This window comes from Salvia hispanica, chromosome 3, assembly GCF_023119035.1.
Source record: "Salvia hispanica cultivar TCC Black 2014 chromosome 3, UniMelb_Shisp_WGS_1.0, whole genome shotgun sequence".
Classification (NCBI taxonomy): Eukaryota; Viridiplantae; Streptophyta; class Magnoliopsida; order Lamiales; family Lamiaceae; genus Salvia; species Salvia hispanica.
This window is the reverse complement of record NC_062967.1, coordinates 40,909,659-40,970,890: the sequence shown is the minus strand read 5'-3', so window position 1 is coordinate 40,970,890 and position 61,232 is coordinate 40,909,659. Positions and strand designations below refer to the sequence as shown.

Here is a 61,232-nt window from a genome sequence, read left to right as displayed (position 1 = left end):
AGATTCCTCTTTACTTGAGGTATGTATCTTACCTCTGTCAGAACTCTAATGCATCCATCTTGCATTTTCAGCCTTATTGTGCCTATTCCTTTCACATAGCACACCTGGTTGTTACCAAGAATGACTGTTCCAGAACTCTCATCCAAATCTTCAAACCACATCAAATTAGAGCTCATGTGGAAACTGCAACCGGAATCCATTATCCAGGATCCACCAATGCCATTATCCACCACATTCAAGATCTGATTCTCCTCACTTTCTTCCACACAGTCAGTTGCATTAACCAATTTCTCCCCAACTTGTGCTTGCTTTCTTTTGATCAACTGCGAGATGCGATTTTATATGGGAGAGACAGGGCCATCACCTTTGTGGAGGTTCAGACAGCAATTCGAGCTAAAGAAATCCACAAAGAGGGAATGGGAAATGAGGCTAGTTCATCTGTTGCAGAAAGTCTGAATGTAAAGCAGCACAAATTCAAGAAACCCTTCAAGAAATATCAGGATGCGTCTAAAGCTGGTCCAGCTGATAAGAAAGAGTCTCGGTCTTGCCATTGGTGCAAGAAGCCTGGTCATTTGAAGAAGGATTGCTATGCTTGGAAAAGAAAGCAAGCACAAGTTGGGGAGAAATTGGTTAATGCAACTGACTGTGTGGAAGAAAGTGAGGAGAATCAGATCTTGAATGTGGTGGATAATGGCATTGGTGGATCCTGGATAATGGATTCCGGTTGCAGTTTCCACATGAGCTCTAATTTGATGTGGTTTGAAGATTTGGATGAGAGTTCTGGAACAGTCATTCTTGGTAACAACCAGGTGTGCTATGTGAAAGGAATAGGCACAATAAGGCTGAAAATGCAAGATGGTTGCATTAGAGTTCTGACAGAGGTAAGATACATACCTCAAGTAAAGAGGAACAAGCTGGGGAGAAATTGGTTAATGCAACTGACTGTGTGGAAGAAAGTGAGGAGAATCAGATCTTGAATTTGTGCTGCTTTACATTCAGACTTTCTGCAACAGATGAACTAGCCTCATTTCCCATTCCCTCTTTGTGGATTTCTTTAGCTCGAATTGCTGTCTGAACCTCCACAAAGGTGATGGCCCTGTCTCTCCCATATAAAATCGCATCTCGCAGTTGATCAAAAGACTTAGGAAGAGCATTTAAAAGTAGAATTGCCTTATCCTCATCTCCTATAGTCACATCAATATTCTCAAGAACATCTATGGTTTTGTTAAAATCCTCCAGTTGTTCTAACACCCCTTTATTCTCCAAGAACTTATAGGAATACAACCTTCGCTTCATATACAACCGATTAGCCAAAGATTTCGTGAGATAAAGATTCTCTAACCTGGCCAAGATTCCAGTAGCACTTGTCTCCTTTGCCACCTCCCATAGAACTTTATCGGCGAGGCACAATACAATCGTGCTGTGAGCTCGTTGACTTCCTTATCTCTTCTTCAGCTCTTGAGCTCGATTAATCTCCTAATATAAGAGTACTCTTATACAAAACAAAATTTGCATTACTTTTAACGTAAAGAAAAAAAAACATATAAGTGTTAGTACTCTTTAAATCCATTCCCTAATAATTGTTCCAGCACCAATTTTAAAAACTAATAAAATGAATATGGTAGTAGTACTACTTCTTTATAAAAATATTACTCTTATCATTAATTTTAGAATATTCACTATTAAAATTATTAAATACTCTCAGAGAAAGGAAGTAATGTTGAACAAAGAATTTGCTTTCAGAGTTTAAGATATTAAAAAGCAACTTAAGAATATTGAGTATTAAAATTATTAAATACGTGTAACAATATGATATTTTTGGAAATCAAACTGGATTAACTGAAGATTTAAATACTAAGAAGCAGAAAATTGGTTTACGGTGGAAAATTAATACAGCGGAAATAAACATAACATGAATTTTACCCTCTTCACGCAGATCTAGGGTTTCGTTCATTTCACCAATTTCAGGGTTTTGAGATCCAGGCTAAATTTTCCGAATTCCTGTTTCTCGATCCCTAATTTTAAATCCCTCTGGATCAAGCATAGTTTATATGTTATTAAGGTGTTGATAATTTGATCGGCAAAAATGTCGGTGAAGAGCAATGCTTCGATCAGGGATCGGACGCAGGAGTTTTTAGGGATTGCGGAGAGGGCAAGGAAATCAGTATCGTTGCACAATGGGCCCAGCAGCAGTGGATCCAAGCGGGAGGAGCCGCCGCGGTCGGCGCTGGCGATGCAATCGGAGTTCAACCGGCGGGCATCCAAAATTGGGCTTGGGATTCATCAGACGTCGCAGAAGCTAGCTAAGCTGGCAAAGCGTGAGTGATTCAATTGTAGCCCATCCTGCTATTTTTTTTTTCTCCAGGAATGGGATGTTCTTGGTTAGTTAATGAGCTGATCACGGCTTTGCATTTGTTGAACTTTAGAAGTTATTGTCAAATGCATATGAACTGAATTGCATGTATCTGAAAACATTTTGTTGTATCATGTATGTATGGAGTGGTTGAGATTTTTTATTGGATCCATCCCATACAGGAGTTAAAAGATGGTGCAACGTGTTGTTTGTTAACCAATTAAATCTGATCAATTGTTTGTCGGCGATGTTTTGAATCTTTGAGTTTATGATATGAGTTCTTTTGCAGACCATATCTTAATCATACAAGAATGTATATCTGCCCCTTAGTTCGTTGCTACTTTCAGGAGCATGAGAGTATTAGTTTCATACCAATGATTCAAACTCTAGGTGCTTGAAGAAAGAGCTCTTTAAGAAATCATAATTTGCCTTGTTCTTGGCGGATGTTTGCGCTCTTATGGACCAAGATCTAGTTAAACGTTAAGGGGCCTTTATACCTTAAGGGGACATTTACCTTTAGTGATAGGATAGATAGGTGAAAAGAGTCCAAGCTAATCATCTATTTTCTTTGATGGAATGATTACTTTAGAGCTTGTTTGACCATCTCATCTTAAAGATTCTCAATCTTATGTTTTACTATCATTTTGTCCTATCACTCAAAAGTAAACACCTAAATCATAGGCTAGTTCACCACATTCATTGATGTTACTGCATGTCCCTCGTATGCCTCTTGCTTATGATTGTTTTTTGGATTGGCAATTTGGCATGCTCGATATATGATTTGATAATGTTATGTTTTTATCTATTGCAGTGGCAAAGAGAACATCAGTGTTTGATGATCCTACCTTGGAAATCCAGGAGCTCACTGCAGTCATCAAGCAAGATATAACAGCTCTTAACTCTGGTCTAGTTGATCTCCAGTATCTCTCCAATTCACGCAATGAGAATACCTCCAGTGACACCACTACTCATTCTACTACTGTTGTTGATGATCTAAAGAATCGTTTGATGAGCACCACAAAGGAGTTCAAGGAAGTTTTAACCATGCGAACAGAGGTGAACCCAGAACTCGACCATCAACCTTTATTCCTGGATGGCTACTAATACAATCTGTGTTTCCTGGTCTTCAACAGAACCTGAAGGTTCATGACAACAGAAGACAGTTGTTTTCGTCGTCTGCTTCCAAGAGCCATGCAAATCCTTTTGTTCGCCAGCGTCCTTTGGCTGCAAAGGCTTCAACTAGTAACTCAGCTGCCACACCTCTTCCATGGTCCAATGGCACACAAACTTCATCCCAGTTATTTCCCAAGTAAGCACGTACACGAATTTTCCGGCCAGTTGCTATTCCCATGGCTTACATGAATTTTGGTCATTGCATTTTCTGTTTTTAAATTTATGCTGATAAAAATTGATGATGCTTGTTAATGTCCCGAATGTGGTTCTAGAAAGATGCCTTTAAGGACTTAATACTGCGGGAAACAACTTGAATTAAACTGATTTACCTATGTGTTACGTGCATAGCTTACTTTCTGTAAACTTTTTAACAGGACTCAAGTTGACGGGGAGTCCCAGCCTTTGCTGCAGCAGCAACAAAATCAACAACTACAGCAAATTGTTCCCGTACAGGACAGCTACATGCAGAGTAGAGCCGAGGCTCTTCAAAATGTGGAGTCGACAATTCATGAGCTGGGCAGTATCTTCAATCAGTTGGCTACATTGGTATCTCAGCAAGGAGAGATTTCTATCAGGTAGCACAAACTAAAACTTCTTAATTGTTTTCACTATTTTATATGATCTTGCATTTATGAATCCATGGCTATATGTCATTGTTTTTATAATCTCTAGAAACCCAGCTCATTTTCTTACATGGTTTTGGACCCGTGTTAATAGGATTGATGAGAACATGGAAGACACGTTGTCAAACGTGGAGGGAGCACAAGGGGCTTTGCTCAAGTACCTCAATAGCATTTCATCAAATCGGTGGCTAATGATCAAAATATTCTTTGTGCTGATTTTCTTCCTCATGGTATTCCTCTTCTTCGTGGCCTAGTCAGCTGTTGCACAGTAAGCAAAACTCGTATTCGGCCGTATAATTTTTCAAAGTATTTTGTAGTAATATTCTTTATGTACATCGGGACGGGAACCTTACTTCTGACGAGCTTCAGTGTATTCTTACTATAAGTGAAGTTGAAGACAGTTTGAAGTGTAATGGAAAATTTATATTTTAATTTGCTTCTGTGTTTGTATAATAATGCTTGCTCGTTTCGATTTTTTGCGGTGTTTTATTTATCTTAGATGAAAAATTAGTCTCACCAAACCTGACTTCAATATCGAAAAGATGCCCAAAAAAAATAATGGATGCATCATCAACCATTCAAACCCGCTAATTGTTAGAAGATTTTCGGTCTTAATCAGCAAATAAATTAATCTGATTTCACTAAAGACGAGTTCGGAACACCTGTGGTATAAAAAATTCATTAATTGTCGTCAATTTCAATTATGCAACTACAAAAATAGCCGATTAAAAAAAAATAACCGACTGATCATAATTTTAATATCAGATATAAAAATTAAATGATGGAGTTAACTATCTATTAGTATTTGTTTCAATTCATAAAACTAAAGAAGCTTCGACTAGATAAATCGTACGGATTGGATCGTAGGTCAACCGAGATCGACCCAACCCAATCCGGTAAGACAAACCCTAATCCCACCAAAAATCGAAATTCCACCCCAATCTATTAGATGCACCAAGTAGCCTTCACAGAAAATCGCACACGCAAACCAAACAAACCTTAGAAGCTGCGCCTCTCTTCCTGCTCGAAACCCTATTTGCGTGTTAACCCTACATTTTGAAATCAGATTTTCGAGCTCATCGGAACTGTAGGATTAGGGAGTTAATAAATTTCGATATACAGTATAATCTGATATTCGCCTGTTCGATTGATAATCTCGCGGTACACTCACCTATAGTTCGGATTATTTTTTCTTTTTTTTTTAAGAATTTTATCAAATTACGGCTTGCTTTGTTCGATCAATAATCTCGCGGTAGACTCACTTATAGTTCGGATTATTTTTCCTTTTCTTTGAGAATTTTGTTAAATTACGGCTTGCTTTGGTTTTCATTTGTTGTTCTGGAAGCAGTAATTGTTGATTGGTTTCGGGAAATCCAGTCCCGAAAATCATCGGCGATTTGTTGCATTTGAGCTTCAGATTTTCGATCGTTGACGAGGGTTTTTGATTTACGCGCGGTGGAAAATGGTTGGTGGTGGGAATAGGAGGGATGAGGGATCGTTTACCGTGAGCAACACCAATGTTTTTGCGGCGCTGGATACTTTGAGGAGGAAGAAGAAATCTGACAAAGATAAGGGTTCGTCTAAGGGGAGTAAGAGCTCCACTAAGAGTGGCGCTGCTTCTGGAAAATCAAAAGCGGAGGAAAAGCCGGTGTACTGGGCTCCGGCACCTTTGACAGTGAAGTCGTGGGCGGATGTGGATGACGAGGATGACGATGATTACTATGCCACCACGGCTCCTCCGCAGGCAATGTGGGGTGGTTCTGGTTTGAATAAAGTGGATGAAACAGAGAAACAAGATCATTTGGAGGTAATAAGGCATGAACATTCTGGTTGTTTTTGCTCTTAATACATTTTAAAAATATTATTATTGTCTATTTAGTTTGGCGATTAAATGTTTCTAAATTCTAACATTTCGAAATCCGCATGTGATTGTTAAAAGAAAACTGGATTTGCACTACATATTAATATGTTATAATGTGTGACTCCTCAACTTGATGGTTTCCCGGCTTGTATTGATCATTTGGTGTTGTTACCTTCAGTATGTTGCATTTTATGCTTAACTGTAAATAGGCAATTTCTTTTCCAAATTAAAATTTGAGCATGTTGTGTTACACTGTGAGGTTGAGAAATACAATTTCCTAGATTTGCTGATTCTTTGGTATTTCATTTGTGTTCATTGTTGTCATTTTGTAGCTGCTACTTTCACTTTTCGTCTAGTTACTTAATGTGTATGATGAATGACGTACTTTACTAGCAGAGGTTCATTGTAAAAGGTTAGCTGGTGTCTTATCATTTATATGAAAATATGTTCTCGTTTAAATGTTTGCTTTCCTTTCCTTTTCTGTACCAGTACTACTTTCTTTTGACGATTTTTTTTGTTGTGGCTTTCTGTTCTATATATAATTAGTTGCCCCAATATGCTTCATCAACTCGAGAATTTTCTTCTTCCTGCTGTGCTGAGTCTACTCACAATGCCTAAAGTGGACTGTAATATTGTTTTTGTCCCTCAAACTTATACTGTTATCTGATAGTGTTTTTAGTTTCTTGTAAAAAAAACTTTGATTAGCCTATCTGAGTCATCTGCAGACTAGCCTTTTGGTCTATCATCCTTACTTTGTTATATCCCTGATTCACTAATCTTCTCCCTGTTCAGCATCATAGGAGATGTATCTACTGGTTGCTTTTATAGTGATAAAACAATCTCAGACAAGTGAATATCATAATTGACAAAAACCATAGCTCAGCATGTAGTTTTTTCATGTTATTTTTGCATTGTTACAACCTGTGGTATGTCTCTCTTGATATCTTTGTTAGTTGCACATTTATACTAACTGAAATGTAATCACTTGGCGAACGTCTCCTTTAACCTTGCCAGTTGTAAATTTCTACTGATTGGTTTTGTCCTATTGGCTCTTTCTGCAGCTGTAGATTTGTAATGTCTATTTAGAGATGTTACATGTCTGCCCATTGAATTATTTTATACTGATGCTCTTTCTTCCCCTCTTTGATTTTATTTTGGTGTGGAATGACTAAATTCTTTTTGGGACTTAAACTTGATTTTCCATCCAAAATTTAGGAAACTGAGAGTGAAGATGAGCTTCTTGATGAAGGTGATGATGATGTAGATGAGGAGCCTGATCATGAAACAGAGGTCGGAGAACCTTCTGAACCGATAGTCGAAACACAGGTTGAACAATCTCCAGCACCTAGGGAAACAGAAAGACAACTTTCCAAGAAGGAGAGAAGAAAAAAGGAGCTTGCTGAATTAGAGGCCATTTTAGCTGATTTTGGAGTAAACCCTAAAGAGAAAGCTGAAGATGTAACAACCGGTAATTGATGTATCCCTATCATCTACATGACTTCATGGGACTGGTTGTACATGAAAATTGTTCTTCGATTGGTGTGCTACCAATTACTACTATTTTCTTGCCATGTCTTTATGTTGTTATCTTGCATGCATTTTTGGAGCCTGTCACATAGTGTGGGTGCAAATAATGCAGCTTCAGTTTTTCCCTACTTAATTACTAGAAATAGAGCATCATCGATTAGGTGAAGTTAGAATATACAGTCGATTTCTATCAATATAAGTGAGCATATGATCTTTGGTCTTGCAGACCCGAACAATGACGGGAAAGAGGTGCAACTGAATGGAGTTGCAGAGAAGAAAGACAGTGCTGCACCTGCTGAATCCAAAAGTGCAAAGAAGAAGAAGAAGAAGGATAAGGCATCCAAAGAGGCGAAGGAACCTCAGGACCAGCCCAATACCTCAGATACTCATAATGAACAAGATGAAGCTGAACATGTGGAGGGAGACACTTCTGCTGTTGATATGAAGGAGCGGCTCAAGAGGGTGGCTTCTGCTAAGAAAAAGAAATCGAACAAGGAGGTTGACTCTGCTGCAAGAGCTGTTGCTATGGAGGCTGCAGCACGGAGCGCAAAACTTGCAGCTGCCAAAAAGAAGGAGAAGAACCATTATAACCAGCAGCCAATCCGGTAAGAGAAAATTCGAGCTTTGGAGCTCTGATCAATTGGAGATAGATGGATTTCTGTGGTTAATAAACTCGGAGCTCTTGCCCTCTAGTTTTGTAGTAGATGAACTTCGAATAGAATTTTACAAAAATGTTTCTTTATATTTTTTTCGTTTTAAATTGAGAAACAGTTGCATTTGGTACTTGCTCGTTAGATCAGATGTATTATACAATACTCTTCTTGCTGTGTATCAACCGCTCTCTTCAGTTTTAAAGAGTGCTGAAACTTTCTGATGATTTTTCTTGTGATTTCATACTCATCTTTAGGCTTATATTAGGTACTACTTATACATTATACTCCTCTCTCTCTCTCTCTCACACACACACACACAGCAGGAAACATTAGTTGATTGATGACAGAATCGGTTGGTTTAGAAAGCTAAAGCTAGAAAATAAATGTTGAATTAACTATTGACCAAAATATGAGATTACAAATAATGCACTCTTCCATATCAACTCAGCAAACAATTTTTTATTGCATAACACTAGCAGCTTTCACCAAAATCTCCAGGGGTCCTTGTAAGGAGGAACATAATTTTCAGTAGGAGGAAGAAGGCGAAACGATGCCACGGTTTTCTCCAAGAATGGTCCCATCTGCGCCCAACGGAAATAAGGGGTCATAAAAAAGATCGGTATCCCCTCTGTATGCTATAAACAGTGCTGCAATTGTGTGAGAAATGGAGTTAAAAGATTTGAGAGTTCACCTTCTCCCATTGCATGCTTAGAGTTGAAGCATTGAGAGAGTACAAATAACCTGTGATACATAAATAAGGGCAAAAAATATACTCCATTCAGCTCTGATTCATGGCAATCAAACAACACAGACACACTTCATACAAAAAGCCAGGTGACCAATATGATACTAGTATGACATCCTACCTTCGCGTTCAGCTGTTGCAGCAACAAAATGTCGGTAAAGGTTTGATGATGGGGCCTGCATCATTGAGAAATTTTAGTAAAAGAAAAGAAAAGAAGGAAGATAAAGATTGATGTTGAATAGCTTAGTTGTTAATCTGCACTCATCTTATAATAAATTAGGAGACTTTACCATTTCAGTTGGTGATTTCCGCACCAAATACTCATAAGACCAATATGGCTCGCTATCAACCTTAGTGAAAAACACAAGCAGCCCTGTGTAAGAAAAACTGATTGCATTGTCACAAACAAGAAAAAAACTTGGCAGAAACAGACTTACTGTGGAAGAATGTGCATCAAGGATTGAACTTTCATCCATCCGTTGGCTTGTAGTTACCCGCTGTGGTGAAACAGTAGAGCGTCATTCCAAAATCCGACACGTTTTTAAGGGTATTTCACTAAGAGAAGCTTGCATGAATTTCAAAATACCAGTGCAGACTTGTCAGCTAAAACAGATTCAGCGACGTCTTTTGCACTCCACGTGCTTTTGTCATTAGATTTCAAGAACAATGGATTAGGGGGACCTATCTGAATATAGGAGTAAAGGTAGAAGTAAAAGTCAGGAAAATGCATTTTTTCTTTCACTATGGAGATAAAGATTGCATGATCATATTACCGAAACTGAAATTATGAGGTTATCAATGAAATCAACCCTCTCAGACACAATGCGAAGCCGAGCATCAGCTGTTTGGTGGTCAAGAAATGTGTGGGTAAGAACGCAGTTAAAATATCATGATTTCATCAAAGGGATTAATACAGTTAGCATATGAGTACCTACTTTAAAAGACAGAATTATGGAAAACTACGAGCTCTCTAAATCGACCAGGAAAGATATAATTATTGTGACTTACGGGACAATGGTGCAGCTGATGAATAACGCTCCGGTTTTCTAGATTCCACCCTTCAAATAGATGAAAAGAGTGAGGTTCCTACAATTTAGCGATGGAAGAAAAATGAAATAGAGAACATTTTGTAATAAACGTTGTGAACTGAAGGAAAACAAGTCTTCTTCGTGTAAAGTATATAATTCATTAACATCACATGAATAACACACACACACACACATGAGCAATATGGGAGAAAGAAAGACAAAAATATGCACATTGCAATAGCTTTTGGCATGATGTGTATGTGTACCATCTTTTCATTATCATAGGAGTACATCACAATGGACTAAGTTTATAGTACAAAAAGAAGAAAAAATATTGACCATAACAAGACTGGCATAAATGCCTAAGCTATTAGATCAGTATCATATAATTCAGTTGGTAAAACAGAATGACCAATCATTAAATCTTGGTTGATAAAAACAACTGCTGGTTACCATTTGAAGACAAATTTGTCGGAAGGCAGTGCTTTCGGATACAAATATGAATAAGCATTTGTCTCATCAACAAATAGATCCATTTTCAGTTCCTCTTCCGCACCAGCGCCTGTACGATTACCAATTCAACATCCAAGAAAAGTCAGCAAGCTCTTGGAGACATTGGATGACAAAACAGTGTCGAATTGTTAGTAAATTCCACACATCAATCTTGCCAGTCCAATTAGCATGTGCTAACTTAAGACACTCAAACTTTATGAACACTTTTTCTTAATGAGAGGCTATTTCTGTTAAAAGGCCAAGCTTTATAATAGTGATAGTGTATACTTGCAATGTTCTTAGATTTTCCTCAAACACCTACGCTGTTTTTTTCTCTCAGATAATATAGCCACTCTTAAATTCACACACAAAAATCTTAGCTCGAAAACACAATTCATTCAAAACCCAACAATGTCAGAAAGAAGCTGCACAATTCACTCAGTCATGTTGCTATGAAGTCCAAATCAAATAAGAGGGGAAAAACAATATTCCTCAGCATTTACCTAAAACTGGGAAAGCAAGAGAGAGAGAGGAGGACAAGCCCAAGAACATCAAATCCCTCCTCAAAATCCCATCTTGCAAACAGGGTCTTGAAGGATTACTTGAACATCCAACTATTTTGCGCGACTTCCCACTTAATTGGGCTTTCCGGTTCCTTGAAATGGGCATGCTTTGAGCATTATTTCTGCAAAAATACAAATGCTGTAACACGTGTAGAGGTGAAACAGCAAAAGCTACAGACTGATGCAGTTCTTAGCTTAGAGAGAGAGAGGAAAGGGGTACCCAAAAATGACAAAACTTGGAGAGAGAGAATGATGGTATTTCAGTGTAGGAAGAGCTGCAACTGCCATTCTCTTCTTCTCTCATCCACTATTGTAATGTGGATTGTTAAAGATAACTGAAAAACTGCATCTTTATTCATCTTGGAATACTTTATTTGTGGTTTATTTGGGGCAGAATTGTCATTTCCTGGATATCCATTACAGAGAAATATTTATAAAGGAACAAAAATAATTAAAATATTTTTTATTCAATAATTAAATAAAAATCACAGTACCAAATACAAGAACTAAATTACAACGTTGTCGTCCAGATTTCTTGGCAAAAAGGGTTAGGGTTTAGGTAGTGCTCTCAATTACTCATTTATAACGTGGCGGGAAGCTAATAATAGAGTTTATCCACCAATTCAATCAAATTCTGTGTGAATTCATCTTCCCAAATTTTCGAAGGGCACAATTCAATTTACGTCTTTTCATTCAGCAGAGGAATCAGCTCTCTTCCTTCCCAAAGTGGAGTTCCATCTGTTTGTTCATTGAAGCTATCTGGTGCAATCAAAGTTGATTGATTTTATGAGAATGGCGTTGGACTGAATCTGAAAATGTAGCTGATATGCTGCAGCATGATAAGTCATCAGTTTAATTTTTGGGGTTTATGCAAAATTTCTGAACTTTCTGTAGAATGTTCTTTTGTACCCAAGAGAAAAAGATGGTTTTTTTCGCTGTCCCACTTTATGAGGATTTCCACTTCTTGCTGTGCTGCTCAAGATACTGGTTTCTCATCAGATGACAATGTGCTGCTGGAATCGTGCGAATACAGAGAGTTGCAGCAGAGAATGCAGCGGCATGCTGCCTCGGGGTGCATTACCAAAGCCCTCGAGACTCTGAACTTCATGAGGGATAATGTTCTGGGTAAACCTACCACTTATGACTATAATGCTATGATCAGGTATTTCTTAAAGTCGGGTAGTGTGTCGTTCGATGAGTTGTTTGAGGTGTACAGTGGGATGAAAAGATTTGGGCCAAGCCCGAATCTGTTAACTTATCAAACACTCTTGAATGGGTTCATTTATGTTGGAAGATCGAAAGCTGCAATGTATATCGCAGGCGAGATGATGGCGTCTGGGTTTTCCCCTTCATTTACAATTATGTCAAAGTTGTTCAAAAAGCTACTGAAAACAGAAAGTGTAGTTGATGCTGTTATGTTGCTTGAGATTATGTTGAGTGTCAACTATATTCCAAGTCAGTATGATATAAGTGTCTTGATCCAAGGTCTTTGCCATGTAGGGATGGTTCAGGTGGCAATTTCATTGTTTGTGAAGATTTCAGGAAAGGGATACTTTTGTGGGGGGATTATTTATAATCCCATACTCTGGGCTTTATGTAAATCCAGTAAAACTTTTGTCGCATTAGCATTTTTTGGTTTCTTAGAAAAGAAGGGATTCGTGCGATCTGTTTACTCTTATACTGCGTTGGTTTATGGTTTTAGTAAGGATAGGCTGTGGCGTGAAGCTTTTTTCTGTTTAGAGGAAATGGAAAATGTTGGTTGTAAGCCTAGTCTGGTCACTTATACAGTACTTATTAAGTTTCTCTGTGATGACGGGAAAATTGATGTGGCACTGAACCTTTTGGGAAAGATGGAAGAGAGCGGATATAACCCTGACTTAGTTGTATACAACATAGTTCTCCGTGAGTTTTGCACTCAAGGTAGAGTAGATGATGCTTATGATCTTATTCAACTTATTGATCAAAAGGGCTTGTCACCTGACATGTATACTCATGCCGCATTAGCTGGAGGCATGTTGAAAAGGGGCAATGTAGAGTTCGTCAATAAGTTGTTGCTCAATATTATACTAAGGCACTGCTCTGTAGATACTGCCGTTTACAACATATATCTGCATTCCATGTGTTGTGATAGTAATTCTGGAGAAGCTTTGTCCTTGATGCAGAGTGTGATGGAAAAGGGTTTTAGACCTACTAATAGATCATACAACATAATTCTTAAGGGATTGTGCAAAGAGAGAAATTTTTATGAAGCTTTCAAGTTATTTGATTGTATCTTGTGGCCTAGCAATGGCCCTGATTTGATTTCCTTGAATACTGTTTTGTCTGCTGCATGTAAACTAGGAAATTCAGCCATTGTTCAGAGAATTTTGTGGCAGATGGAACATGAAGGAATAAAACTTGACGTTGTGAGCTTAACATCTCTGATTCAGTATTATTGTACAGTTGGCAAAATAACAGACTGCTTAAAGCTCGTGGAGTCCATGGTGATCAATGGTCCCAAGCCTAATACAGTCACTGTGAACACCCTTCTTATTGGACTCTGCAAGAATCATCTACTTGGATTAGCAGAAACATTTTTCAACTATTTTAAACAGATTGGAGTTCTGGCAGATACGACTACATACAATATTCTAATCCGCGCTTTCATACATGAAGGAAATGATTTGATGGTAGATGAGCTATCAAGGGAAATGTCTAGCCGTAAATTGAGGCTGGATCTTGGCACCTACAATTGCTTCGTGCATGCCTTATGCAGAAGAGGCAAAATTGCACTTGCCCTCCATCTGCGAGACCAATTGCGAGAGAATGGCATCCCTCCTAATATTTTCATTTACAACACAATTATGAAAGCAATGTTCATGAAAGGAATGTTCTGGGAAATTATTGATCTGCTTAAGGACATGTACGTGGATGGATGTGAACCTAATGAAGGATCTTATAAACTATTGAAAGAAGCGAAGTTAAAAGGTTGGATGAAGGGTTCCCCTCAAGCTTTACAAATGAGAGTGTTTGTTATGTTTGGTAAATTGTCCTGAGAATGGATGGTACTAATAGAGAATACAAGATGGATGGTGAAAATGAGTTCCATCTCTTCATCATGCGACCGAAGATGCTCTCTCTGAGGAAGTGTTTGGGCTGGAGATGTGTTCGTCGCATATTCGCATAACTTGATTGATCAGACAATAACTCGTGCTCCAGGTCCAGAGTCATATATGTCTCCAACTATCCAGTTATCTTGGTATGTCATTGACTGGAACTATTCATTTCTTGTCTCCATTTTCATCTCTAAAGAGCATCCTACCTGAAACCGGTACATTGGGTGGTGCTTCTTTCCTTTTAAAGTCTTGTTGTTAATCTCCTGAAAGGCCCTAAGCCATCTGGTTGAGAAATGGAAAATCCAAATAATAGAAATATTGAGCAAGTCAACAAGAAATCAGAACTCGAATGGAAGGGCTGCAAGTTCCTGTGTTACTCATCAAAAGTGCTCGAACTTGTCCATTCTGGTCCATTAGTCCGATCCAATAGTTTGCATGTGTAACTTTGTGCTGTAGAGAGTTTGTTTATATAAAACACGAAGTTAGATTATGAAAATATTTAGTGTTTTGATGAATTGGTTTACCAACCATTCCTTTTTCTTTGCAGTTAAGAATCCCAGAACTACACATCCTGTGCCACGAGCTGGTGAAGAACGCATATTCAAAGATTACAAGGTACCTTACATAGTTGCACTGCATTTATGTCTTTCATGCCTTGCTGCTTTCATCTATCTTACTCAGTAGTATTTTTGTTCAGATGAAATCTCGTGCATTCACAGAAATCAGCTTGTATCATTATCTTCTATTTGTGCGTGTTGAGAGTCAAGATATATGAAGCTGGATGTGATATATCTTTTTGTGATATGGGGTTAAGCATGTTTATCAGATGAGAAGAACTCGGAAATAATAAAAGAAAAGGAAAGAAATAGACAAAAGTGTGACAGCTCCAATCCTGTTCATGAAAAGGATGCTTATAGAATCTGGAGAATTATGTTGCTTATTTATTTTTTAGAACTGTTCCACATAATTTGGAATTTATAGATATGTCCTCATGAAGCTTTGTAAATTTACCATCCATATTCAGTATCTGTAAAGCTTTGTTCACTCCTTTGTGTGATAGTTGCAAGTACCGCATCCTAATCCATCTCGATACAGATCTAATGCTGCAAATACTTCTCCATTGTTAATTGAACTTTTTGTGTCAAAGGCAACCAAGATTTAATAGAGAGTTTATATCAATATCATTTGCATTAAATTTCATTTTATCAATGCATAAGGTTGAAATGATTCACTGCAAGCATGTTTTAACTTATGCTATTAAGAAACTTCTAACTCACTTTCTGTTCCTTTCTCATCAGTATTTGGGTAATAAGCAGCGCTCGACTGGGTGAAACAATCTGCACATAGAGCAGTATCCCCGAAAGATCCCAAGAGGGGAAGGGTCACCGTAAGAAGACTGAATACAAGCTGGAGGCATGCCATCATACGAAAGGGAGGAAGAAAGAAGTCAGCTCGAATGTATAAAGGGCTCCTCCAACCCTTGTTTTATAGCAGGATGAAGACACGAACGTCATTCTTATCAAGTCTGGAAGACGTCGGACATTTTGACAAAGACGCCTCAAGGGGAAGGAACCACCCCAAGTTGTCATCTGCAAAGCAGTAAGACTTTCTACCACCTCTTGTAAGATTTTGAATTCCCTTTCCTGGAATGTCAAATTTGGACTGAGAATAGAGTTTGGCTGATTAGTGTGACCAAACTTTTGAACCTTTTAGAGTGTCAAGAATTCTTGATGTAAATGTGACCATTAAAATGACGTCAATGTGTGGGTTCATTGTGCATACCCATTTTCTTGAATGTTTATGAGAAACATAACCAAAATTATACATTTTGAAGAAAATCATAATCTTGGGACATTGATATAGCATATGACAAGAGACAGAAATATAAGTTTGCATCTCTCATTGTCTTTCGTATTTGTGTCAATTTTATAAGCGTTTAAATAATTTTACAAAACACGAAATTGAAGAACAAACTATTGAACAACCTAACTTATATAACTGAAAACCTTTAGAACAAGAAACAGAAGTGTGGTTAGGGAAAGAAAAAACATCAAAATTTATATACAGCTAGTGAAAAGCTAACTAGTACTGCCTCCATCTCGGACCATGTTGGTAACCCGGTGGCGGAGCCCAAGCTCCACCGGGTGGCCGCTGCAGCTGGGTCACAGCAGGTGGAGGCGTACGACCATCACTAGGATGTAAGTGCAGCGGCAGCTGATGGCCGTGGGGCACCGCGTAAGGCTGGTGGTGCGGCAGCTGTTGTGGGGCCTGCGGCCGCCACTCCGGTATATCATCATCGTCGTCATCATTCCAAGGTTCAATCCCCAATCTCCTATCATCTACTACCACACTCTTACTGGTCACCACACTAGGCCCACCTTGCCCATATTTCTTGATAAGCTCTCTCACATCCTCTACTGGTCTTGTCAGCTTTTTAAAACCGTGGAGTTGATTACGAGACGCTGACGGGTTCAATTCCCTGGCGGAGAAGTTGAATTCGGGTAAATCATCGTCGTCCTTCTCCGCTGCACCAGGGCCGAACCCAGGCGGGATGTCATCGTCGTCGTCATCCGCCGGGGGCAGCTGGGATTTCCTAGTTGGGGTATTAGGATTAAGATTCGGCGAGTCATGAAATCTCTTAGGGGGAGCAGCTAAAGGTTGCTTTTTGAAGGCGTGTTTTTGGTGGGACGATGAATTAGGTGATATTGCGTTGCTTATATGAGCTCTTCTCCATACAACTACACCAATTAGTCCGTTTTCGAAGGATTCCTCAGTTCCTGGGCGTTCCCGGAGTATATGCTTGTTCAACATTTCAAACATTCTAGAAGCCGGCGGGCAGAGGTAGAGCTCCACGCCTGCGACTGGCTCAGCGTATCCCAGCCTCTCGTCACCTATGTACGAGCTAATAGCCTACACCGGAAAATGGACAGCTGCATTAAGTTCCAACAACACACTAGAGAGAGAAAGAGAGATAGAGAGGAGTTAGTACCTCAGTGAGGTTAGAACGCTGCTCCTCAGATGATTTGTCCCTCAAAATGAAGTGGAGAACCTGGAGAGAGAGAGAGAGAGTGGGGTTAGTAAAAGCATAGTAGCAATTCAAATGTACAAGTAAATAAAGCTACCAACACTTCATTATCACATTTTTTTCTGCAATTATTTTGACCTGTTTTTAACACACGTTGAAAACGTTTTTGGCTATTCGACGTATTAATTTACAGAATTAAATTTCTGAATACGGATACACAGTTCTTCAACTAACTCATTTAAATCTCGACCAGAAAATAAAATAAACTTTAAACAAAGTACACATCCATTATAACAGAAGATTTTTAGTTTATATGTTAAAGGTGATTATTACTGGCAATTGTAGAAACTACTCTTAGACGATTAAATTCTTTTTTTCTTCTCTTGACAAAAATCATGATAGAATTCCCCACTGGGAAAACATGTAAAAAACATTGATATATTTTGGAGACTTTTTCACTGCTGCTGCTTTTGTACATACAGACTAAAACTAAAAAAAGATTAAGGTAATGAGGTATCAGCACTGGGAAGCCACATTGCCTTCTCTGGAGGCAAAAAGCCAAATACCCAGCAGCAGCATTTGAGGGGGCAAGAATTAGTTACAAGGAAAAGGAGAAGGCCTTGATATACCATGACTGCACGTGTTCGAGACATGGGGAGTTCTTGCAGAAATTTTTCAAATGCATCAACTCTAACTCTGCCCTTGATCTCAAGAGAACCAGACCACTCCTTTGTTGATGTCTTCTCACCACTGTTTATACAAAGGAATTTCAAATGTGGTTTAATGTAATCGGGAAGGAGCTAATTAGGTTATAATGGAAACAAAAAAGATGCTTCTAGTTTTGAACCACAAATGCACAAACCTGTAAAATAGGCCACCAACAGTGATTGAGGATGATATGGTGAGCTGAAGGATACCATTCCAGACTAAATCAGCTTTCTTCGGTACATCACTAGGACGAGCTGTTTCTTTTGCAGGACTACCACTCAAATCCTTCGAGTTAGGTTTCTTGACTAAAGGAGCCTTTTTGGGGGTAGCATCTTTTCGTATTTCTGAAACACGATTAGAAGCCCTAAGGTTGCTAGGACGTTTTGGGCTTTCACCATATGATACAGGAGACTTCTTCCCCCCATCTGCAGATAGATTCTCAAATGGAGGCTCATTATTAAGGGACTCCATAAACTCATCCAACGAAACAATAGGAGGCAGGTCAGTATCCTTGAGTTCATCCACCATCATTCCTTGCATTGGATCAGTTCCATCCGTCTGAATAATCAGGCTGCCCGGGAGATCCGGGCCTTCTAAACTGTTTCCTTGGCCTGTAACCTTCTCTTTATATTCAATGCTAGCTCCAGAAGGAGATTGAGATTCAACAGTTTTTTTCTTTAAAGGTCGTGTCAACAAAGAAGTCCCAGCAGATACCTCTGCAACGATGGGATCATCATGCTCCACTTCCACCTGAAACTCACCCTTGTGTGTTTTCCTGACCAAACGTCTTATATCAACCTCAGTATCAGGTAAAACTTTCATTTGTGCCAACTCTTCTGCTTTTGCCATACGCCACTCTGTTAACTCCTTGGAAGCAAGCTCTTCAGCTGACATTGAACATAACCTTTCCGGAGATATTTTGCCAGACATGACTCTTTCTCTCAGTTCCGGATTGTTACGATCTTTGAGGTTGAACAAAAGAGACCTGCCTTTCTCTCTATATTTTTTGTTCGCATCACCAAATAATTTAAACAGCTCAGCTTCAATTTTGAAAGCCAAGTCTTCTGGTGTCAAAGTTGCAACTTCTTGTTTCGGCATAATTGCTTCATCTTTCAGCGACTTTTCAGTATGTTGACTTTCCTTACCCTCTCCCATATGCATATCAAAATCAAATGCCCAAGAAAGCCCATTGCCCTGCAGAAGATCATCTTTAACAAAGAAGTTATCACCAAATGGAACATCCTCATCAGGCAAACTATACTGGAACCCCTGGAAAGCCTGAGCTTCATTCCCTCTACTTTCACCATGAGGTAGCTCAGCAGTGAATACCTGAGAACCACCTGTTTTGTTAAATGAGGCCAATTCATTGGAAGGGAAAATGTCTGCAGAACCAGAAACAGGAACCTGACCTCCCTCACTAGAACTAGAGACATGAGAATCCTGTGGGTCCAAGGCATTATGTGTATCCTGCTGGTTTTTCTGAGTTATCAAGGCATTCTCCTGGTTCTGACATGCCAAAGCCAATGCCGCAGACAAAGATTCCCTCAGTTTAGACCTTATTCCTTCGGATGAATCTGAAGGAACCTTGGATGCAGATCCAGTTTGGGCAGTTTGTCGCTTTCCAGTTTGCCCACGCTGTAAGCCAGACTTACCAGACATGGAGTCATTCCGCATCATTTTCTTGATAGGTTGAACAGGCGTAACTGGAGAGCCCAATCGAGACTGGGATTGGGCAGTTCTCTTTTGATGTGCTGAATGCTGCAGATGTCCAGGAGAATTAGCATCAGATCCCACATGTGCTGGCCGATTGTAAGGCTCAGTAAACTGCTGAGAAGTATCACTGTTTGACGACGGTTCCATCTCAGCCTTCCGCTTCAATGGGAATGAAGCCTTCTGTGCAGCTATGCTGTTGGGAGAAATTGCATGCTCCGGACCTAGCTGGTTCGACATCCAAACTTGGTTTGATCCCATACCAACACCAGAGGATTCATTATGCCCCAACATATTATTCGGCAACAATGAGGCATTGAACCCAGAATCACCAGAGAGAGACTCTAATAGACCACTTTGATCTACTGGTACAGAGAAATGTTGTGGCTCAGGATTGCTTGGTACCTGTCCTGCCATTTTCATAGGCATCTCTGGCACTGGAAATTCAAGAGAGCTAGAACCATGCTCCATCTGAGCCAACTGCCTATCTGAGATCGGGTACTGGGAAACCAAATTGTTGGACATGATCACCAAAGATGTAGAGCATACGCAAATGGCTCAAATGTAGACGAGATTGCTTTCCTGATCCTCCAAATTGAACTGCACATGTGGATGCATTATAGTAATGTCAAATCATGCTGATAACAAACAGATAAGCATGTTTTCTTTAAAACCTAAATGGATTTAATACCAGAGCCCATAATCAATCACATGAACATTGAATTCAATACACCACAAGAATAAAAGCAAAATCTCGTAGGATAAAAATCTGAATATGAAAAAGGATAATCAATCAATGAAAGAAACCATAGAAGCTATTTCTAAATACAAATAGGCAAACAATAAATGAAAATAAGAAATCGACTATTACAAAAATGCAATGCATGAGCTGAACAATCAGAAACACGAGCGTATAATAAATTTGTCGAATTTGCACAGATTAACAAACAAAATCGTAAATTCAAGCTCAAAATCGTTCAGATAAAAGGATTTAAATCTGAACCACTTCCCAATGAATCTGAACCGCCTTATGAGCCACAATTGCATATTCATGATCGAGAACATCGACTGGAATTAGTTCTTATAGGTTTTTCTTAATCAATTCAAGCACGAATTCGATTAAATCAAAAATCGAAATAAAATATTCATTTGTCTTTAAAACCATATCCCTACATTAACAACCAATGAAAAAAAAACCCCAATTCGAATAAATTTTGTCATGGTATGCATAAACAGATAGGAATGGGGCACACGCAGTAGATGGGGAGAAAAGTTTAGAGCTTTACCTTATGGATGCAGAAAATGGGAATTTAGGAATGAAGAGAGCGAAACAGCAGAGTGGTGGATATAAGCATTTCTTGGCAACAAGAGAGAGAAGAAACCCTAGAAAGATAAGCTAATTTATGGTGGTCGAGAAAGCGCTAATTGGTACTCGAACTCGTGTTACATGATGACACGTTAACCGTGTGAGCTGGTCTACTACTCTACATCATACTAGTACTAGTATATATCTGTTTTTTTTTTTTCTCTCTTTAGCAGGTGTACTTTATTTTTTTTTTAGCACAATAGAAATTTACATATTGTATATAAAATTATATTCCTTTCGTTCCATAGCACTAATATATTCGCACTGTCTTAATATGCAATTAATAAACTAAAAAATAATAATTATTATAATATTGTGAGTAGTACTGTTCATCGAGAATGAAATCCATCTTATTAAAGATAAAAAAAATCTTAGAATAAAATTTCTACTATTTTTACTAGACATATCCAAAATAGTAAAAAATTATCTATTTTTGTGAGACAAAGAGGGAGGAGTGTACAGCTCTGCAAATAATACTCCATTTGTCCTGTAATAGGAGTCCTATTTAGTTGTGATACAGATTTTAAGAAATGTAAAAAAAAAGTGGGTCGAATAAGTTAGTGGAATATGAGTCATATATTAGTTTTATAATAAAATGTGCGTGGAATAAGATGATGAAATATGAGACCTACTTACCATTTATGGTAAAAGTGAAATAAGATTCTTATTGTGGGACGAACCGAAATGACAAAATAAGACTCTTATTGCGGGACGGGAGAGTAAATATATAATTGGTTTCCATTTTTATGATGACATCATTTTTCGTCAACCCTTCTTTTATAATTGTAACATTTTTCTAGTCAATTTAAGGTTCAAGTTATACCTTTTCACTTATTATAAATTTTAAAAATACTTTTTTTGTCTATGATTAGGAATCCCAATTAATCATTTTATCGATTTGCGATCAGAATTCTGTGTTTATTTATATGATAAATAATGAGTGTGCCTCAAATTTAATTAACTAATTTCACTCATATTTAGTGCACCACATTCTACTATTTTTTTCACTGAATTTTATAGTATATTTGTTCAAACCCATGCCAAAGAAGAGACCTTATTTTGTATATTTGAAATTTCTCCTGATTTTAATTTTATTTACTAAATAAAAAATAAATAAAAATTATCTTGATCAATATCTTGGCCAAACAATAAAACTTTGTATCACTAAATCAACGCCAAAGAAAACCATAACAAAACCTTAAGGCCATGCTTGGTTGGCGGGAAAGTAAAGTTAGCAAGGAAAATGATTCATGGGAAAATGAATCCCGGAAATATGACTCCTAGTAACTTTACTTTCCTGTGTTTGGAGAATATCAAGATTTTAAATTTATACTTAATTTAAACACCTAATTAAAAATATACTTATTATTTTTTTATTTATAAAAAAAATATTGTAAATTTTTTAATAAATTATTAGTTATAAATATTAACAATTATATTATTATATTTATCATTACGATGAATAGCTTAAATATGGATTATCCATCATAATATATAATAATATAATTATAATTATAGTTACATGGAGTATTATACTCATTTATTAAAATAATAAATATAATAATTATATTATAATTATAATATTTACAGATATTATAAATTAAAATTACACTATGACTTTATTGATTAATTATTAATTTATAAAATATAATAATTATTATTCATTATACAATTTATATTATATAATTATATTTTAATTATTAATAAATTATTAAGTAATATGATGAATTATTATATTGATAATTTTAATTATAGTTATTTATTATAGTGAAATTAAGTATAATTTATAATTTTAAATTATTTTTAAAAATAGTAATTAATAATAATAATAATAATAATAATAATAATAATAATAAAACAATATTATATTGCTTAAATATGTAAGAATCCTAAAACTGAGAAAAAGAATATCTAAGAAAAGTTAGGATTTAGAATTCTAGAAAGTTGTACTAACTTTTCTTGTTCTTGGATTCTGATTACTTTCCCAATTTGATTAAAAACCGAAAAAAACACAGGAATTTAAGGAATTAGATTAGGAATTTAAGGAATTAGATTAGGAATTTAAGGAATTAGATTACTTTTCCAGACAGAATCCTGACAATCAAACATGGCCTTAGATGAACAGGAAGAGAGGAGGCTTCACTCAAGTAGGTTTCATACAATTTAGTATGCGACACATGAATCATTATATTACATTAAAAGTACATCAATCCATTTTTCTCATCCTGGGTACATAACAATATTCTTGAAAATTCACATCAGTCATAGGCATAGAACACTCATAGATCAAGCTACAACAGTCGAATCTAATCCAACACCCCAATCCACCAAATGGGATTGCAATTTGAGCCCCGTACCATGAATTATTATTGCAATTTCAGCCCGAGAACCACCCAATAGGAGTGTGAGTTCCGGCCTCACATGGTCGACTATGCACAACTGACGAAAGAACAATCTGGAACGTGTTTCTTTTTCCTCAGCGATACAACATTGTACTGTTGCGTAGGTTGGCCGTTGCTTCAGTGAGTGAGCTGAAAATGGTATCACCAACATCGGCTTTGCAGAGAGGGCACGTGGCATTGATTTTCAGCCATTTATCCACACAGTCCTTGTGGAAGAAATGAGAGCAAGGCAGCTCCTTGAGTTCATCGTTGTTGACATATTTCGCTAAGCAAATGCAGCAAACCTGTCGAGGAGAGCATAGTTCAACGGTTATATACATTTGCAGCAATTGTGTCAAACATCAAACAAGAGCGACAGTTTAGCAAACCGAATCGCATTGTTTAAGATAGAGGTAAGTGAAGCTTACTGCGTCCTCTCCTGATATTGCACGCTCTTTCTCTGTACCAGCAGCCACTATCCCACCCTCGGGTGCATTACTGCTATGTTCCTTGCTCTTGCTTTTCTTCATTTTAAATTTATACGTTGGTAGAGAGTTAATCGAATCTTGAGTAGCTCCTCGATTCTGAGAAAAATCTTCTCTGATGCCCAGTACTGATATTATACAAGGGAGGCAACAGCAGATTGTAGCACACAGAATAAAAGGCATAGCATATCCGATACAGCTGAAGGTCAGAAACACTATGCACAACCTGTAAGTGGGAAAATTAAGAACATTACATTCGAAAAGTTTTCCATGCATACTAGCTCTGCTCGAATATATGCTCTCATACCTGTACAAATTGGGAGCTTCGGAGGACGAAGAGTGGCCACCGAAGATCCATACATTTCCAACTACAAACCACACAGCGAAGAAGCAGTCCAAAGCCATCTTAAAATATTCGACAAACACCTTAAGCCTGAAAAAGGAAGCACGGCTATTAGACTGCCTAAGTACAAGTACTTGAGATATTGAGAGATAGTTTTGCAAGAGGCCTAGTTTATAAAAGTGACACAGCTTTCAAGAAGAAACATGGCTTCTTCTTAGACTACAGGACATTGAAAAGATACTCAGCGCTACAGCTATGTTGTGGAATAAGCATGTATGACTGGTTAGCCCGAATAGCTACATCAAGCATACACTGTAAGGCCCACACTAAACATTTGATTACATAGAAGTTTTTATAACAAACAAGTTCAAAGCAGCTTCAATATAAAATTCAGCACCCCCTCCCCATCCCAACCAACAAAACAAGAAGAAATAAAAAATAAGAACTCCAGAATGTCTATTTAGCAACACCCCCTCTTCCAGGCCCGTCCCTGATCTTTGATGTATTACAAAAATCTGGTATAATGATAAGTAATTGGGTAACTAGTTAGAGAAGAAGCAAGAGAAACATCTGTATCAACCAACTTTTGGAAATGATATAAAAATCTTGCAGATTGAACATATGCTTCTCTATAACATGTTACCCAATTTATTTTTAATTTTGGAAATCATACAAGGGTTATATAAACTTTTCCAAAATTAGAATTTTGGAAGCTTAGTTTTCATGATAATGACAAATTCAAGGTTAGACGCATAGCATTGCATTTTTAAATGCTCGTATACAACAACATTACCTTGAATTCGGCAGCCCATTACTTTGACTGCTTCTAGTTGCTGTACCAGTTGTCCAGCTATCTTCTCTGTTTATTGATCTTCTCGTGAAAGGACCAACAGAGTTATTGCTCAGGGAAGTATCTTGTCCATTCTGCGATGAGTCCTGCTCAGGAATTTGGTTACGATGTTTAAAACGCCAATATAGAAGGGGAAGTATTGCCAAACAGCCAGATGCATATCCAACAACCCATGCTCTCAAAGGTGCACGTGGTTTCTCACTTCTTGACAAAGACCAGACAACAATAGCTGCTATGATTTGGCTCACTGTCAATAAAAGCTCAACAGATATCCATAAACCAGAATTTAATGGACTTCTTTGTCGGCTGCGAGTACTTCCTCTTCGACTTAGTGATGAATTCCTTGAGTTTGTCCCACCGGTAGTAAAAGGTTGAGGCTGATAAAGGGGAACCCTTGAACTAGTAGATGGTAGGTCTTCACTCCTTTGCTGCTCCAAACCAGTTGACGGCCTTTCATGAGATGAATTAGATGAAGAAGCAGTACCACTGCCTGTTATGTCAATAACGTGTTCAGTATCACTGCGACTGTCAGCTCCCTCCATCAGCAAATCAGTTTCACTACTTAAACTTTTACGATGATGTCCCAGTAGGGGAAAAGCCATTCAAGTCTGCCAACCCTCGACGACACTCTGAAAACATGGGACAACGGGCTAGTAAAAAACTTCAGATCCCTTCGTACAACACTGAAAATTGTGCAGTGGCAATCTATCCGAGCTTAAGGGCGCTAATTGACCTTATCTTATCTGTTCACAGCACATAACAGCATAAAGCATAAACATTAGAATTTAGAAGCTAACTCGTTCCATTTATATAACCGTACATGATTCCCCTTTCATAACATAATCTAAAGATTAAGACACTTAGCACATACTATTGATTTCTTCAACGTTAGTTCACCGTTCCTGTCACAGTATTTACATCTCGCCAAACAAGCACAGTAGAAAAGCTTTATCGAAATAGCTCGGTGAACAAAGCTTATGATTTCAATAGATACCAAAATTAGAGGTACAGTCTACCAACATAATTAGCCCATACAAATCTAGTTACTTGTATAAGTAAAATACAAAGCGATCTTGAGAAATTTCAGCACACAAACCATCACACGAGCTGAAAATAACACCAAATTACCAAAGAAAATGCTGAATTACTTAAATTCTCCACAATCCCAGCTAATTTCCCACCCTCTAATTGCAGAATTTTGAACTATTAGATCGTTGACCATATCCGCAATACAAGACCACAGTCCAACAAGTGGTAAATTCAAAAATCAAAATCTTAAACTGTAAAGAATTGGAAAAGTATATCGAGGTGACTAATCAATTGAGCATTCACGAATTTAAACACCTGCAGAATCTATGTATCAACAGCTACTAGCAAATCAAATTAGAGAGCAATTTAGTTACTCACCGGAATTAAACAACAAAACTAGGGTTTGATGAAAGCAGATAATCAGAATAAATTTTTCTGGTAGACGGAAGCTTTGTCTTGTTGATGGAATCATTCAATCTACTTCTACAGTTGCCTTTTTCCGCTTTACCTATTGCATTATAATTTATACTATATTTCAACTTTCGTAATTCTTTATTATTTATTACTCCCTCATCCATCAAAATTTATCTCTTATTTTTACTTTTGTTCGTGCCCAAAAATATTGTCATCTTTCATTCTCACTTGTTTGCTAGTCCATCTCACATTCTATTAATTCATTCTCACTCATAACGTATTAGTATAAAACTAATAGAGTATATAGAGTCTATATAGAGTATATAAACTCACAAACCATTAATTTTTTTTAACTCATTTTTTATTATATACATTTTTTAAAATATGTGTTAGATCAAGTAGTGACAAATTATAATGGACGGGGGAGCATATTTTTTTAAGCAGTTCGTTTTTGGAAAATGATTGCTTTATTTGTGACAAATAATCTGTCAAAATAAAAGCTGCCCTAATTATGGGTTAGGTGGGTAATTACCTTCTTCTTGATAAAATATCGTCACGCACTTAACTCCACTAAATCATGAAATATTCCCTAGTCTATCAAAGCAAGTTTGTGTATTCATGTTGATCGATCAATTAAATTCAATTTTTAAAGTTGTCGTCGAACTTATGGTATGACAATTTTGCTTCAGTCCTTTGTCGTTAAGTTTACTTTTGTACTTTGTTCGTCATACATTGTTAGCTATTATTGTTGCACCTTCCATTTTTCGATACCAAAAAAATATCATTATAATTGATACTCCATCTGTCCCGCTTTAGCAGTCCCATTGACTTTTCTGCACTCGTTTTGTAAAAATGATAATAAATAGTTAAAGTGGAGAAATAATAAAGTAAAAAAGAGAATAATGTAGATAAAACTCTTCTCTATATTATTCTCTTTTTTACTTTATTATTTTTCCACTTTAACTATTTATTATTATTTTTACAAAACGAGTGCAGAAAAGTCAACGGGACTGCTAAAGCGGGACGGAGGGAGTATTAGTTTATTAGATATGCATCAATTCAATATTTTTTGTCGATACTTTTCATGACGTGTACAATTAAATAACTAGTTTTTCTAAACATGTGTGTTGCATATTGTTTCTGACATTTCTTTGGTGGGAAATAACTTGTATTAAGAAAATGAATCATTGTGTCACGTGTATAATATATTAGGAGCCATGTCGAAAAAAAATCAAAATCAAATGAACATACGTGGCACTATTCGGCTCTCACATGGTAATTAAGACAGAAAATGTATTCATTTAATTGGATGAATACGTGCACGACTAAGAATCTAAGATGGATTTCGAGTAGCCTTTGGTATTTGATAAAAACAATATATACTCCTACATTTCACATAATTAATATTTACCCACCCTTTATATCGGTGGTGTTTATGTGATTTCTCTAAATAATGTAAATCGGCCCACCACATAATCAATAAAAACTAGGAATACATAGCCTACCGTTAGAAGGAAATATCAACGTCAACAGAACCGACAATATTGGTGAAGCGGTAGTGTTGTCATAACAATTATTAATAACACTATTCTTTGATGAATAATTATCATATATAATTATTTTTTTTATTTCATGATAAATCTTACAATATCATTTCACTATTTTAAAATATTAAATCTTATAATGTAAAAATTTAGCTAATAAACTAAAGAATATATTTTTGCTTAATACCTAAAGAGTAGTTTTTTTCTTTTTTTTTGAAAAAGACAATATGAAAATAAACAAATAATAGTGAAACTAGTTAATTAATGCAACTAAAGGATTCAAACACTTGATGTGGCGGCTGAGGCACAATAGACAGTCACTTATTCTTGGAACTCTGCTCCTTCGGAACTAACTGCACTGCCCCTACGAGCAATAGACAAGTCACTTGCGCTACGTAACTGCATTATCTTTATTAAAAATATGTACTTATATATATATAGAAGTTTGAAATTGTTGGGGTACAATGGGCAGTTGGTAAAACGTGGCTTCGCCATTGTTTGCTAGTCTCATGAAAAATAGTACTACTAATATTACTAGAATGAATTGGAGGGAGAATATAAAAAGTTTTAAGTTCTGTTGAAAATGGTGAATTCATTTGGATTGAGAAACTTCATTGAAGAAGAATGAAGTAATTGCTAAAATTCGGGTAAACTTTCAATAGAGAGAGTGAAGAAGAAAAAGGGGAAATTTCATTATGAACTATATTTTGAAAGAAGTTTTAACAAGTTTGGAAATAAAAATTCATTGTCATCCAAAATTTTGTCTTTATCTAGATTTTGCAATACATGACATTATTGTGGAACTTGATCAATGGAAAAGAGATCAACCTAGGCCAAAATATAAATAGTTCTTCACTGGGAGCGGATCAATTAAAAAAGTACCCTGCTTATGACAAACGTTGATCATCAAAATATCCTGATTATGACATATTGGAAAACCTCCAACAAGTGCATACCACAGTGCAACAAGTCAACAAGCAGCAGTGGACGAAGCAACGACGAACCTTGAGAATTTGTGAACTTGAGGCGCTCCATCCTATAAGAATATGTCACTTGAGGCATTTAATTTTTCCTTTTATATTATGTCACTTTTTAATTTTGAAAATTATTTTCTTTCTAATAAGATGAAACCCATTCTACGATATTAATAATACTTTAATTATTTTTTTCTCCACCTCTTTCTTACTTTACTAATTTTGTATTAAAACCTATGCCGAATCCAAAGTGCATATTCTTTTAGAACGGAGGGAACAGTTGTTAAAGATATTAAAATCTCTTGTGTCATCTAAAGCTATCTTGACCAGTAACTATAGAGTATTTTTTTTTATCGAAATGTGCATAATTAACAAATTATTTACTTTGTTATTAATATTTAAGCTTATTTCTTTTCTTTTACATCAGTTATGATACCGTTTCTAAAAAAACTTGCTTATAGTCGAATTATGTTTTATGTGTATTTTTTTATTTCATATTTAAACCCAGACTCAATGATAAACCAAATTAATATTATTAAAATTGCGTATGCTTATATCATTTGTCAAAGTAAACTAAATCAATCTAGAGTAAACTACATAAAAAATTCCTAACGTTTCCGTTTGTGTCACTGCATGCCCCTAAAAAAAATATCGCTAGACAATCCTAACCATAAACATAATCAAATATCGTATATTTGTAGCCATTTTTTGGACCAAAATGCCCAAATGCCTCCAGGGGCATTTTAGTCAACTTACCCAAAACCTGTACACCTACGTACACTGCAAAACTCCACTGCCTTGTACTCCCTCCGTCACATAAAAGTTGATACACAACTTTTGGACACAGAGATTAAGAATTTATATTAAATAAGTAGGAGAGATGAAAAAAGTAGGAAAGATAAGAGAGAGTAAAGTAAATGATGGAATAAAGTATGAATGATTAGATGTTTTGTTTTTTGTCAAAAAAGGAAATGACTCAACTTTCTTGGGACGGACTAAAAAGGAATACGACTCAACTTTTTTGGGACGAAGGGAGTACTATATTTGTCAATAAAAGAATTATTGTAATAAAAAGTGTTTCTTTAAATTGAAAGTTATAAATCTAAGAAATAAAAATTATTACTCCAATAAATAAAAGTTTTTATGCTTATAAATAAACTCTACTATTCTTGTAAATAAAATTATAATACTTTTTTCGAGTAAAATACTGTTATTATAAATAAAATTTAGTAATATTATTTTCTAACAAAAGTGACTATAAGTTTAATAGATAAAAGTTAGTATTTATTTTAATTAATAAATAATTTTTTCTATTGGATGGTGTTATTTTTTGGAATAAAAGTTGTGAACGAAAATTAACTTTTTTGCGAATGAATAAAAAGTTATTCCACAATTCTAGTGAATACAAGTTTGTGTGAATAAAAATTACTATTTTTGTGAATAGAAAATTTTATTTTCATGCATAAAAGTTGTAATAATTAAAAGCCATTGCTTTGCTAATAAATTTTTTTTGTGATTTTTTGTGAAAAACGTTTACGTTCTTATAGATAAAATTTTTGATCATAATGGAGTATATAAAAATTATTGTTCTAATAGACAAATAAATGGGATAACTAATATTGATTAAATAGCTTAATATAAATTTAAATTACCCTAATTAATCAATTAGTATAAACTAGTAACAGTTTTTATAGTAATATTGGAGAGAAAAATCAAAAAAAATTTAAATAGTTAATAAAATCAAATTGAAAGTGAAAAAAATAGAGTACACTAAAAACTATTTTTTCGTTAAATTATTTTCACTAAAATTTATAAAGACTAATTTGATTTAGAACTCACGTATGTTAATATATAAAGACAACAAAATTATACTAATATTTTATATTTAAATATGTCCAATCGCCAACCATCACTCCATCACTTGTGTCATTAACAGTAGAAGTCGCAGCATGCAGTCCGTCACTGTCAGACGGTTCACTAAAATGATCGGAATGCCCTTTTAGGGCTTAAGGGCTATATAGTCAGACAAACACGATATGTGATTATGTTTAAGGCTAGAATACCCTTTTAGGGCTTAAGGGCTATATAGTCAGAAAAAACAAGGTTAGGGTTGTCTGGCGATTTTTTTTTGTTAGGCCCGCAGTGACACAAACGGAAACGTTAGGGACTTAGTGAATAGAGATTTAAACTTAGTGTAATTCAATTTCTTATTCATTTAGCCTGACCTTTTGAGTTATTTTGATTTTTGACAACCCACGCCGAGGCCCAAAATATAGTTATACCCATAAACAATCATTAGTTTTAGTATGCTTGTAAAGTGATTATTGTAAGTGCATCCATAATAATGGAAATTGATTATAGATCAGACATACACTCAGTGATTAATAAATACTACTTCTTTCGTCTCATTTTAGGAGTTCCGGTTGAATTTAACACGGATTTTAAGAAATACTAGGATCCCACTTTAGAAGTCTCGGTTGAATTTAACACGGGTTTTAAGAAATATATAGGAAAATTGGTGAAAAAATAGTTGAATGTGGATCCTACTTTTATATATTAGTTTTATGATACAATGTGAGGGAAAAAGGTGAGTGGAATATTAGTTTTATAATACATGTGAGTGGAAAAATGTGGAATATGAGACATATTACCACCTATGGAATATTCTAATCAAAGTGGAACACCCAAAAATAGTAAACCGAGACTCCTTACTTTTAAAGTGGGACGGAGGGAGTATCACTTGTTGTCAATGTAATCTACAACTAATTGTAACAATTGTGTTTGGGGTTTTGGATCACCCCAAAAGGTCTCAAACTAATTGGGATTGAACATGAATTATATACATTTTCCAACTTTTCTTATTCATCCGATGTGGAATGAGTTTGTACCCAATAACAATAACTTTAATAAAGAGTGATGACAGATAAATAACTATTCCCATTCAATGAAATAAAACTATTGGAGTAAAAAAAATGAAAAATAAAGAGGGGTGTAAAAAAGAAAAGTGAAAAAGCTTATGGTGAAAAACAAAATGGTTTTCCCCCAAATGAAATTAGGAACATTTCAGAAAAGAGTGGACCATAACAAGGTAAGAAAAAGGCGAATTCCTATGTCATGGATGATGGTGGATCTGCACTCTGAATCACTGTGGAAAAAGCGCAATCATCATCATCATTTCCATTTCTCATTTTTCCAATTCCCAATTTGTTTTCTCCCATTTTGAATTCTTGAAACAGACAAAAAAAACCTGTGATGAAATTATTGAATTGACGATTTCTCAGCCCATCAATGGCAATTTTCCTAGGTTTTTGGCACCCACGAACGCAGGCACCTTTATTGCACATATATAATAATGCAATGTATATGTGTAAGTGAAGATCCCACCTTTTTTCCCCCCTAATCTGCATGTGTGTTTGTGGTTTTTGCCATTTTTTCTTCCCTTTTCATTGTCCCTCTCCTCAATTTGGGGAATCCTAGGTTTCTCTGTTTAAAAATTTCGACTTTTTTTTAGCCCTTTGAAAGGATTGATTCAGTTTCTCTCTGAACCCGGGAAAAGGAAGATATGCAATTATACATGCAGATGTATGTATTAATGAATGAATGTAAGCCATCTTTGTAAGTTTTGAATTATGGTTTCTGCTTCGGTGGGTTGTTTATTGTATTCTGGTTGGATGCAGCTGAGGAAGTTTTGGTGTGCATTGGTGAATTTGTAGTTTCGGTTGTAATTTGTGTAGTTTATGCGATTGTATTAGGAAATCTCAATTTAGGGCTGGCTTTTTCTCAGATCCCCAATTTGGTTTTTTCATCCTTGGGTTGTTATTATGTTTCTGGGCTAGGTTTTCTTTCATTTTCTATGCTTTACTCCAAAATGCCTTTAATTTGAAACCTAAAGTTTCAGTCTTTTTTCTTTAGAGCTACATTCTTCAACTTTTCCTTGGGAAAAAAACTCAATAACCCAGAATGTGGAAGCAAATTCTTGGTAAATTGCCTCGAAAGCCTCCGAAATCGGAGTCTGATCCTCCAAGAAACACTAACCCGGGGCCGAATTCGTCATCTGCTGGCGGGCCTGCTGCTAAAAGAGCAGCTTCGGCTGCAGTCTTTCCGGCCAGTGTGATTGCTGGAATCGAGCCGTTGCTCGCCTTCAAGGATGTCCCGAGCTCAGAAAAGATGAATCTTTTCATAAGTAAGCTGAGTCTCTGCTGTGTAGTGTTTGATTTCACTGATCCCATGAAGAATGTTCAAGAAAAGGAGCTTAAACGAGCCACATTGCTTGAGCTGCTTGATTTTGTATCGCAGAACCCCCCGAAATTCACAGAGCCCGCGATTTTAGCATCCTGCAAGATGTGTTCCGTCAACTTGTTTCGTGTTTTCCCACCAAGTACGCGGTCTAGTAGCTCGAGTTCAGGTGAGAATGATAATGATGACGAGCCAACATTTGATCCGGCCTGGTCGCACTTGCAGATAGTGTATGATTTCCTGCTCAAGCTTGTAACTTCGCCCTCTTTGGAAACTAAAGTCGCCAAGAAGTATATAAATTACGCCTTTATTCTGAGAATCATTGACTTGTTTGATTCAGAGGATCCCCGGGAAAGGGACTGTTTGAAGGCAATTCTCCACAGGGTATATGGGAAGTTTATGGTTCATCGGCCATTTATAAGGAAGTGTATGAGCAGTGTGTTCTATAGGTTCGTATTTGAGACGGAGAAACATAATGGGATTGCAGAGTTGTTGGAGATTTTTGGGAGTGTGATCACCGGATTCGCTCTGCCTCTAAAAGAGGAACACAAGATATTTCTTTCGAGGGCACTGATTCCTCTGCACAAGCCAAAGTCATTGGGGATTTACTTTCAGCAGCTATCATATTGTGTGAGTCAGTTTATTGAGAAGGAGCCGAAGCTGGCTAGTTGCGTGATTACAGGGCTTTTGAAATATTGGCCCGTCACGAATAGCCAAAAGGAGGTCATGTTTTTGGGTCAGTTGGAGGAGATTCTTGAAATAATTAATATGGCAGAGTTTCAAAAGGTCATGGTTCCATTGTTTTGGCGTCTTGGGCACTGCATCAATAACTACCATTTTCAGGTAAACGGTTTATTTTATTGTCTTTTGGTGTTTAGTTCAACTTAATATCGTGATAGTGATATATGTAATTGTTTTGTTGTGTCTAGTAGCATATGCTTGTACTATGTCTCTGGTTGCATGATCCATCAGCAGCAGTTTTTTCATCACTTTTCGTGGAATTAATGCTTCATCACTTTTTTTGTAAAACTTTTTCATTAAATTCAATTGGATTTTCTAAAATGTCATCAATTATCATCATAAAATTTACTCCATATGCTTAAAGGGGCATGAAGATGAAGAGGTGTTATTAGAAGGGGTCATATCTAAGAACTGACCTAGTTTAGGGCGCCTGAAGACGCTTAACAAGCAGCAAGAAAGAAAACATTTTGAGTTAGAAATTTTTAGGCGAGTGGGCCCAGCACAGATGCTACTGATAAATCCTAAGTAGTAAAACGCTATAATATTAGACAGAGCCCATGTTATGGATTGTGGAGGATGAAACAAAGTGCTTATTAGGAACTCATTTGGTGTTCATATTTCAATTATGAATGGCAACGGGAGCCAAGAAAGTTGGGAGTCATTCTCCAGCTCTTGTATATTTGTGGAGATCTTATGAAATTGCTCGTTTTTTAAAGAATTCTTTGATATTTTGGTTCAAGGGACTATTACCTTTGCTATGGAAAAGTTTAAGGAATACATGAATCTATTTTGCTGATCGGTGTATTCCAAAACGACTTTGTTTGTTGTTGAACCCTCTTGAGTAACACTCCGTCTTTATACATACATCGTTGGTAATAACACAATGACCTCTATCTTCCTATGCAGGTAGCCGAAAGAGCTCTTTTCCTGTGGAACAACGATCAAGTCGTGAACCTAATAGCACACAACCGGCAAGTTATAGTGCCAATAATTTTCCCAGCTTTGGAACAAAACTCAGAGCACCACTGGAACCAGGCCGTCCTGAACTTGACTCTAAACGTGAAAAGAATGCTGGCTGAGATGGACGACACGCTGATTGTGGCCTGCATTGCAAATTACAAGGAGGACCAAGCGCGTAAAAAGTCAGAGGTGGAGAGACGGAAGAAAGTGTGGGAGCGACTGGAGAATGCCGCGAGTCTCCAACCGGTGACGGGTAGGACTCCAGTTCTGGTAAGCTTAGTGTAGAGTGGGTTGATGATTCTATTTGCCTTGGGGGTTTTTGTGGTCGGGGAAACCAGAAGGAGCCGCGTCGGAATTGGTAAGGACGCCCAGCCTGTTGTTGTTACAAACCCTAATCTGAATGCTGCTGATGCTGCTCTGTTTCTCTATCTTTATCTCTATTCTCCCCAGAAGGGTCTCTGCCTTAGTATTTTTACTAAACTAACTGTTGTTTGTTAGTCTCTCTCTTTTATTTTTTTATTTCTCTCTCTTTTCTCTCTCATTTGTCTCTTGTTTTCCTACCCTTTTTTGGCCAACTTAATTAGTATAATTATTATCTTGCATCTCTATCATCTCCTCTCCTGTCTCTCTCTCTCTGAGATAGCATTTGGTCATTTCTGGATTAAGTGGATAAGGAAATTCAGTGATACAGTATACAAACAACATCCACAATTATTAAATTTGTGGCCCATTAATAGCAGAAAAAAATATGGTATATCTAGATTCTAGAGTTAATAGCAGAAGCATAACAGTTATATCAAATTGAGTACTTAGCATTTATGTATTTTTTGCACTACAAAAATAATTGATGTATTGAATTATATCATTGATTTTTACTCCTAGTATATAAAGGAAACATTAATGCAAAACTTTTTTTTATTCCAAATAAGTAGTAATGGATGACATTGAAAAAACTATAGGACAACTCGAGCGATTTAATTTTTTTTCTTTTATTTCTTCGATAATCCTTGAGTTGGAAGTCAACTTAAAAATTTCTATAAAACCATTGGACAAAAATCACTGAAAGTTCAAACATTCTGTGAAATGGCTTCAAGGTGGTTCCGGCGAGCTTAGGATCACCGGTCATCGGAGAATGGCCATTGAGATTTCAATCGGTGAAACCTAAGAACTCATTGAGTTTTGAGGGAATAGAGCATATAAAAGAGGAAGACTGGTCTTATTTCACAGCTTAGAAATGCAAGACTGGTCTGTACAAGCCTAACATTCAAGAACTCGTAGGCTTGTACAGACTTTTATAGGAGCTTACATTCAGTTAACATTCTGTTTTACAGCTCTTGGCATCTAACTACATAACCGAGTAACTACTAACGCAACTAACTGTCAACTACTAACTTCCCGTCCATCAAATTCCTTTAAAACAACTTGTCCTCGTGGTTGGAAATATGATAGATCCCTGCAGCAATTTGAAGAAGCATTCCTTCGAAAGTCCAAATATCCGTTCAGTGCTAGGCTTCTCAACTATTGGTTGTTTATCCCAACGGTGAGCATATGGACTCTTCCCAGTTGGAAGCTTGAGAACACTCTTTTGATTATGCGGATCATCGAACACGCTTCCTCCCGACATAAATTTAGTAACGAGGCATAGGGGTGGTCCAAGCAGACCGATTCCTTGAGAAGCTGTATGTATTTTTCAAAGATCCCAACTGTTAGTACTTACACTGATTATTATTCTCCTGCAAATTCAGTGCTTGTGAGTACTATCTTATTCTTGTTATAAGTGGTATTCTTTGAATGTGGAGTGATAATAGGTGTAGGTAACATAGATTCTTTCACATTATCATAACTATTATCTCTAAAACTCAAAGATGACTCTTGTAATCTAGCCAAAGCAAGTGCATGAGCAAGTGATTTAGGTGTGAAAAATCTAACCGGTTTTTCGCATATGATCCTTCAGTCAACTAATGAAAAGGCTCACAACATAATGTTCTTTGAATTAACCTTTTCCAACAACATTGTTGTATCGATTGTGGTAGTCCGAGACCATACCTGTTTGTGTTATGCTTCTTAATTCTGCTACGAGAATAGAGAATGCCATTGAGCTGTTTGGTGCCGTTGAGCTGCTTCAATTCTGGTGTTAGCTTTGTGTTGGTGATCTTTGGACCGAAAAAGATTTCCCATTCGATCAAACCTCTTCTTGCGTGCTGCACTAGTTGCTTCCTTTGATGCCAGAGAATTTGCTCTCAACGTGATGATAGCATTTCCTCGTGCTGCAAATTTTCAATTTTCATGGATGCTGGAGAAGTTTTTCAACATGATCCTCCAAAGTTGATAGCACTTCATTTCGCTGCGAATTCAAGATCGTAAATTCATCCTTCAACTCTTTCGATGAATCTGCACGATTGCTGAGGAAGTTATTCATTTCTGCCTACAATTGTGCGATGCATTCCTTCAATAGTGATTTTGGGGTGCCAACATAGGTGCCGGAAGACCACTCTGACACTGCTTGGTATGGTGGTTCCAGCGAGCTCAGGATCGGAGAATGGCCATCGAGAATCCAATCAGTAAAAAACTCACTGCTTAGAAATGCCAACGGCTTGTACAGACTTTTGTAGGAGTTTACATTGAGTTTTACAGCTCATTTGGCATCTAACTACATAACCAATAACCACGATAATGCAACTAATCTTCAACTACTTACTTCCCAAGCATCATTATTCTACACTGAAAGACTACAAACTTTGGTAGATGCAAAAATTGACACACTAAACCAAAGATTAGAAAACAAAATTCTGATATCAAATATGCTGTTTGACTGCAGGCAACAACAATCTCTAATATACGTGATGACAAATCCAAAAAAATGGCATTTCTTTGCAGTAGATGAGAGGAAAGATAGAGAGTCAAATTTATTAGGAATAAAAGTATCACCATTGATGTAATGATGAAGATGTTGAGAGACATATTCAAGAAGCAAGAAGCTACAAGTTACCAGAATTCTCACAATTAAGTCGAAAAGAAAAGCCGAGAGGCATTATGTGCTTTTATAAATTAGTAGCTTCTCATATCATTCTTGCCATTACAAAAGCATTTCTGGAAGCACCAGAGCTGATTGGTTTACAACATCAATGGTGAGAGTGAGAGATGCTGCAAGAAGTATGAGAAAAGAATGGGGACGGCATCAATTAGTCGCCCACTTACTTATCTGCCAGTGGCTGTGGTGTTTTTTACCATGTCAGCTGGCTGCAATAAATAGTACCAGTAAACGATGCTCTTTTAAGCTTAGAAGAGTGACTCGACAGATTCTGGTGAGCGCAAAGTTGAGACACACTTGAACTGTCACGAACAACACCCCACAGTGTGTTAAAACAAATGCAACTGTAACTTAACTTGTTTGTGGATAGAATGGGGTTTGTTTTGTGTCTTACCTTAGGTTGCTTGTACTTTTCACGGATGGCATTGAGCATGCCTCCTTTTTTGTTCAGCTGCAATACTTGCAGTTCTAGAACTGTGTTTTTCAGCTCTGATGCCTTGTGCCTCGTGTAGTGCTCCAGAGTCGGGTTCTGCAAAAGGTGATTCTATTGTTTTTGATAGATGAACTCGAAAATGGGAGGAATGAGGAATTAAGAGGCATTAGAAAACGAACCCATGGATCGTCTGACTGATCAAGAGTCCATCTAGCTAGGAATATAGCAGAGGCAGCAGTTACGGATGGAAGGTATTTGAGGAAACTGTACTCGACCAGAGTTAGTTCTGCTAAGTAATTTGCCAGGAATTCCAGCTCAACAGAAGGAACCTGAGAAATGGGAGCAGTTTAGTCAAACTGAAGTAATTTCTTTCTTAAAAAAGTGACAACTTTTCTAGAGTCTGTTTCGTCTTCTACCTTATAAGAAGCTTGTGCTGCTTGAATAAACCTCCTTCAATGAACAAGCAGATAAAAATTTGAAGACAGTGAGCACGGTGAAACAAAACCAAGCTAAGATGATTGCTGAATTACTGTGGATACCTGAGGAACTTCTTCGTGGTGGGAACGGATAATTGGAATTTCAAGAGGTTCAGAACACGGCTTTCCATTTCCACCACCTGTCGTGTTACTCGAAGTCAATGCACATGTACAATTTATGAATATCGAGATTGGGAGATGAGTAGATTAGTAGATCTCATGGTACCTCTTCTTTTTTGTAGGTGTTGTCGGTGATAAAGCAAAATTCTTCCACACGATGTGCACAAATTTCTTCGTACTTCCTACAGGGAATAATCAGCAATATATAAATAGAAGAATAAGAACTTCTAGACGTACAAAACATGGAAACCAAATCTTCTGACTTCCTTACATGAGGTGTCGACAAATTACTAGATTTACTGTCTTGATATATAATTGAATGAAAATGATCTAATGACCCCCAACACTTCTAATATTTGTGGTGCTTTGAAAGGATAATGAAATACAGTTATACAGTTGCATGTAAAAAAAAAAACCCATATAGTTAGCATGTCATTGTTTCTTAAAGTAAATATTCTATGATGAACAACTTACGATGCAATTAGCATGCATGTTACACCAAGAAGTTGCAACTTTTGCTTCTCAATGTAATTCTCAGACAGGAATCTATCTAAAAGATTTACAGTGAGGTAGAGAGTATCAGGAACCAGCTCATATTCTTCCGAAACCTGAGAAAGAGGAGTGTACATGAAATGGCATGCAAGTGAACAAAAGAAAAGAAGAAACAAGAAAAAAGATGACAAAAAGACTCAGATATTTCAAGTTCAACGGCAGGACATTCTAGCAGTCACAGAGCAATGAAAAATGATAAAACAGTTAAAAAATGGCTTTGGAAATTACTTTGGCTTCCCTTCACTAAATTGTTTGAGGTGAGATTCTCTGTTATGTGGGATTGGAGGTTCCTTTACCTTTGGCTAATTCTATAAAAGGGAAAAATGTATGAATTCTGACTGCCTGCTTGTGCTAGAACTTAATGTCACAAGGATACTTAACTGAAAATCTGAAGAAAGAAGTTCAAACTTCAAACAAAGATGAGGGAAGGGGAACCACATGTTCATATTTCAGAAAAAGTCCCATTGTAATACTGGTATTTTACCACTAGCATGAACAGGAAACTGCAAGTAGCAAATAACAATTTAGTTTGTTGGTCACAGTACGAGGCAAAGAAGGTGTAGATTTGATTGCAGCAGCAATGCATATTCTATGATTTTGAAATAAACGCCTAACGTATCCTACATTAAAATTTGTGCAGGATAATGACAAAGGAAAGATGGTGATAGCATAGATAAAGTGCTCAAAGATACAAGAGTAAGAAAACTACCTCCACAAGCCAATCAATCAAAATACCCCGCATGCCCTTGGTGATGTCACGCTGCAACTTTTCCATGTAATCCGGTGAAGGCTTTCGGTCGACCTGAGAGAAGTACAAGAGTAATTAATAATGGAATAAATCCTGATTACGAGATAGGATTTCTACTCTGTCCACATAATATAGAAAGGCTTATTAGCATTAAGTCAATCTGTGAGACCTAACAAACCTGTCTTGTAAATAAACTAGTATATATATCAGCTGCATAGGGGCTACACATCTGTGGGTCCCTGTGTCTTGAATCTATATCAATAACTCCCTTAGCTTCCAAGCTCTCCTCTTTCATGCAAAGCTTGCCTTCATCTGCATGGTCAGCCAGAAAATGTCAGATGTGGAGGCAAAGGTAGAGAGAACATAGTATATGTTCACAGTTCATCAAGTGAATTTTAAACTACAATAGATTTCTAGAACCTCTATGCTGTTAGATTTGCTCCTTACAGTAAGTATTGAGCACCATAATGAGTACATAAATATTCCATAGGTATATGTGACTAAACTACTTAAACAACTGCAGTCTGCTGCTATCTCTATCTTGCTTCAGTAATCTTTTGACAGTATTGAATATAAGTACCAACCTCATCAATAAAAAAGTAAATCGTACTGGCTACAATCCAAGCTATGTAAGTGATTATGTAGTTTAAACAATTTTTACCTTGGCATGTCACTGGACTCTTGTTAAAAGTTTCCCAAAAATATACACATTTTATTTGTCATAAATTGCAATGCAGCTTTAATTTACATTCGGTAATCAAATTGAAAAGCTAGGTACAAATATAACCTCTAACAGATGGACCCCATAGTGAAATTTGTTGGATGGAATCTATCTTCAGAGGACTCGAACCTGCTGCAACTGACACTTCATTTGTAATTTTAGTTGGTTCCGCTGGCAAGTCTACAGCAGGACAAGTATCCTGGGATCCCTCCAGCTTTACCTCATCCACTATGTTTTCGATTTTAACTTCCAACACCTGGGAACCTTTAGCAAAACAAGCAGGCTCAACCTTTCCTTTCTTCTGTAAAGACCCTTTCCTGTCCTGCCTGATAGGCTGATCAAAGACAGTATCCACACATATTGATCAAAGAGGGAAGGAGAAACAAGTGACAAAGTGCTTTAAACGTTTTATTACAGTTCACATGTCCACAAAAATGGTGGTATCGTTCTCACCTGACCTTTCGCTGCATTGATGCAGTTTGTGTACAACTTTTTGCAGTTGACATTGGTTACATCCTTAAGAACAGCCCTTTTCTTATTCGGGTGACAAGCAGCTGAACTCCCTGCTGATTTGTCCGGTGCAGCTCTTTTCAAGCTTGCTCGTGAGACACATTTGTCATCTTGTTTTGCTGAAGGATATAGTAGTGGCAATCCGCTCGATGAGCCTAAGAACTTTGCTCGGGCTCTTGTGACTCGTGCAGTAGGCTCCCCAAGGTTGGATGGCCTATTCTCGTCATTCATGAGTGCATGCTTCATTGAATAAAAGCTTGTGGAACCAAATTAGCATGCCTTCATGATTGCTGCAATGATTACAAAGGATGCAAGTTAAAACAAGCCAAATAACCTAGCCGAATGATGCAGAGCATATTTCAAATTCAAATATAAGCACAGTCTAAAATTCATATATTTCATCATATTAGCATTCGGAGCTTTATTCTCTTGCTCTTGCCTTTTTTATTCTGAGTTTTTAATTGTGTTCAGTTTATGGAGAAATTACATTCACCATCCAAAAACGCGTGCAGCAAATTACACCTTTTTTTTAATAATTGAGCTTGAATCAATATGAAATAATTCATAAAACAAGAAAATCAACTAAACTTTGTAATCTCAAGTGCCACATTTTACATTGATTTGCAAAGTCAAACAAATCAAATTTTTTACCAAAATTAAAGTCAATGCTCTTGAAATAACAAATTGATAAGCATAAAACGCAACAACAGCTATCAATTCCAAAAATGTTAGGGTTATATTTCGCTCAAATCACACATCAAATCTGTGATAAGAGAAATAATTCTATTTAAACTCCAATAGAATCTCATCCATTTCAACTCTAATCCAGTCAAATAATCTCCCCAAACTTTCGAAGGCAACTTCCTTATTTCACTCACATTGCCTATTTTAGAAACAGCAAAACAAAGCTCCACGAAGCGCAAGATGATACCAGAAACGCAAAACTGAAAATCGAGCCCCGAAGTCAGATCTAAGCAAAATATTCCAGAATTTCAAATTAGAGCTCAAAAACAGTGCTGGAGCACCAAAAAAAATGAATAACAACATTTACATTTAAAATCGAACAAAACTAACAAACACAACACTCATACAAGCACAAACATGTGCATAAGCATAAACATCAAGCATTAGCACAAAAAAATAAAAATAAAAATAACTCAAATAAACACAAAAAATGCCTAAATTCCATGAACGCCGATACAGAAACCAAAAAAAAAAGGAGACGCACATAAAATCGGAGGAGCGAGCTCACTACTGCAGCTGCGGAGCTAGGAGAGCAGCGTTAGCCTCTCGATTGGAGCAGATCGATCATCAAACGAAAAATGCGGTCGATACAGAAATGCAGAGGGTTGTTGAGCGAGTGAGTGTGGGTGAGAAAAGGAGAGAGAAGCATGTGGAGAGTGAAGTGATTATTTATAGTGAGGAGCGTAGCGTGAGAGCGGGCTAAGCCACAGTTCAAAACTACTCAAATTCCATGAATACATTTCTGCTACCTCCACTCCTGATTTTGCTACCCCCACGACTTTCTTTTTTCTTCATCCCTGAAAATCCTTAACAACAAAAACGGAATAAAAATTAAAAGAAGGGAATTAATAAGGAATCATTGAATAAATGGGAGGAACGTTTACAAAAATACTATTAATTAAATGCGTGCACTATCACCATTTCAATCATTTGGTAGGATTTTAATTTCATTTGTGATGTTTGGAAATTACAGTTGGGAAAAGTATTTACCATGTTATGTTTTGATTTAAGAATTTTGCCTAAATTTAATTATATTTGAAACATCAATGATGAAGATAATTAATTGATTGGTTTACCAATCTAGCATTTTCTTCTTCTTTTTTTTACCATTGATGTTGAACAATGTTAAATTTTTGGAGCAATGGAATTTAGTGTTCGTAATTTTATGGTTATGCATTTCAAATTTCATGTGTGTAAATTTTAAAATTTTAAACGGTTGAAAGTTAAAACGAATTAAATGATAATTTTAATGGTATCTATGGTTTATTTTTTATAATGAATGTTTAGATCCAAAATGTATTTTTATAAATTTTGTAACTCTCGGATAGATAAAATATGTGACTAGTGACTAACTACTTGAATTTGTATCTTTGATAACATGTAAGTTGAATTTCGAAATTACACGCAAGTTGAATTTCGAAATCACACGCAAGAATCTAATATGACTCGAATCTCTAGGCATATTGCGTGGGTTGAACGCATAAAAAAACATTAGTATGAGTTGTATTTTTTAACTTTTCTTTATAATTATTTTAAGTCCTTCAAAATTAATGATAGGAACTTTTGCATAACAATTTAGTTACGAATAAAGATAAATATCTTATGAAAAAATAAAAAATATAGTAGGAGTATTATGTATTTTTATGTATAATGTATTCTCCTTTACATAGCAATTGAGTCTACCTATATTTTAAAAACATCTTACCAATTAGTTCGTTTTTCATTCTCATTTTATATTGCTAAAAAAAAGTTTAATACTCCTAGTATATTTTGCATGACTTTTGCAACTTCGAAGAATAAATAGTTTGTCGATTTCACATTCGATATTAGTTTCATAGATTTGATCAATGCCTTGTACAGTTGTACACAAGAAAAAGATTGAGGTTAATTTCCCATAATATATTAATTGGCCTTGAAAGACAGCCGTGATTTCAATTTTGCATTTTCATAAATATAGCATATGTGTAAATTCATTCAAATCCCTACATATTGTATTGCTGAAGGAAATCCATGGATAATTATAATGAATATAGGAGAAGACCAATTCAAACCTTTTTCTTCGTTTGTAGTATATGAATTTATTTAGATATAGTTTCATTTGTAAACTAGTTTGATTATTGTGAAATTTATTAGACTCTTTACTAGTATATACTATATTCAAATTCATGACATTATATGTATTTTGTACTTTTAAAAAACATAAATAAATCAAAATTTAAGTTTATATAGTAGGAGTATATAACAATGCCTAGATTTCTATGATTTTTTAGTCCATTTCATTGAGATACATTGTTAATATGCAAAGACACGGATGCATAGGAATTACATATTTAAAATATTGAGTTTAAAATTTAGAGATAATGGATTGTAGGAGAGTGTTATATTGCTAATTACAATTAAATAATAGCCATTAGCTATTCAAATTAAGGGCTTAGATCATTAATCCCCAAATGTTAATACGATCAATGAAAAACGTCAATAAGGTCACAAGATTAATTCCAAAAAATATCAATAGGGGTATTAATGTCAATTATTACATATTTAGTTATAACTAACTTTTAAAAGAAATCTCAAAACTTTAAATTCATATAACATATATCAAATTAAAGATAATTTCATAAGGATTCCAACGATATCCTACATGCATATGTTCCGACGTCAAAATTTGAAAAAAATTCAAATTTTTTAATTTTTTCATACAAACAGAAATGTCAACATACTATATAAAATATGTCAATATAATACATGTAGAATGTCAATATAAGCAATGAGTTAACATTCTTAAAGCACTGTGTTGACATTCTCAAAGTATTGTGTTGATATTTACGAAACACTATTTGACATTTTGATCCAAAACCCTAATTTGGAGTTTTTTTTTTTATCTTTTTTGATTTTATTAATAAAAATGAAAATTACGCGTTGAAAATTGTAGACCACACGTTTTCTAAAATCCTATAACCTTAAATTAGTTGTAGTTAGCAATTAAATGATAAGTTAACAATTGATCACTTCTCGTAGATTGTAATATAAGCAGAACTAATTCTTAATGCCAACCATCAAACAAAATATACTACAATATTACTTTGTTCATTTTAAGATCATTTTAGTCCAGTCTTTCAGCAATGAAGTAAAATTATCAAATAATGAAGTTAGTATAAAATAAAGTAAAATAATCTTTTGTTCATTTTAAGATCATTTTAGTCCAGTCTTTCAGCAATGAAGTAAAATTATCAAATAATGAAGTTAGTATAAAATAAAGTAAAATAATCTTAAAATAAAGTATATCATTCGCTTCATTTATTTTATCCAATAGATGACTGAAATTTAATCACTCACTAACCAATTTATTTCATCACCAGATTCACCACTATAGAAAACCCACAAGAAATATGAAGCCCAATAATTTAGTTTGGGGTGACGACACTATTTCTTTTTATAGCCTAATAATTGTTTCAGAATTTTCCAAATGGCAATTCTAATAGCTAATAGACTTTTTAAAACATAGCCTAAAATCGCATGGGCTAAATAAAATCTATACTAATTTCATCCTAACTCTAATTTCGTAATTTGTTTCATCAATACATTCATGACAATCACTATGCAAATAGGAGTATGTTATAGACTTAATCTATTTTTATGTCGCGTCAATTTTGAACCGGACCACAAACATCACAACCCAAAGCCTACAATCAAGACAAACAATAACTACTGACTCATTGTCTGAGCACATCTAAGTACATTATGTTTTAAATATCTAATTTTATATATTTATTCAGTGTAGTATCTAAATTTTGAATTGGTATTAAATGTGACTCTCGAACTTTAAAAATATCACAATATATCCATAGATTTTGATTTTATATTGTTAGGAGAGATTTTTGCATTTTTTTTTGTCAACATATACTCAAATACAAAATTATTTGAATTTCTCTTTCATCACAAATAGACTAGAATGTTCTTAAGGTCTGAAGGATATTTTAGACAAAAAAAGTTTCAAAAAGTACAAAAGTCCATCCAGCGATATTAAATCAAAATCCTGGACTGGCCGTGCGATGATATTTTTAAAGTTTTAGTGCGGCATTTGATACCAGTTCAAAGTGTAGGTACCAAAAATATAGTTCACTCTATTTATTTTAACTATAATATTTTTAAAATTAAAACAACTGATAAAATAAAATTAAAAACATAGTTGAAATTAGAAATTATATATACCAAAAATAATTATTAAATGATAGTTATTGAAATTTATGGCATAACAGTAATAACTCTTCATTATTAATTATAAATGCTATTTTATAATAATTAAACTTTATGATGACAACAAATAAAAAAATTAAATAGAATACGTAAAGAAACAAGAAAAGATAAGTATAACAAAATCTTAAAAATACTGAAAATTAGATGTGGCCTGTATCATATTTCAATCCACACCTGCTGCCCAAGCCTCGGTTTGCAGCCTAGCCTCCACTCCTGCAATGCATGCCTCATCCCGAGCCTAAAATGCAACCTTTTTCCCAAGCGTGTTGTGAATGCTAGGGCAAGGATACATGGAAGTTATGATATTTTAAATAAATTTCCAATCTTATATTTGATATTTTATCTACTATTACTAGTATTTTCTAACAAACTTCAACATGTCACATACTCACAGTCAAATATGTAGTATATCAAATTGAGATAAAAATAAATTTACATCGTATCAAAGTGATTAAATAATACTACTAAACATAGTAAACAATTGAAAAAACAGTCGATTTGGATCGATTTGATTTCCAACTTTTGCTTTTAACAAAAAAGAGCAGCAAGCCAGCATATGCATTTTAAAACAATTAAAAGAAGCAACGGAGTAAGGCATCATTTGGATTGCTTAAAAGTTGGGCTAAAACTTCGAGATCTACGGCATGAAGTAAATTTATTTGAACAGGGTTGACCAAACAGGTCGCTGTCACTTTATCAAACTCCATAAATTAAAGTAGCCATACTTCAATTGTTTTTATTGGGGAGTGAAGAATATAGAATAGATACCCAATTTTTTTATTTAATTATATCTGGGCCAGAATATTGGGGAGAGTGGATGACCACAATTCCTTTATTTTAATTAATCAGGACCATTTCTGACATAATATGCTCCCAGACTTGATCTTCTATATTAGTTAGATCTATCTATCTATATATATAAAGATTTATGTTGTGCGTATGTATACTTTATTTGACGAAGATCAAAGACCAAAATTCAAATTTTCATATGGGGTCAAAATATCCATTTATTTGGGCATGTGGAGGTTTGAGAGTGTGTAGGTGTTGGTCTCTGATCAATAATTAGTGGTTGAAGTACGTATATATATATGAGTTGGTTTTTAACTTAATTTAGAAATGGTGGTTTGTGTTTTAATGGGGTTGTAACAACCACTTTACTTTAGATATATTGTGCTTAAATGATATACTATGTCTTTGCACATGAGCGACATGTGATGTCAATTTTTATTTTTAATGTCCACAAAATATGTTGATGGATTCACTTGTTCCGGTCTAATATAGTGTTATTGTAAGTTTGACGGGAAGTGGTGGATCTCCTTCTTTTACGTGATATAATAGTTGATTTGGTTTATTCAAATTAAAATGGTATTTTAAGATTTAAACAAAATAGGGACTTGGAGAAGAAAATGTTAATTTTGTGCCTTCATTCATGGATTAGGAGTTGGTGCCCAAGGTTTGCACTCTCACTCACTTCATCAACATAAAATTTGAGAAATATCAGAGTTTGGAACGAAGATTAAAATGTAGTAGGTGTGTTGCTTGGTGAAGCTCGGGGATAGACTTTTATTTGTTTTCTTCTTTCTTGAGTGCTTCCTTGGGGTGTTGTCAATTGGTTGCTTTGGTGTTTGTTTTTTTGGTTTTGTAGGTCTTCTTTTTGTCTTTTGTCTTTGTTACGCTATTTTTGTCGGCCTTTTAAATTTTTTATTATGTTGGACCTTTGCTCCCCATTTCTGATTTTGAGCATTCCTAGCTGCAATAAATGTCAGTGTTATTGCATCTCACCGTTGAGGCCAAATAATTTTTAGGTTGACGATTCCCAAATCTAATAAATAACGAGAAATATGGAAAACATTGAAGTTTATATATTTAAACATTAATTTAAAAAATTTGGAAAAAATTAGAACACACTAATAATCGATGGATATAGGATAAATATATACTCTCTCCTCCCACAATAAGAGTCATATTTCACTTTTACCACAAATGATAAGTAGGCCACACATTCTACCAACTTATTACACTCACATTTTCTTATAAAACTAATATATATTGATGTAGTATTGTATTACATGCGTCCGTGAGTGTCATACTTGTTTAATGCATATTTAACGTTTTTTATTTTGTTTCATGCATTTAATTTTAGTTTAATATATTAAAAATTGTTATTAGCATTTTTTATTTTGTTTTACTTTTTCGATTTGTTTGTTATCTTAATAAACGTTCGATTTGTTTGTTTTCTTTATAACTTCAAATAAATGAATAAAACAACAAACCAAGCACTATTTTTCTAAAAATTGTAAAATTTAAAAAATAATAGTAATTAATTTCAATATATTAAAATTAGACTAAACATATATAATATAACGCATGAGCTGACCAAGAGGAGGAGACAAAGGGCTTATTAAGCCCATGCAAACTCACTTTTTAAATATTTTCTTTAATAAAAATTTTAAATTTTTATTTAATTTTTGTGTTAGTTGTAAAAACCTCTATTATTAATCTTAATCACTAAAAAGTATACCTTCAGTTAATATTTGGAAAACAAAGTCCCATTCACAAGTTTTTTTCCCTGCTTCCACTCCTGATCTAGCATATAACTTCTCCACAACCCTAGTTTAACTTAAATTATAAATAGCACTAATTATTTGGCCGCATGGTGCGGCCGTCAGCACCATAGAGTCATAGACCTAGCCACTGCAACAAATTAAAATAATTTGTTCAATTCAATCATTATTATTCATAAAGTGGCAAGTTACAACTTACAATAGTCCAATTATTTTGAGATTTGATGTTTTAAAAAGTGCTGTCTTTTTCCCTCCAATAGCATTTATTTTAAGATTTGATGTATTGTAAAGGCTGTCTTTTTTCTTCATTATAGGTCATTTTCAATCTATAATCAATGCAACATTTTCAGCATACAAAGTAGACATAGGTAGATAGATGGAAATAAAGCACCGCTAATTACAGTAGAAGTAGTACTATGCTTGCATTAACATTGTTTCATTGTTATTAATTAAATTGTTCAATCATTTGATTAGTAGCATTTGACCTACTTCCTTGTTACATATTTACTCATTTTGCTTCCCTTAAAATACCATAGGATTACGGTTCGAATATTTATTGTACTACTTTAATGTTATGAAATTAGCAGTAGGCAAATTGACACATTTCTTTTAAAAATTAGATTTTTTTTATTCCTTTTATTCTGCATAAGGGAAGGTTGTTGGATTTACAGTTGAGGAAAGTTTTGATGCTATGCCAACCAATTTGCCAATTTTAAGGGATAAATATAATTTAAATTAAAACTTTTATAGACTCTTTGGTGAATTTTATACTCCATTTAAATTTGAAAATATAATTTTTTTAAAACTATCCCATAATGGGTAAAAAATCGAAACCAATATTAACAAAATCAAATTATATGTGATGATAAAACAATGCTATTCTATTTTGAGTGCTAATTAAAACAAGTGTGAAAAGTTTATGTTTCTAGAATAGACTACTTATACTATAACAGACAAAAAAAATGCATAATTGCATATACCATTTTTATAGGCACGAAGATAATATGGATTATTCGTGTGAGGGGGTGCGTTATATTGCTAACTATTTAACTCGCTAACTCTGCTAACTCATCAATGTAGTGTATTAAAAATGTCAACACAGTGATATTAAAATGTCAACACATAATATCAACCCATTATATTGAAGTTCAACAAAATTATGTGTTGACATTTTTAGTACACTGTGTTGATGAGTTAGCAAGTTAGCAACTTGAGAAAGTTAACAATTGATCACACCCCGTTTGTGTGATGTATTACTACTAAACACCGAAATCACTAAATAACTCGTGGATGTATACAATTTACTTATTCAAATCGATATTTAATCATTAATATTATTTAGTTAATATTAACAACAACACAAATTAAAATCTATATATTTGTATTTCTTAAAATCGAGTAAGACATATACATACTCTGCACGTATCTAAAACAATTTTATATATTCCAAAGAAAAACATGAATTAAAGTGACATTAGTGAATAAAAACAATAGGATGATGTTAAAAGAAGAAGAAAACAATAAGATGATTATTTTTAGTAACATTCATATATTATTTGTAGTATTAGTGATTTGTTATACAAATACGATACTAAATTAGAAATAACCAAAATAAAGAATAAAATAAAATACTACGTAAAAAATTGGCATGGCTAAAGTCTCAACTACTTTAACTGTATTCCACACTCCATTTCCCTCTTTCTCAAAGTCCAAATTCCTGCAAAATTTCCAACCTAATTCAATCTACCACATTTTCCCTCCAATTTTTTTTGTTGATCTGCTAAATGTTACCAATAATTCACGATGAATCATCACCAAAAAAGAAAAAATAAATAAATTCAGAGATTGGTTGAGAGGTTGATGGAGAAGAAATTTAATGCAATAGCATTGAACGACCTCCTTCCAGCCTCCAAAGTCGTTGCTGATTGACCCATCGCTTTTCACAGCAATTGAAAACGCATTTCTTTAAATACTCTGCTTCTGTCGCCATAATTTGGGGGCGGCCTAGAAAAACACTAAAATGCTTCCAAAAAGCGACGGCGGCGCTAGTGGCGATGAGGAGGAGGGGCTTGTTTTGGCTTCGCTGCAGAGGTCTCCGACGTACGATCGCGCGCGAACCGCCGTGTATCGCAACGCTGCTGGAGAGTTGGCGTTGGTGGATGTTGGTAGAATCAGCAGTGACGAGCAGAAGCAGGTTTTGGAAAAGTTGATTGCTGCTGTTGAAGAAGATGTGGAGGGGTTTTTCAGAAGAGTTAGGCAGAGATTTGATGCGTACGAATTTCTCGAGTTTGTGTTTTATTATGAGAGTAAAGAGTTTCTGAATTATGCAAGCCATCTGTTTGTTAATTTGCCTGAGCTAGTTTGGTGTTGAACTATTTAGAGAGTGATGCTACAATGCTCCTTCTCTTTCTGATTGTTTTCATATTCTGCTCGTGTTCTTTGCAGCGTAGGCCTGGAATTTCCAAAAGTCGAGGTTCGATATGAGAATCTGAAGGTGGATGCTTTGGTCCATGTCGGAAGCAGAGCTCTGCCAACCATACCTAATTTCATCTTTGACATGACTGAGGTAAACGTGTCAAGAACAGCATTCTAATAAGCTAAGCAGACTCTGTTTCAAAAATAAACTGAACATCGCATGAAAAATAGGCTTTCTTGAGGCAGCTCAGGATTTTCTCTGGTGGAAGACGAAAGCTTCCTATACTTAATAATATAAATGGCATTATACGACCCTCAAGGTATAGTGCGAGCTTTAGTTAAAAAGTAGGAGTATGTCTTAAACAGTTGTATTGATTTAACGAGTGAGGTTATTATTTAGGTTGACTCTGCTTCTAGGCCCTCCCAGCTCAGGGAAGACAACATTTCTTTTGGCTCTTGCAGGTCGCCTTGCACCAAGTTTGCAGGTAATCGTGCTGCTGTGTTATTTTGTCTTGCAATGTTGTGATTTTACTTTTTAGCACATTTAACAACAGAACTGGCCATTATATTTTGTGCAGGCAACGATTTAATTCAGCTATCAGTTGCAACTAATGCATTCTTTTTTGATTTTAGAAATTTTGGACTACTCTTTTTGGTGATCATCGTTCTGTTCTATAATATACTTATCCATCGAGATTTGTTTGACTACGTATCTATGCTCTTCACCTTTGATCTTGACTATCCAAACAAGTGGCTTAAACGAGAGAATATCACAATTTTTATAAGATAATGTGTAGTGTTGCCTTTTTATTCTTCAACCTCTTATTCAACCAATTTTTACTTGTGGCAATGAGCTAGATAGACATCACTCTAGCAAACTTGAAAGAGCCCCTTAGTCTTTTGTTGAGATGCTAGATTTCCTTGTCCATTGATTTTTCCTTTACAAATTGCTCTATTCTGTTTGGTGAATATAATAGTACTATCTAGTGGAGTAATTCTTATGTCTTGTGATGCCTTATTTGGTCCCATTCAGTTCTTTTAAAATATTTCATCTACTTTGAAGATGTCAGGGAAAGTTACATATAATGGACACAGTCTAGAAGAGTTCACTCCTCAGAGGACTTCAGCATATGCAAGTCAGCAGGATTTACATATCGCAGAGATGACCGTGAGAGAGGTGCTTGAATTTGCAGGATCCTGTCAGGGTGCCGGATTCAAGAATGGTAACATCAACTACTCATTAATTTTGGCACTTTTAGGCTAAGTCTTTCGTGCTTGTTTCTGATCTGTCATTTGAACTTGTTGGAACCATTGGCTCATAGAAATTCTCATGGAACTTCTTAGAAGAGAAAAAATTGCTGAAATTAACCCGGATCAAGAGCTAGATATATTTATCAAGGTATGGTTTCCTGACTGAAATTCTCTTCCACTAATGATGCTGCCTAGGAATTTCTACCCGTGATCCAATACTTTTTAAAATACTTAGTTTGGTCCTAGGCAGTAGTTTTGGGGCAACAGACAAGCGTACTTGTGGAATACATCATGAAGGTGCGTCCCTAAATCCGTAAATAGCTAAGTATTTTCTTTACTACTTCAGTTTGGCAGTAATTTCATGGATCTAAACAGACTCAAATCTTTTATATTTTTTCCTTTCTCTTGAATTCATGAATCACAGTTTGTATTATCGCATATATGTTCTCTTCTTATTTGAGGATCATAGCTTCTGTAGTAGGAATGCATTCCTTTGCTTGGTTCTAAACTATATGTAAAGATTTTAGGATTGGACATTTGTGCTGATACATTGGTGGGAGATGAAATGCTTAAAGGAATATCCGGAGGGCAAAAAAAACGGCTTACGACAGGTAATTATTCTTACTAGCCATAATGAGCTCAATTTTCTGCTGCAGAATATCTCAGCTTGAATTACTAACATATAAACATCGGCAGCTGAACTGCTTATGGGTCCTTCTAGGGTACTTCTCTTGGATGAGATCTCAACGGGACTAGACAGCTCTACTACACATCAGATCATCAATTATCTTCGGCACACAACTCATGCACTTGATGGTACAACACTGGTATCTCTCTTGCAACCGGATCCTGAGACATACAAGATGTTTGATGATGTGATTCTTTTTAGCGAGGGACAAATAGTTTATCAGGGGCCCTGTGAGGTTGCGATTGATTTTTTCACTTTTATGGGTTTCAAGTGTCCATCCAGGAAAAATGTTGCTGACTTCCTACAAGAGGTTCTCATTTTGGTTCAAGTTTTCCTTAAAACAGTGCTCATTGGTTCCTTGCTTTGGAACTTACATCTTTAACCGCATGCATAGGTCTTATCTGAAAAGGATCAAGAGCAGTATTGGTTCAAGAACAAACAGTACACATATGTAACTGCAGCCAAGTTTGTAGATGGTTTTCAATCCTTTCATGTTGGCAATTTGTTGGCACAGGAGTTGTCTGTTACATTTGATAAAAATTACAGTCATCCAGCTGCACTGTCTACCAAGACATACGGTATAAGTAGGCAAAAGCTTCTAAGGATCAGTTTATCATGGCAGATGCTACTGCTGAAGCGGAATTCTCCTGTGTTCATCTTCAAATTAATTCAGGTAATAACACCTTAATTCTCAGCTAATGAGGCTATTTCCCTCTTTCTCATTTATCCGAATATAATTTGCCACCGTTGCTCATGGTTTAGACTGCATATACTTATACCTAAACAATTTTCTTTGTAGCTCCTCCTAATTATTCTTATGATGATGAGTGTGTTCTTCCGGACTACATTGCATCATAATACTCTGGATGACGGGGGCATCTACCTTGGCGCCCTTTACTTTGCAATAGTTATGATTCTTTTCAATGGATTTATGGAGGTCCCAATGTTGATAGCTAAGCTTCCTGTTCTGTACAAACAAAGGGATCTGTACTTCTACCCATGTTGGATCTATACTCTCCCCTCTTGGCTCTTGAGTATTCCCCTTTCATTTTTAGAATCATTTCTATGGGTTGCAGTTACTTATTATGCCATTGGCTTTGATCCTCAAATAAGCAGGTATATTTTGTACATTTCATGTTATATTCCCTGACCTTTCAACCTTTTATTTTTGCTTTCTCTAACAGTTAGGCTCCCATTTAGCTCTAACTTACTTGTAACATGCAGATGCATTTTTCAGTTCTTGTTGTACTTCACATTGCACCAGATGTCAATAGGTCTTTTTCGTGTGATGGCATCATTAGGGCGAAATATGGTGGTTGCCAACACATTTGGGTCTTTTGCTATGCTGGTTGTCATGGTCCTTGGAGGGTTCATACTTTCAAGAGGTACTCGATGATGCCATTTTTCATTTACTTAATGATATTAATATCATAATACTAGTATATGTTAACACTACCTTTTCTTGATTTTTGTGGGAATTTTTCTTCTAAACAGATAGCATTCCAGTTTGGTGGATATGGGGTTACTGGTTTTCCCCTATGATGTATGCCCAAAGTGCAGCTTCAGTTAATGAATTTCTTGGCCACTCTTGGGATAAGGTAATATTGCTTTCCAGTACCATTTGCTCTTCCTTTCGAATGACTTTGTTTTACTTACTGATAAGCATATAAGATAGGACGCCCTAACTTAACCCAAAACCATGGTCAAAGGTAAAGGGTTGAGTCCCTATTATATGCTATTAAATTGATAAGCATATAAGATAGGACGCCCTAACTTAACCCAAAACCATGGTCAAAGGTAAAGGGTTGAGGCCCTATTATATGCTATTCCACACTTTCGTGTGAAACCGATGTGGGATCGTATCACTTACACATTGAAATGCCATTGTATGATAACACGGTTCCTTTTTCCTGATGCTAGAAAGCTGGAGAAGGCACTAATTTGTCCTTGGGACAAATGCTATTGAAGGTTCGCAGTTTATTTCCAAGTGACCATTGGTATTGGATCGGCGTTGGAGCATTACTTGGATATATTTTATTATTCAACACTCTGTTCACTGTATTTTTGACTTACCTAAATCGTAAGTTTCATTCCAGAAAGATCTCACCAAAGATTTAATTGGAGGGAATCTAATCATTTCATTAATGTTGTGCAGCTCTTGGAAATCAGCAAGCTGTTATTTCCAAGGAGGATTGCCATGACAAAGTGAAGGGGAAAGAAAGTCGACGCTCCATCTTTTCTTTTGGAGAGTTTTTGCAACGTTCACACTCATTTACCGGTCCCCGAAAGAGTTTTGAATCTCACATAATGACTTTCGGAGAGTTTCTGCAGCATTCACTGTCGTACACTGGTTAGCCAAAGGACTCCACATGTGATATTCGCTCTTTATAATCTGCCATTAAGAGTGATCTTATTTTCATCTTCTCACACTGATTATCAGGCAAGAGCAATGAGAAGCAGAGAGGGATGGTTCTCCCGTTCAAACCTCTTTCCATGTGTTTTAGCAACATCAGTTACTACGTTGATGTTCCTCTAGTACGTAAACAGCTTATTTTATGTTACCAGCCTTAGCTTCATCATGTTAGGATATGTTACCAGCTTTCTTGCAAAGAAAATCACATTATTAGGATATGTTACCAGCCGCTTCATCATGCTTCAGGAATTGAAGGGGCAAGGCTTACAAGAAGAAAAACTACAGCTACTGGTAAATGTTACCGGAGCATTCCGGCCCGGTGTCCTCACTGCCTTAGTTGGCGTCAGCGGTGCTGGTAAAACCACCCTCATGGATGTTCTAGCTGGTAGGAAAACCGGAGGACATATTGAAGGCAGGGTGTACATTTCTGGATATCCAAAGAATCAGAAAACATTTGCAAGGATATCTGGATACTGTGAACAGAATGATGTTCATTCTCCATGCCTGACTGTGCGTGAATCACTTGTATATTCTGCTTGGCTCCGACTATCCTCTCAGTGTGACTTCGCGACACAGAGTGTAATTTTCTCAGTTTCTTTACCATTCATTTTCCTTGGCTGTGTGTATTTTCTGCCGTTAAGTATCTTTTGTTTTTGGTATCAATACCAGGCGTTTGTAGATGAGGTTATGGCACTAGTTGAACTAACTCAACTACGTGGGGCTTTAGTTGGGGTACCAGGAGTGGACGGCTTATCAGTAGAACAAAGGAAAAGGCTTACAATCGCAGTCGAACTTGTTGCCAATCCTTCTATAGTTTTCATGGATGAGCCTACTTCAGGCCTTGATGCCAGGTCTGCAGCCATTGTGATGAGAGCTGTGAGGAACATTGTGGATACGGGTCGAACAATAGTTTGCACTATTCACCAGCCCAGTATTGATATCTTTGAATCTTTTGATGAGGTTCTCTTATGTTGTATGATCTTTTTTTTAAAAAAAAATTATATCTTCCTGATCCATATTTCTAATTTTTCTTCCTCGTGTCCCAGCTTTTACTCATGAAACGAGGTGGGCGGCTCATATATGCTGGTCCATTGGGAGACAAATCCATCAAACTCATCGAGCATTTTGAGGTAACACTTTGTTTCGAAAGTCCAATTTTTGTCTAAATTTCTAATTCTGCCTAATTCTGCCTCATAATTCAGCATGTTATGTGTATCTGCCTGTCTTCTCATAGGCTATTCCAGGAGTTCAAAAAATAAGACCTGGATATAACCCTGCAGCTTGGATCCTCGAAGTCACATCTCCGGCTGAAGAAAATCGCCTCGGTTTGGATTTTGCAGAATTATATCGCCAATCAGATTTGTACAAGTAAATACCAGCTCATCTTTTGAACAGAAGAAGCGATTATCGAAATTTTCCTATTATTTTTAGTCATTTAATTTTTTACCTCACCATTTTAGGCAAAACAAGATTCTGGTTGAGAGCTTATCCAAGCCAGATAAGGATACAACTGAACTGAATTTCCCCAGCAAATACTCGCTGTCATATTTTGGTCAGTTTCTGGCATGTCTTTGGAAGCAGAACCTCTCGTACTGGCGTAACCCGCAGTACACTGCCGTGCGCTTCTTCTACACCGTAATAATTTCCTTGATGTTTGGAACAATCTGCTGGAAATTCGGATCCAAAAGGTTTGTCAGTTCTTGAGTTTTAGTAATCAGAGCTATAACTGTTTCACAACTGTAAAATCGGTTGATCATGGTGTTTTTTACCATCGGCAGAGAAACTCAGCAGGATATATCCAATGCTATGGGGTCTATGTACGCAGCTGTTTTGTTTATAGGAATCACAAACGCAACGTCTGTGCAGCCAGTGGTATACGTTGAAAGATTTGTTTCGTACAGGGAAAGAGCTGCTGGGATGTATTCTGCACTGCCATTCGCCTTAGCCCAGGCACGGCCATCTCCATTGCTCCTTGTGCGATCTATTAACAGTTCATCGCTTACCAACACTGGTCCTGTCGTGCAGGTTGCAGTGGAGTTCCCTTATGTCTGTGTGCAGTCCCTGATCTACAGCAGCATCTTCTACCTGATGGCTTCGTTCGAGTGGAACGTGTGGAAGTTTCTATGGTACATATTCTTCATGTACTTCACATTGCTCTACTTCACCTTCTTTGGAATGATGACCATCTCCATCACCCCAAACCACAACGTCGCTGCCATCGTGGCTGCCCCCTTCTACATGATGTGGAACCTCTTTAGTGGCTTCATGGTTCCTTACATGGTAAATCATTGTTTATGAGTTAAATGAGAGTTATAGGTGTAGTTTTTAGCAAGTGTAACATATTCCTGTGATGGTGGTGTTATTGGCAGAGGATTCCGATATGGTGGAGATGGTACTACTGGGCAAACCCGATCGCGTGGAGCCTGTACGGACTGCTGACGTCTCAATACGGAGACATGAGTGATCCGGTTACGCTGAGTGATGGTGTGACCACACTACCAGTGAAGCAGCTGCTCAAGGATCAGTTTGGATTCCGTCATGATTTCTTGAGCCTTGCTGCTTTGGTGGTCGCGGGATTCTGCGCCATCTTCGCCTTCACCTTCGCCCTCGCCATCAAACACTTCAACTTTCAAAGGAGATGATCAAACCAACCTTGCGCACACATTCTCCAGTTTTTCTGTTGAATCTGCCATACATTTTGTGTTTCATGTCATAAGCTTGTGGAAAATTCCCAACAAGAATGATGTGATGGAATTTTCATTTATTCCACTCAGTTGTAGAATATATTGATATAGAAGTATATTGTTGTTCAGCTATGTATGTATTTTTGTTCCTGCAAATTCTTTTTATAAAGTAAAGTTTCATTTATTCAGTGGATCATTTCTAATTCGGCACGAGATTTTATAAAGTGTTGTTTTATTAATAATAAAGTAAGAGAGAGAAAAAAGTATAGAAAATAATGTTTCTATATTTAGAAATAGGACATCCAAAAAGAAAAATGTGTCGTGGGATGAACTGTGTCATTTAGAGTAAAATGAATGGAGTATAATTTATTTATTTTAGAAATAATTTTAATTTGTTAAGTAATTTAAATACTGCTATTTGCCTATTACAAAAATAAATTTAAAAACTCAAATAAAAATAAAATTAGAATGCAAACTAATTTAACGAAAATTATATTGAAGGTGCATTCAGTTAGTGCTTCTTAGTCCAACAACATTCCCGCCAACCACCGCCGGAAAATTCAATCATGAACTTCCGTCTCTGTCTAGCCACCGCCGCCCGCCACCGCAGACACTTCCCCGACGAACCAATCTATTCAATCCCCTTTCCGCCGCTTCAGAAGCGGAACCCTCAACATCCACCAACTCAGCCGCCCCCTCTAAACCCTAACGCCGACGACCCAACCTCCGCCTGCATTTCCGAAATCCTCCAAAGTCCGGCCCTACAGCCCGGTCCCGACCTCGAAGCGGCCCTCGACGCGGCCGAAATCAACCCAACTCCAGCTCATTTACTCGGAATCTTCAAAAAATTTGATTCCAGCCCGAAACCCCTTTTCACACTCTTCAATTGGGCCCGAAAGCAGCCCGATTACAGATTCTCCATGGACGTTTTCAATTCCATGGTCGATTCTCTCGGTAAAGCCCGAGAATTTGACTCAGCTTGGTGCGTTATACTTGATCAAATTAAAGGAGATCCCAACGAAAGACCTAATTTCGATACTTATGTTATCATGATTAGGAGATATGCACGCGCAGGTAATATTTCATTTGATCGAGGGAAATAATTCGATATTGCCTGCCAGGTGTTTGTGAAATTGATTCAGTTCTAACTTTCTGTTTTTGTATCTAATTATGTCAAGCTTAGTTACTCTGTGTGTGAGTGTGTGTTGTTGCTTATAAAGACTAGTTGGAGTTATGCCTATAAATCTCTGTAATGTATTTTGGTTGTTTTTGGTGTGTAATGTTTCTTCATGTTTCGTAACAGGACTTCCATTTGCAGCCATTCGAACGTATGAATATATATGCAGTTTGGATTCGTTCCACGATTCAAATGCAGGAAAGAATCTGTTGGAGACTCTGTTGGACTCTTTGTGTAAAGAAAAGCATGTTAGGATAGCCTCAAAGTATTTGGATACGATCACAGAGAAGGACCCGAGCTGGTTGCCATCTGTTAGGATCTATAACATACTGCTGAACGGGTGGCTCCGCATAGGAAAGCTCAAACATGCTGAGCGGATCCGTGTGCAGATGAAGAAGGCTGGTGTGAAAGCAAATGTGGTCACATATGGGACCCTTGTTGAAGGGTTATGTCAAATGAATCGTCCTGACATTGCAATTGAGCTAGTTGATGAGATGAGGGCAGAGGGAGTCGAGCCCAACGCAATAGTGTATAACTCCATAATTGATGCACTGGGAGAAGCTGGAAGGTTGAAGGAGGCGATGGGGATGCTGGAGAGGTTCTCGATTTTAGAAATGGGGCCCACTCTTTCCACGTATAACTCGTTGGTGAAGGGCTTCTGCAAGGCCAGGGATCTGGTAGAGGCTAGCAAGATTGTTAAGATGATGATGAGTGTTAAGTGTTTGCCCTCTACTACGACGTATGGCTATTTCCTCAAGTACTTGTCGAAGGTAGGAAAGACTGAGGTGGCCTTGGATCTCTATAATCAAATGATCAAATCAGGGTATGAACTGGATCGATTTACATATCATCTGCTGGTGAAAATGTTATGCAGGGATGAAAGGGTGGATCTTGCTACGAAGATGATCAAGGAGATGAGAGGTAGGGGAATCGATTTGGACCTGGCTACGAGCACCATGCTCATCCATTTACTATGGAAGTTGCAGAGGTACGACGAGGCTGTGTTTGAGTTTGTGGACATGCTCCGTAGGGGCATTGTTCCTCAACATCTGACATATCAGAGAATGACCGAGGATTTGGAGAGGCGGGGCATGTTTAAAACCACGCATAAACTGCATGATCTGATGGCGTCTGTTCCTCGCTCGACAAAAGTGCCTAACACGTACAAGGGGTCACAGGAATGGAAAATGTCCATCATAAAGAGAGCTGAGTCCATGTCTCAGATCTTGAAGACGCGTAAAACCCCCAGCGAGCTTGGGAAGAACAGGTATCAGCCGGAGAGCTCTGTGCTGAGCGCGCAGAGGTTAACCGACCATATTCAGAGGAAAGCCAGCTTCAAGGAGACCAACATTATTCACCACACTCCCAATTCTAATAATTTATAAAATATCGCTACATTATTGAGTGTGTATATATTTGATAGATATGCAGTGGATGTTATTTTATCTTATGATTGCTCTTGAGGTGTTTGTATTAGGATGGAAGAATTCTTGGTGAAATTTGGAAATTATCATACTTAATGATGATTGTGATGAATTATTTGATGTGTAGTGAAGTGGGCGTGATCTA

At 36.3% G+C, this 61,232-nt stretch overlaps 10 protein-coding genes across 19 annotated transcripts; 6 read left to right on the top strand and 4 right to left on the bottom strand.

Annotated features, from left to right (window-relative positions):
• The first annotated feature begins 1,877 nt into the window (after positions 1-1,877).
• On the top strand, positions 1,878-4,583 carry LOC125211131 (syntaxin-32-like). Its single transcript, XM_048110835.1, has 5 exons — positions 1,878-2,318; positions 3,165-3,409; positions 3,487-3,662; positions 3,901-4,101; positions 4,244-4,583. Exons 1-5 carry the CDS (start codon positions 2,087-2,089, stop codon positions 4,401-4,403), a joined length of 1,014 nt encoding a protein of 337 aa, XP_047966792.1. The 5' UTR covers positions 1,878-2,086; the 3' UTR covers positions 4,404-4,583.
• A 519-nt stretch (positions 4,584-5,102) lies between these two features.
• LOC125213292 (uncharacterized protein DDB_G0286299-like) lies at positions 5,103-8,414 on the top strand. Of its 2 annotated transcripts, none has more exons than XM_048113751.1 (4): positions 5,103-5,310; positions 5,527-5,956; positions 7,226-7,478; positions 7,764-8,414. In XM_048113751.1, the coding sequence occupies exons 2-4, from the start codon at positions 5,612-5,614 to the stop codon at positions 8,144-8,146; spliced, it is 981 nt and encodes a 326-aa protein (XP_047969708.1). In that variant the 5' UTR covers positions 5,103-5,310; positions 5,527-5,611; the 3' UTR covers positions 8,147-8,414. The 2 variants fall into 2 exon arrangements, with proteins under 2 accessions (XP_047969708.1, XP_047969707.1); XM_048113750.1 differs by having other exon boundaries at positions 5,498-5,956.
• A 149-nt stretch (positions 8,415-8,563) lies between these two features.
• On the bottom strand, positions 8,564-11,358 carry LOC125213293 (psbP domain-containing protein 5, chloroplastic-like). Of its 2 annotated transcripts, none has more exons than XM_048113753.1 (11): positions 11,239-11,358; positions 10,959-11,140; positions 10,417-10,525; positions 9,944-9,993; positions 9,709-9,776; positions 9,522-9,620; positions 9,373-9,432; positions 9,226-9,308; positions 9,057-9,111; positions 8,882-8,931; positions 8,564-8,771 (listed from the first exon to the last, which is right to left on the bottom strand). In XM_048113753.1, the coding sequence occupies exons 1-10, from the start codon at positions 11,304-11,306 to the stop codon at positions 8,899-8,901; spliced, it is 807 nt and encodes a 268-aa protein (XP_047969710.1). In that variant the 5' UTR covers positions 11,307-11,358; the 3' UTR covers positions 8,564-8,771; positions 8,882-8,898. The 2 variants fall into 2 exon arrangements, with proteins under 2 accessions (XP_047969710.1, XP_047969709.1); XM_048113752.1 differs by having other exon boundaries at positions 9,226-9,285.
• Positions 11,359-11,564: 206 nt separating this feature from the next.
• LOC125214898 (pentatricopeptide repeat-containing protein At1g63330-like) lies at positions 11,565-16,008 on the top strand. 3 transcript variants are annotated; one of them, XM_048116114.1, is made up of 4 exons: positions 11,565-12,143; positions 12,519-14,256; positions 14,661-14,728; positions 15,412-16,008. In XM_048116114.1, the coding sequence occupies exons 1-2, from the start codon at positions 11,855-11,857 to the stop codon at positions 14,051-14,053; spliced, it is 1,824 nt and encodes a 607-aa protein (XP_047972071.1). In that variant the 5' UTR covers positions 11,565-11,854; the 3' UTR covers positions 14,054-14,256; positions 14,661-14,728; positions 15,412-16,008. The 3 variants fall into 3 exon arrangements, with proteins under 3 accessions (XP_047972071.1, XP_047972068.1, XP_047972070.1); XM_048116111.1 differs by having other exon boundaries at positions 11,565-14,256; XM_048116113.1 differs by lacking the exon at positions 15,412-16,008 and adding an exon at positions 14,811-15,386 and having other exon boundaries at positions 11,565-14,256.
• Positions 16,009-16,089: 81 nt separating this feature from the next.
• On the bottom strand, positions 16,090-20,967 carry LOC125214897. The gene is made up of 5 exons (XM_048116110.1): positions 20,843-20,967; positions 18,001-20,156; positions 17,768-17,888; positions 17,103-17,162; positions 16,090-17,023 (listed from the first exon to the last, which is right to left on the bottom strand). The coding sequence occupies exons 2-5, from the start codon at positions 20,079-20,081 to the stop codon at positions 16,196-16,198; spliced, it is 3,090 nt and encodes a 1,029-aa protein (XP_047972067.1). The 5' UTR covers positions 20,082-20,156; positions 20,843-20,967; the 3' UTR covers positions 16,090-16,195.
• A 2,093-nt stretch (positions 20,968-23,060) lies between these two features.
• On the bottom strand, positions 23,061-26,521 carry LOC125215962 (E3 ubiquitin-protein ligase At1g63170-like). Of its 2 annotated transcripts, none has more exons than XM_048117548.1 (5): positions 26,389-26,521; positions 24,925-25,724; positions 24,096-24,221; positions 23,732-24,014; positions 23,061-23,608 (listed from the first exon to the last, which is right to left on the bottom strand). In XM_048117548.1, exons 2-5 carry the CDS (start codon positions 25,581-25,583, stop codon positions 23,399-23,401), a joined length of 1,278 nt encoding a protein of 425 aa, XP_047973505.1. In that variant the 5' UTR covers positions 25,584-25,724; positions 26,389-26,521; the 3' UTR covers positions 23,061-23,398. The 2 variants fall into 2 exon arrangements, with proteins under 2 accessions (XP_047973505.1, XP_047973506.1); XM_048117549.1 differs by having other exon boundaries at positions 24,925-25,610; positions 26,389-26,517.
• Positions 26,522-32,011: 5,490 nt separating this feature from the next.
• On the top strand, positions 32,012-35,485 carry LOC125214881 (serine/threonine protein phosphatase 2A 57 kDa regulatory subunit B' kappa isoform-like). The gene is made up of 3 exons (XM_048116087.1): positions 32,012-32,544; positions 32,855-34,021; positions 34,826-35,485. The coding sequence occupies exons 2-3, from the start codon at positions 32,903-32,905 to the stop codon at positions 35,162-35,164; spliced, it is 1,458 nt and encodes a 485-aa protein (XP_047972044.1). The 5' UTR covers positions 32,012-32,544; positions 32,855-32,902; the 3' UTR covers positions 35,165-35,485.
• A 2,373-nt stretch (positions 35,486-37,858) lies between these two features.
• Positions 37,859-42,943, bottom strand: LOC125211756 (cyclin-A2-2-like). Of its 3 annotated transcripts, none has more exons than XM_048111675.1 (12): positions 42,723-42,943; positions 41,414-41,760; positions 41,027-41,294; positions 40,418-40,551; positions 40,201-40,293; positions 39,414-39,547; positions 39,046-39,121; positions 38,883-38,959; positions 38,760-38,793; positions 38,523-38,672; positions 38,305-38,439; positions 37,859-38,212 (listed from the first exon to the last, which is right to left on the bottom strand). In XM_048111675.1, the coding sequence occupies exons 2-12, from the start codon at positions 41,714-41,716 to the stop codon at positions 38,159-38,161; spliced, it is 1,458 nt and encodes a 485-aa protein (XP_047967632.1). In that variant the 5' UTR covers positions 41,717-41,760; positions 42,723-42,943; the 3' UTR covers positions 37,859-38,158. The 3 variants fall into 3 exon arrangements, with proteins under 3 accessions (XP_047967632.1, XP_047967630.1, XP_047967633.1); XM_048111673.1 differs by having other exon boundaries at positions 42,699-42,942; XM_048111676.1 differs by lacking the exon at positions 42,723-42,943 and adding an exon at positions 42,349-42,367.
• A 7,846-nt stretch (positions 42,944-50,789) lies between these two features.
• LOC125213752 (ABC transporter G family member 32-like) lies at positions 50,790-58,670 on the top strand. 3 transcript variants are annotated; one of them, XM_048114465.1, is made up of 24 exons: positions 50,790-51,306; positions 51,481-51,601; positions 51,682-51,770; positions 51,851-51,935; positions 52,514-52,673; positions 52,773-52,849; positions 52,948-52,998; positions 53,222-53,312; positions 53,398-53,699; positions 53,784-54,062; positions 54,189-54,505; positions 54,614-54,774; positions 54,884-54,987; positions 55,310-55,469; positions 55,545-55,739; positions 55,830-55,924; positions 56,049-56,381; positions 56,472-56,762; positions 56,849-56,932; positions 57,037-57,170; positions 57,263-57,490; positions 57,581-57,752; positions 57,828-58,082; positions 58,172-58,670. In XM_048114465.1, exons 1-24 carry the CDS (start codon positions 51,056-51,058, stop codon positions 58,442-58,444), a joined length of 4,308 nt encoding a protein of 1,435 aa, XP_047970422.1. In that variant the 5' UTR covers positions 50,790-51,055; the 3' UTR covers positions 58,445-58,670. The 3 variants fall into 3 exon arrangements, with proteins under 3 accessions (XP_047970422.1, XP_047970423.1, XP_047970424.1); XM_048114466.1 differs by having other exon boundaries at positions 51,127-51,306; positions 51,486-51,601; XM_048114467.1 differs by lacking the exons at positions 50,790-51,306; positions 51,481-51,601; positions 51,682-51,770; positions 51,851-51,935; positions 52,514-52,673 and having other exon boundaries at positions 52,816-52,849; positions 52,952-52,998.
• Positions 58,671-58,977: 307 nt separating this feature from the next.
• LOC125211049 (pentatricopeptide repeat-containing protein At5g11310, mitochondrial-like) lies at positions 58,978-61,213 on the top strand. Its single transcript, XM_048110728.1, is given in 3 exon segments — positions 58,978-59,560; positions 59,790-60,916; positions 60,918-61,213. Coding segments are annotated over 3 exon segments (1,674 nt in total). The 5' UTR covers positions 58,978-59,052; the 3' UTR covers positions 60,957-61,213.
• The last annotated feature ends 19 nt before the right edge of the window (positions 61,214-61,232 follow it).

Excerpts from the sequence above, each read along its gene's own strand:
- LOC125215962 (XM_048117548.1), bottom strand. The coding sequence starts at position 25,583 with ATGGCTTTTCCCCTACTGGGACATCATCGTAAAAGTTTAAGTAGTGAA. Across the intron at positions 24,015-24,095 it reads GAAGCTCCCAATTTGTACAG|GTTGTGCATAGTGTTTCTGA; the intron begins GTATGAGAGCAT and ends TCCCACTTACAG. Across the intron at positions 23,609-23,731 it reads CAATATCAGGAGAGGACGCA|GTTTGCTGCATTTGCTTAGC; the intron begins GTAAGCTTCACT and ends TCTCCTCGACAG.
- LOC125213292 (XM_048113751.1), top strand. The coding sequence starts at position 5,612 with ATGGTTGGTGGTGGGAATAGGAGGGATGAGGGATCGTTTACCGTGAGC. Across the intron at positions 5,957-7,225 it reads AGAAACAAGATCATTTGGAG|GAAACTGAGAGTGAAGATGA; the intron begins GTAATAAGGCAT and ends TCCAAAATTTAG. Across the intron at positions 7,479-7,763 it reads AGCTGAAGATGTAACAACCG|ACCCGAACAATGACGGGAAA; the intron begins GTAATTGATGTA and ends TTGGTCTTGCAG.
- LOC125214897 (XM_048116110.1), bottom strand. The coding sequence starts at position 20,081 with ATGTCCAACAATTTGGTTTCCCAGTACCCGATCTCAGATAGGCAGTTG. Across the intron at positions 17,889-18,000 it reads GTTGGTGGCCTATTTTACAG|TGGTGAGAAGACATCAACAA; the intron begins GTTTGTGCATTT and ends TTGTATAAACAG. Across the intron at positions 17,024-17,102 it reads AGCGTTCTAACCTCACTGAG|GCTATTAGCTCGTACATAGG; the intron begins GTACTAACTCCT and ends TTTCCGGTGTAG.
- LOC125213293 (XM_048113752.1), bottom strand. The coding sequence starts at position 11,306 with ATGGCAGTTGCAGCTCTTCCTACACTGAAATACCATCATTCTCTCTCT. Across the intron at positions 11,141-11,238 it reads CCAAGTTTTGTCATTTTTGG|AAATAATGCTCAAAGCATGC; the intron begins GTACCCCTTTCC and ends GTATTTTTGCAG. Across the intron at positions 9,621-9,708 it reads ACCTCATAATTTCAGTTTCG|ATAGGTCCCCCTAATCCATT; the intron begins GTAATATGATCA and ends TCCTATATTCAG.
- LOC125214898 (XM_048116111.1), top strand. The coding sequence starts at position 11,855 with ATGATAAGTCATCAGTTTAATTTTTGGGGTTTATGCAAAATTTCTGAA.
- LOC125211131 (XM_048110835.1), top strand. The coding sequence starts at position 2,087 with ATGTCGGTGAAGAGCAATGCTTCGATCAGGGATCGGACGCAGGAGTTT. Across the intron at positions 3,663-3,900 it reads TCATCCCAGTTATTTCCCAA|GACTCAAGTTGACGGGGAGT; the intron begins GTAAGCACGTAC and ends ACTTTTTAACAG. Across the intron at positions 4,102-4,243 it reads CAAGGAGAGATTTCTATCAG|GATTGATGAGAACATGGAAG; the intron begins GTAGCACAAACT and ends CCGTGTTAATAG.
- LOC125213752 (XM_048114465.1), top strand. The coding sequence starts at position 51,056 with ATGCTTCCAAAAAGCGACGGCGGCGCTAGTGGCGATGAGGAGGAGGGG. Across the intron at positions 51,602-51,681 it reads TCATCTTTGACATGACTGAG|GCTTTCTTGAGGCAGCTCAG; the intron begins GTAAACGTGTCA and ends CATGAAAAATAG. Across the intron at positions 53,700-53,783 it reads TTGCTGACTTCCTACAAGAG|GTCTTATCTGAAAAGGATCA; the intron begins GTTCTCATTTTG and ends CCGCATGCATAG.
- LOC125214881 (XM_048116087.1), top strand. The coding sequence starts at position 32,903 with ATGTGGAAGCAAATTCTTGGTAAATTGCCTCGAAAGCCTCCGAAATCG. Across the intron at positions 34,022-34,825 it reads TCAATAACTACCATTTTCAG|GTAGCCGAAAGAGCTCTTTT; the intron begins GTAAACGGTTTA and ends CTTCCTATGCAG.
- LOC125211756 (XM_048111675.1), bottom strand. The coding sequence starts at position 41,716 with ATGAAGCATGCACTCATGAATGACGAGAATAGGCCATCCAACCTTGGG. Across the intron at positions 41,295-41,413 it reads TCAATGCAGCGAAAGGTCAG|CCTATCAGGCAGGACAGGAA; the intron begins GTGAGAACGATA and ends GTCTTTGATCAG. Across the intron at positions 38,960-39,045 it reads ACACCTACAAAAAAGAAGAG|GTGGTGGAAATGGAAAGCCG; the intron begins GTACCATGAGAT and ends GTAACACGACAG.